The sequence below is a fragment of the Dioscorea cayenensis genome, chromosome 4, assembly GCF_009730915.1.
Source record: "Dioscorea cayenensis subsp. rotundata cultivar TDr96_F1 chromosome 4, TDr96_F1_v2_PseudoChromosome.rev07_lg8_w22 25.fasta, whole genome shotgun sequence".
Classification (NCBI taxonomy): domain Eukaryota; kingdom Viridiplantae; phylum Streptophyta; class Magnoliopsida; order Dioscoreales; family Dioscoreaceae; genus Dioscorea; species Dioscorea cayenensis.
This window is the reverse complement of record NC_052474.1, coordinates 20,752,629-20,805,300: the sequence shown is the minus strand read 5'-3', so window position 1 is coordinate 20,805,300 and position 52,672 is coordinate 20,752,629. Positions and strand designations below refer to the sequence as shown.

The 52,672-nt window shown below is 35.8% G+C and overlaps 7 protein-coding genes, 1 non-coding gene and 2 pseudogenes across 10 annotated transcripts; 7 read left to right on the top strand and 3 right to left on the bottom strand.

Moving 5' to 3' along the window:
- Positions 1 to 990: 990 nt before the first annotated feature.
- On the top strand, positions 991 to 2,651 carry LOC120258767 (putative 12-oxophytodienoate reductase 11). The gene is made up of 5 exons (XM_039266203.1): positions 991 to 1,049; positions 1,174 to 1,314; positions 1,470 to 1,600; positions 1,699 to 1,872; positions 2,062 to 2,651. Exons 1-5 carry the CDS (start codon positions 991 to 993, stop codon positions 2,649 to 2,651), a joined length of 1,095 nt encoding a protein of 364 aa, XP_039122137.1.
- Positions 2,652 to 4,086: 1,435 nt separating this feature from the next.
- On the top strand, positions 4,087 to 5,751 carry LOC120258364 (putative 12-oxophytodienoate reductase 11). Its single transcript, XM_039265736.1, has 5 exons — positions 4,087 to 4,246; positions 4,361 to 4,501; positions 4,566 to 4,696; positions 4,772 to 4,951; positions 5,033 to 5,751. Exons 1-5 carry the CDS (start codon positions 4,179 to 4,181, stop codon positions 5,641 to 5,643), a joined length of 1,131 nt encoding a protein of 376 aa, XP_039121670.1. The 5' UTR covers positions 4,087 to 4,178; the 3' UTR covers positions 5,644 to 5,751.
- Positions 5,752 to 8,719: 2,968 nt separating this feature from the next.
- LOC120258363 (GDSL esterase/lipase At1g71691-like) lies at positions 8,720 to 11,296 on the top strand. The gene is made up of 5 exons (XM_039265735.1): positions 8,720 to 9,058; positions 9,997 to 10,118; positions 10,219 to 10,461; positions 10,549 to 10,798; positions 10,878 to 11,296. Exons 1-5 carry the CDS (start codon positions 8,743 to 8,745, stop codon positions 11,102 to 11,104), a joined length of 1,158 nt encoding a protein of 385 aa, XP_039121669.1. The 5' UTR covers positions 8,720 to 8,742; the 3' UTR covers positions 11,105 to 11,296.
- Positions 11,297 to 11,815: 519 nt separating this feature from the next.
- Positions 11,816 to 14,345, top strand: LOC120258365 (ras-related protein RABA2a-like). Its single transcript, XM_039265737.1, has 2 exons — positions 11,816 to 12,044; positions 13,721 to 14,345. The coding sequence occupies exons 1-2, from the start codon at positions 11,880 to 11,882 to the stop codon at positions 14,210 to 14,212; spliced, it is 657 nt and encodes a 218-aa protein (XP_039121671.1). The 5' UTR covers positions 11,816 to 11,879; the 3' UTR covers positions 14,213 to 14,345.
- Positions 14,346 to 14,540: 195 nt separating this feature from the next.
- On the top strand, positions 14,541 to 14,614 carry TRNAI-UAU. Its single transcript has one exon. It is a non-coding gene; the product is annotated as a tRNA-Ile (tRNA).
- A 6,372-nt stretch (positions 14,615 to 20,986) lies between these two features.
- On the top strand, positions 20,987 to 22,868 carry LOC120258366. Its single transcript, XM_039265738.1, has 3 exons — positions 20,987 to 21,275; positions 22,154 to 22,268; positions 22,663 to 22,868. Exons 1-3 carry the CDS (start codon positions 21,057 to 21,059, stop codon positions 22,734 to 22,736), a joined length of 408 nt encoding a protein of 135 aa, XP_039121672.1. The 5' UTR covers positions 20,987 to 21,056; the 3' UTR covers positions 22,737 to 22,868.
- A 128-nt stretch (positions 22,869 to 22,996) lies between these two features.
- Positions 22,997 to 25,071, bottom strand: LOC120258362 (annotated as a pseudogene).
- Positions 23,771 to 26,238, top strand: LOC120258367. Of its 3 annotated transcripts, none has more exons than XR_005535974.1 (7): positions 23,771 to 23,899; positions 23,986 to 24,145; positions 24,237 to 24,553; positions 24,616 to 24,691; positions 24,782 to 24,968; positions 25,081 to 25,485; positions 25,554 to 26,238. XR_005535974.1 is itself a non-coding variant. In XM_039265739.1 (4 exons), exons 2-4 carry the CDS (start codon positions 25,207 to 25,209, stop codon positions 25,720 to 25,722), a joined length of 384 nt encoding a protein of 127 aa, XP_039121673.1. In that variant the 5' UTR covers positions 24,839 to 24,968; positions 25,081 to 25,206; the 3' UTR covers positions 25,723 to 26,235. The 3 variants fall into 3 exon arrangements, 1 of the variants encoding a protein (XP_039121673.1); XR_005535975.1 differs by lacking the exon at positions 23,771 to 23,899 and having other exon boundaries at positions 24,021 to 24,145; positions 25,081 to 25,310; positions 25,392 to 25,485; XM_039265739.1 differs by lacking the exons at positions 23,771 to 23,899; positions 23,986 to 24,145; positions 24,237 to 24,553; positions 24,616 to 24,691 and having other exon boundaries at positions 24,839 to 24,968; positions 25,081 to 25,310; positions 25,375 to 25,485; positions 25,554 to 26,235.
- Positions 26,239 to 28,667: 2,429 nt separating this feature from the next.
- Positions 28,668 to 29,353, bottom strand: LOC120259471 (ethylene-responsive transcription factor ERF020-like). The gene has a single exon (XM_039267082.1). The coding sequence runs from the start codon at positions 29,326 to 29,328 to the stop codon at positions 28,882 to 28,884; it is 447 nt and encodes a 148-aa protein (XP_039123016.1). The 5' UTR covers positions 29,329 to 29,353; the 3' UTR covers positions 28,668 to 28,881.
- Positions 29,354 to 40,270: 10,917 nt separating this feature from the next.
- LOC120258766 lies at positions 40,271 to 48,590 on the bottom strand (annotated as a pseudogene).
- Between the last annotated feature and the right edge of the window lie 4,082 nt (positions 48,591 to 52,672).

Below are 52,672 nucleotides of genomic sequence, written 5' to 3'. Positions count from 1 at the left end.
AATTCTTGAACTTGTGGAGCTTGAATGCTCTCCAAATTTGTTTTTCTTATCACTCATGACAATGTATGTTCTTGTTGCTTTGGAACAATGTTTTCAGTAATTTATGGGAAAAAAAATTAGTATGTTGTTATTGAAGAGGAATATGTAAATCTCTGTGAAATCTAATTAAAATCATGATCATGTATAATACTTGAAGGCAAAAGAGAGTATATATATCAACCATGATTTTATGATAAGTAAAATAGTTTTCTTTATAATTAACTAATTAATTTTTATATTAGAGTATTACAAAATTAAACATGGGTAAATTAAAAGAGGTATAATTAAACACTTTATGAAGGTAAAAGAAAACTAATTAAGAAATATTTACCAGGATAATCAAAAAGGTTCATGAATTTAAAAATGTGGTAATTTGACTTTGTTATCATGCAAATTAAGACAAATTAATGAACATGTAACCATTTTTGCAACAATAGAAGTGTGCACACTAAACTTGATTTTGACCCAAAATTGTGTTTTACTTTGACTTTTGATTCTTAAACTTGAGAGATAAGTCAATATAGGACACGAGCAATCGTGACATTAATCTATTGTTTAGTTGAAAGATAAGAACTTTGGTTTAAATGATATATCTATTTATTTATTTATTTAGCACACTAATTAACCTTTGGTTTTGACCAGAGAAATTGTGGTCAGATTTTGATTACCAAACTTTGATGCAACTCATGACATATAACTCAATAAGATTACAATTAATATCTTATATATTCGCTTACGAAAGCCATTATGTAATAAATGGCAACAATGACCAATCAAAACTCAAACCAATGAACAAATTACATGATGCATAATTCAATCCACATTAAAAATGGTCAATGTTGATGGCTATGACCTTTCTTTAACCTTTATATATATATATATATATACCACCCTGCTATCTGAATAAATCCACATAACTTAGAGTTTCAACATTCAAGTTCTTTTGAAAACATGGAACCTAAGCATCTTCTCACACCTTACAAGATGGGAAAGTTTGATCTATCTCACAGGTATATGTAATAACAGCATTCATTAATTATACTCGTTCATGTTATATATATATATATATATATATTGATTGTTTTGAAACTTAATTTGTTGATATTATTATTAATCTATATATATATATTATAGGGTGGTATTGGCTCCATTGACAAGGCAAAGGTCATATGGCAATGTCCCACAACCACATGCAATTCTATATTACTCTCAAAGAACCACTCCTGGTGGCCTTCTCATATCAGAAGCCACAGGGATTTCAGACACTGCTCAAGGGTAAATTTATATATATATATATATCTTTTTTTATTTGTTTCTTTTAACTATAGAATTTAATATGGTATATATATATATATATATAGTAGAGCCAATATATAGATCATGAATATTAATACTAATATACTATATTATTCGGAAAAAAAAAAATTAAGGTTTCCAGATACTCCTGGGATTTGGACAAAAGAGCAGGTGGAAGCTTGGAAGCCAATTGTGAAAGCAGTGCATGACAAGGGAGGTGTTTTCTTTTGCCAACTTTGGCATGTTGGAAGGGTTTCCAACAATGGTACGTAATTATCAATAACTCATGCATATATAGATATATATATATATATATATATCATTTGTTAAACTAATCTATATCATTTTTATTTAAATTTCTAGGGTTTCAACCTAATGGTGAACCACCAATCTCATCAACTGATAAACCCATTATATCGAAAACTAGGGAAGAGGTAGACATCACTGAGTTTTCACCTCCAAGGAGGCTAAAAACTAATGAAATTCCTCACATTATCAATGACTTCAGACTTGCAGCAAAAAATGCCATTGAAGCAGGCAAAACCCTAAACCCTAAACTTTAAACCCTAGTTTCATATAAGCTCATGCATGCATCATTTATATGGAAAACCTAAACCCTAAGATTAATTACACTAAGTACGTGAGTGCATGCATGCATCATGCATGCTAAAACCCTAAACCCTAATCTTATAAGTACTAAGTACGTGAGTGCATGCATGCATGCAGGGTTTGATGGAGTGGAAATCCATGGAGGAAACACATACCTAATAGGACAATTCATGAAGGACAGTGTAAATGATCGAGACGACGAGTACGGAGGAAGCCTAGAGAACCGATGTCGATTCGGTCTAGAAGTAGTAGAAGCCATTGTGAAGGAGATTGGAGCAGAAAGAGTAGGAGTAAGACTGTCACCATTCCTTGACCTAATGGATGAACCAGACTCAAACCCTAATGCCTTAGGGCTCTACATGGCAGAGTCCTTAAACAAGTATAATATCCTATACTTGCATGTGATTGAACCAAGGATGGTTTTAATGGAAGGAAAGCTTCAAATCCCTCATGCAGTGTTTCCAATGAGGAAAGTGTTCATCAATGGAGCTCTCATTGTTGCAGGAGGATATGATAAGGATGAAGGTGATAAAGTTATAAGAGAAGGTTATGCTGATTTAGTGGCATTTGGACGTTTGTTTTTGGCTAATCCTGATTTACCAAAGAGATTTGAGGTTAATGCAATGCTTAGTAAGTATGATAGAAAGACTTTTTATATTTCTGATCCTGTTTTAGGGTATACTGATTACCCATTTCTTCTTAATTAGTGATTGATGATCATTGATCTTTTCTCAAGTAGAAAATAAGCTCTATTTATGTTATTTTTTAAATACTTTTTATATGTATTTTATTTTTTTATCATGAAAATCCGAATGAAATAAATTTTTTTTTTTTTCTGAGAGATCCCCACAAGTTCATGGACCAGACAATTGAATGACTTGGAATGAGTAAAAAATTTTAATAAAATAAAAATTAATTTATTATATTCAGATTTAATAAATATGTTGATACAGAGTGAAATTAAAAGTATAGTTTTTATAGTTTTACATGGGTTGGTTTAGATAAAATTTAAGTAATTTTGAAATAATAAATGCAAAGCTCAACCATTTCTTTGCCTTATTTATAAAAATAAATATATCTTTTAACAAAAATATGACTTTTTAATAAATATATAATAAAACCATGTGACTAAATTTCACAATTTTGGAGCTTTTCTACAAAAAAAATTATCCTAGTGAATTTAAACATTTTGAAGAGATTTACAAAAATAGATATATGCCACAAAAATTGGCTGCATTCACATAAGAAATATAAGGTCATTTTTTTTAATAAAAATACAGCTATTGAAATATATTCCTAGTAAAATGAGACACTTAAATTGGTCAACAACATTTTCACTATTAATATATATATATATATATATTGGATAAATATGGACAAACCTCTCAAACTTTAAAATTGAAAAATGAATGAACCACCAACAACGCTGCTGCAAGAGAGGTTACTGTCAATAGAGTTTTTTTCTTTAAAAAAAAAAAAATTATCCACGTTTGTGTACTCTATGAAAAAACAATACACACATATATAATATATAGATAAACTCATTTGTCAAAATCACATAAAAGCCGTGTAACTACTACTTGTCATTCAAACGAACAAGAGAGACGTGCGACGAGTACTTGACACTAAGATAATTAAGCTGAGCCACTCAAAAAGTTAGTCTTTTAACCTTTTTTTTTTCACTTATATATTATTTATTTTGTTGTTGTTATTTGGTGGCTGTGAAGCAAAAGACATTGATATTTGATAGTGCTTGGGTGTGTCAAAGCACATGCATATGATGCCATGCAATCGTTTATAGTTCTCATCAGTCATCTGGGATGTACCAGCGGTGGGGACGTAAAAATTTGAACTGAACCTGAAAATTGAAACCAAAAAACATCAGTTAATTGAACAAGTCAAATAGGGTTCGTGTCAGATTGAAAAAAAATAAAAAATAAAAAAAAAAATAAATAAAAAAATTGTGATCAATAAAAATTTGGGGTGTGAGGCCAACAACCATTTGGGCTGTTGACAACGTGTCCCATGTATAAAACATTCATTTTCTTGAAGAGACGGGTTCGAATATCAACTCATTTACACTGAGGCCGACCACAAGCATTATAGAGCTGAGATTGATCGAGAACCAAATATATAGTTGCACATGGCATCACTGACCATCAAACAATCTTCTTATAAATACTCATAACAAGAGGTTTCATCTCCTCCACTAAATCTAAAGAGAAACAAAGCAGATGGGTGTACATGATGAGGTTTCTCTTCTCACTCCTTGCAATATGGGCAACTTCCATCTCTCACACAGGTGATCAAATCAATCTACTACAAAGTTTGTACTTATAATATGCATGTATGTCTTCAAATAATGCTTAATTGATGCACATTTGCCAAATGAATATAAATTATTGCATGTTTTCAGGATAGTTTTAGGTCCTCTGACAAGATCAAGATCATATGGTAATACACCACAGCCTCATGCAATCCTCTATTACTCTCAAAGAGCCACAAATGGCGGCCTTCTCATCAGTGAAGCCACTGGAGTTTCTAATACTGCACAAGGGTATGTTATTTCTCGTATTATTTTTACTAGCATATGTGAGGAATTATCCACTTTGGCCTCTTAGATATCCAAACACTCCGGGAATTTGGTCAAAAGAGCAAATGGAAGCATGGAAGCCGATTGTAAAAGCGGTGCATGATAAAGGCGGAGTATTCTTTTGCCAAATTTGGCATGTCGGAAGGGTTTCAACCTATGGTATATAACTTAACATGTGCAAGTACTTCTACCTAATCATGTTGCAAATAAACTAATTAATTATTCAATCAAAAGATTACCAACCAAATGGAGAAGCTCCGATATCCAGCACAGACAGAGTGATCCAAGTCCCTCCTCAAACAGAACTAGATGTCACAGTTGAAAGTTATTCACCTCCTCGTCGTCTAACAACAATAGAGATCCCTCAAGTTGTCAATGACTTCAGACTTGCTGCAAGGAATGCCATTGAAGCTGGTGTGTTTTACATTGTTTGTCCACGTTTTTCTAGCAGACATTTCACATAATGTTTATGTATGCATATTTGTGTGATTGAAGGCTTTGACGGAGTAGAGATTCATGGAGGACATGGATACTTACTAGAACAATTCATGAAGGAGAGTGCCAATGACAGGACAGACAAATACGGTGGTGGGCTCGAGAACCGCTGCCGTTTCCCTTTGGAAGTAGTTGAAGCAGTTGTCGATGAGATTGGCGGAGACCGTGTTGGAATGAGACTCACTCCCTTTGAGGACTTCTTGGATTGCTATGAGTCTGATCCAGAAGCTCTAGGCCTTCACATGGTTCAATCTTTGAACAAATTTGGAATACTTTACTGTCATATGATTGAGCCAAGGATGTCAATGGCCGAGGAACGAAGGCAAATTCCGCATCGGCTTCGGAACATGAGAGAGGCCTTCAATGGTACCTTCATTGCTGCAGGAGGATATGATAGAGATGAAGGTAATAAGTGTGTTCGTGAAGGCTATACTGATCTTGTTTCATACGGACGCTTGTTCTTGGCCAACCCTGATCTGCCAAGGAGGTTTCAGTTGAAAGCACAGCTGAATAAGTATGATAGATTGACATTCTATACTTCTGATCCTGTTGTTGGATACACTGATTATCCATTCCTTGAGGATTGTAATGAATCGATGAATCAAGTCTAATTTCAAATGCAGTCTGAATGAGGATGTGAAAACTGCAGACAAAAAGAAAAACAATAGGAATTGTAGTCTCTGATTAAAAAATAATGAGCAAAACATACTGCATAAAAATATGGATCATAATTATGCTGAATTGATAGAAAGATCAAAAAGTTATCACTGGAACACTGAAGAGATGCCTAATCAAATGCAATTGCAACAATCCCATGATCATATAATCACATAGGAGAACAACAACAAATTAAAGAAGGAAAAGACTCCATCACCCAAATACAATTTCTGCAATGTGTAGCCAAGGATGCCTCCTCATAAAACACCCAATCCCACACCTAAAGCAAAACCTGCAAGAAGTAAAAGACTCTATCACTCAAATAAACCTGATAATAGAGAATCTTAGAAGGCAATTTCAACTCAAAAAATAAGTAATGATACTAAAAGAAGATCTACCTTCTGTATTCCTACGCTTTGGCTTTCCTAGTAGATGAGCACATGGTACAACAAACATAAGACTCATTTCTAAATATAAGTATGTTACATTATCTCTGTATATCATATTATACTATTTTCTACATTAGATCTTTGCTTTATACAGTTATTGTATCTGAACATAGGTGAGTATCTGTTCTAATGCGCTACCAGAGCTATTATTAAAGTGCACCACATGTTGAGCTCTCTTCAATGTTGCTTTTTTTTTTTCTTTTTTAAATTGTGTGTGTGTGTGTGTGGTAACAAAAGATAAAGTTCCAACAAAGTTACAAGGACAGTCTAGTCACTGAACAGAGAGGGTTAAATACTACAGACAGAGGACTCTCCACAGCTAGGTAAATTGATGGGGCAATATTAATTACACTGAGCAACAATATATTTCATATGTATGGTGCTGTCATAGCCTTCTCAATGCTTTCTGGAGTACAAACCTTCTGAGGCGCATGTGGGATAAAAGAAGAGAGAAAGATCTGTCCTTTGCAGTATCCGCGTTTATGAAATTGAAACAGTATGTAGACCAGCTACATGCAGTCAACAGTTGTTCAATGTTAATGGCTCTCCATACATAAAAAAAATTATGATCCCCACAATTAAGAACATGTTATCCCCAAAACTACCATCAATAACTTAACATTCTAACAAACCATTTAAAAACATATTTTGTTGTACACTTGGTTGTTGCACTATTTAATCAGTTAGTTTTAGCAGGGAATTGGAATTATAGTGTTGTATGTATTCCTGATGTGTCACTCAGCAAAAACAGAGCCATATATTACACAAATATGAATTTGTATACAAACAATGAGAACATGCATATTTATCAAGGCAGAGAAGCCAAAAAAAGGTATCTTTTTCTTCTTCAAAGCTTACATCTAAGTACTCCAAATGAATTATCATTAATAGAAAACAGCAAGGAATAACCAAATCATCTCAGGTTTCCAACAGAAAATCAAAAGATATTAGTACCAGAACACAATTGAAATCATAATCAACACATAAAATCAACAAGTTTAAACAGAATGCACAAAACCAGAAAAACACCAAAAGAATGTGAATTCTTACAAGCTCTTCTTCTCAATATACAAAAATAGTAACAATAATAATGGCAAGGGCACTCAAGGTTGCCTCATGATTTGAAATAATTGAATGGTATAGCAATCATGCATATAATTGAACAGTATTCAGCCCCAAATTCACCACCAATACAACTCTTTTGCTAGGAATCCAATTTGGTAGCATAATTGGTATAAAAGGCAATGAAACACTAGAACATGCAAATCAAAAACCAAAAAAACCTCAACTTTCAGCTCTAGCACGCATAAAAAAGCCCTAAAAAGACAGCAAGGAGATCAAAACCAGATTGCCAGACCTGTGAACCCTAAAGGGGATCAGAGACGATGAAATCCTTGACATTGGCCTCGTTCCACTTTCGGCAGCGACACCCAATCACATAGCATCTCCTTCTAGCTATCGAAAACGAAGAATACGATAACAACACCGAAGCTATTGAGGCCCGTCTCCATGGATTACCACTCCTCCGCCATTGCTGAGCTCGAGGTCCATTGAGCAGCTAAAATCGGCGTTTCAATTGCCGGTTTCTGTTGCCCGCTTTTGTATTATTTGTTTATTTATTTAATAATAAGTTTATAAAAGAATTTTTATGTAAATAAATGGTATTTTTAAATATTTTTAGATCCAAATCAATAGCTTTATTTTATTTTAGAAAATATAAAATGTATAATTTATATTTTGTCTATGTCAAAAATAAATAAACTTTTTTTATTTTTATAAATTTGATGTTTCATACTTTAAAGAATTGGCAATAATTATTTCTCATTTTTTTTTATTTTAAAAAATGAGCACTTTTAAACTTTAAAATTTAAAAAAAAAATTCAATTGATGTAATTTATAATTTAGGAACAAATAACCATATGTATTAAAAATATTTATTGAAATTATAAAAAAATAAATAAATAAAGTCAATTTTCTACAGTATAGCTGTATTCCATGGCCCGCACTGCACACATATCAATGAGTAAAAATAAAAATAAAAAATCAACATCAGAGTTTTGCATGTGGCCTCAGTTAATGCACCTTTTTTACTATAAAACAGTAAAAATTACCCCTCATCACCTAATTATTTTTTTAATATATAAACTGTTATCAATCTTATTTAAATTTTAAATATCTATTTATATAAAAAAAATGTCTCCACAGAGTCACAGACAACTAAAATCAAATAAGATAATTTTCTAAGAATTAATCATCCTACCATGCGTCCTCATACTAATTTTTTTTAATGCTATTATTTTTAATACATTTTAAATTTAAATAATAAAAATTTCCCTGGTTAACAAAGAACTATTTGACCAAGTCTCTCAATATATATATTATATAGTCCATAAGTGTAGGGGACATTTTGGTAAATATGACATGCAGGATGAAACAGGATAATTTACTTCACTCTGAGAGCACAGTTACAGCATTTAACCTCTCCTCTACTTCTCACCCACCTTCACCTTTCACTTTCACCTTCACTTTCTCCATCTTTCATATATATATATATATATATATATATATATATCAAGACCATTGTTCTTCAACTACTCATCCTTAATGAATAATATATCATCTTCTCTAATGGACATGAGAGTTATCACAGCATGCATATATATATGCTTGATCTTGTTGTGCATGAGAAGTAGTAGTAGTAGTGTTATGTTTGCAAGAGGTCAAGATGTGGGAAGTGATGGAGGTGGCCGGAGACAGCTAGTTCCGGCCATGTTTGTGTTTGGGGACTCATTGATAGACAATGGTAATAACAATAACCTTCCTTCTCTTGCAAAGGCTAATTACTTCCCTTATGGTATTGACTTTGCCGGAGGTCCTACCGGAAGGTTCTCTAATGGATACACCATTGTTGATGGAATTGGTGAGCTTGTTTTTTTGTTTTTTTATATTTTTTTATTTTTTGCTTTTTAATGTTGTTTTCATTGACCTTTTTTTATTTTATGAGTCATGACTATGCATGACTATGCATGCACTATTTCATTCCTTTACTTAACTAAACAAAGGTTATTAAGGTTAAATTTTTGGCAGGGTAAGTGCTTATGAGTTCATTAATCTTCACTTGGTACTGTCAAGAACCCTAACCCTAACCCTAATATATATATATATATATATATATATATATATATATATATATATATATATATATATATATATGTTGGGGTTAAATTAAAGGGTTTATGAAGTTTTACTTCCAATGGTAATTAATGAGTTTTATTAATTAGTTATGAGATTTTTTAACTAGATTTTGAGTTAAGTGGATTTGAAAATCTGTATGATTCTGCATTCATCTAGAGAAATATATAAATCCAGATTTAAGAATTTTATGTGGCATTTCAAAGAGCAGTAAATACTTTACATTTATTACTATGAAATAAAATTAATAATACTAGATATGTGTCAACCGTATTTTTAAATATAAAAATTTACAATTACACTATAATAAATTAAGATCCACTTATTTAAATAAATAATATTTAATATTATTTGTTTGAGTTATCATAAATATATTTTTTTTGTTGAATAGAAAACATTAAATTTTTCCAATGATAGTTAATGAGTTTTATTAATTAGTTATGATAGTTAAATGTTTAGTGGCATTTCAGAACTTATGCTGGTAGATATTTTATATTTATTAAATAATTAATAATATCGACTTCTCTGTATTTTTCATTTATAATTATATTTAACTAAACACTATCAAATATTGATTTTATTCTTATTTATTACATCTAAAATATTTTTTTATTTGAATATTTTTATTTTGTTGGCACAAGATTAACACAGCGATATCACTTGCAGCTAATTTATTAGGGTTACCACTTACTCCGGCATACTCAGAAGCCGTCGGAAGCCAAGTCTTCCATGGTGTAAACTATGCGTCGGCTGCCGCCGGGATTTTAGACGTCACCGGAGGAAACTTTGTGAGCTCCATCACATTATCAAAAACACATACAATTCTATACATGTTTGATTTTGGGTCCTTGAAGGATTTATACCCAATGATTTGCTTAAATGTTGCAGGTTGGCAGGATACCATTCAACCAGCAAATACGAAATTTCGAATCAACATTGAGTCAAATAGGCATGGAATTAGGTGCGACCGAAGCCGTTGCCAATTCGATCAAACAAAGCATCATCTTCATTGGATTTGGAAGCAATGACTACTTGAACAACTACATGATGCCGAACTACAACACGAAAAATCAATACAATGCCGAGCAATTCGCCGACTTGTTGATGCAACAATACACTCGCCAACTCACCGTGAGTAAAATTCTACTAATAGTTTCACGTCAATTAATTTAATAAATATCAATATAAATATAAAGACGCAAACATATATGTTTACAGAGATTGTACAGTCTCGGAGCACGGAAATTTGCTGTTGCCGGTGTAGGAGCAATAGCTTGCGTGCCGAGTATTCTTGCGCAAAGTGCGTATAGTAAGTGTTCGGTAGATGTCGATAATCTGATTGCACCTTTTAATAGAAAAGTCAAAGCTATGATTAGTAATCTCAACGAAAATCTCCCCGGCGCAAAATTCATTTATCTTGATGTCTACCGCATGTTTGTTGACATACTTGCCAACCCTACTCAATACGGTGCGTATTTTCCTTTCCTTTCGTATTACATGGTATCAGAGCAAATTTGATTTATGATATCGATCACGATATGTTGCAGGGTTTAGTGTGATTGATCGGGGATGTTGTGGCATCGGCCGGAACCGAGGGCAGATATCATGTTTGCCGTTGCAGGCACCATGTGCAAGAAGAGATCAGTATGTATTTTGGGATGCATTTCATCCTACGGAAGCTGTGAACATACTGTTGGCAAGGAACTGCTTCAGTGGCAACACTAATGTTGCATTCCCAATGAACATACAACAGCTTGCTAATGTTGAAGTTTGAGCTAAATTAGAGATGAGTTTTGATCTATGTATGGCTACTTTAATTAGGGTTAAGGTTGTTTGGATGATGGGTATAATTTAGTTTATGATAAGTTATGGATGTGTTAATGAATTATGGTGATGACGAGGCACTTTGGTGAGGAATGTTATTAGCACTTAATATTTGCTTTGATGTTGGATAATTTGATTTGAACTTGGACTTATTTGTTTCTTATTTAAACATATACAATATTATCTTAACAATCATATTTATTTAATATATATAATAAATTAAATAATATCAATAATCTACTACACACAAACATACACAATATATGTAAATATTTAGTGATTAAATTATATTTGAAAAACATATTTCTCTGATTACATTGCTTTATTTAATCTCTAATTAAAGTTCATGTGTAACTCATGCTTAATGTTTAGGTGTAATTTTTAAAAAAAAATAATGAAGATTTTGTATTCTTTAAATCTAGAAATATTTTTTTTATTAAAACTAAGATTTTCTTGTAAACGTTGTAAAAAATTAGAAGTTTTTATTATTAAAAAATCAGAGACATGTTTTCTCACTACACTAAAAAAAAAGAAAATAAATGTTTGACAATAATATAAAATAAATAAATAAATAAATAAAGTATTTTACGAGGGCTTACATGAAAAAGAAGTCCAAAAAAATAGACTATATAAGAATTTAGAAGACCAAACAGTCAAAAGAAACGAAAAAAAAAAGATCAAAATAAAAAAATCAAAATAAAAGTAAAAAAAGATAGAAAAAAAAAATGGGACGGAGAGCGGACGAGGAGTACGATTACTTGTTCAAGGTGGTGTTGATCGGCGACTCCGGCGTTGGCAAGTCCAATCTCCTCTCCCGCTTCACTCGCAATGAGTTTTGCCTTGAATCCAAGTCCACCATCGGCGTCGAGTTCGCCACTCGAACCCTCCAAGTATGGCTTCTTGTTTTATCCCTTCTTGTTCTTTGGATCTGGCACTGAATCTGTGTGAGTTTTCTTTGATTCAAATTCGGTGTGTGTCTTCATGTTGGGGTTTTGTTTGATCTATTCAAAGGGAAAGTTTGGATTTTGTGTTTCGATTTGATTTTAGTGTGTGAATTTAGTTTATAGTTTAGTTTTACTTGTCATTCTATGCTTGCCGTCCCATTTTTGTTCATGTATTGTGTAAAAAAAGGTACTTTTTGATCATGCATTTGACTTGGTGGTCGAGATTGTGATTAGGGTTTGAGTGGGAGTTGTAATTCTTTCATTTTGCATGAATTTTGGAGGTGGAATTGATGGTTATACTGGAAAGGGGTTTTGTTTGATCTGTTCAAAGGGAAAGTTTTGATTTTGTGTTTGGATTTGATTTAGTCTGCGAATTTCGTTTAGAGCTTAGCTTTACTTTTCATTCAATGCCTACCAACCCATTTTGTTCATATATTGTGTAAAAAAGTATTTTTTTTATCATGCATTTAACTTGATAATGCGCTCATGTGGTCAACATGTGGTAGTTCTAATTCTTTGATTTTGTACTGAAATTGATGGTGGAATTGATGGTTATAGTGGAAATACAAGATGCTCAAATTCCTATTTGATTTCTATGTGCTTGAGTTCTTATGTTGTCATGTACTTAGTTCTTGTGATGTCAAGTACTTGGCTGTCCATAACAGAAACCCTAGGGATTTTCTGAGGCATATTGAGTTAAGTTTATCTAGGAATCCTTATCGTTGATTTTCCAGATAGAGCTCATAAAGTCGTGAACCAAATATATGCACAATGTTCTGCTAGATTTTTCCTTTGGTTTAAGATTTTAATAGACATTTTTCTGTAAGAAGATAACCTTTGATTGTTCGTGCTTTTTGTCTGAAATAAGACAATAAACTTATTCTGATTATTGTTGAATGCTCAGGGTAAAGAGTAATTGTGTTTATTCATGTGGGTATGTTTGATGATTTCTTCCTCTACTTATGTTGCTTTTGCATGTAGTTGTTGTCAGTGGTCATTTGATTAGATAATTCAATGTTTGTTAAAATATGTTCTTAATCACTCTACATTCTCTGTAATTTAATGACGAGATCTTTTATATGGATCAACTTTTAGCAATCCATTGAATACCAAGACAGGTTGCTTGTGGTATTAGTTTCATTAAATTTAAGTATTATTGGTAGCCTCAAAAGAATGTCCTCAAAATGGCACCATTCTCAGTCCCCAATTCATGATCATAGCAGAACTTGTTGAAGTCATATGTAGTAATTCAACAAGTTCTGCTTCTGTTTTTTTTTCCTTTTTTTCATATAAGATGACATCTAAATATGAACTTGAGTCTATGTCTAAAGCCATTAATTATTCACCAAAAGGATTTCATTAAAGTCAAGGGACAACTAGAACAGTTCAATATTAACTATGTTGCTTTCAATTTGATCTCCATGCTATTTATAAAGCAGAGATGGACCATCATGTCTTTAATTTTTACTTCTCAAGTGTCAGATATCTTCATAGGGAATCTTTTCTCAATTGATTTTTATTGTGGAATTTTGTGTTTGTCCTTAAGTATGCATTGAGACATCCAATGAAACTCTTTGCAAGGAGTATATTTTCTTCTTTTATGTTGATCTCTTGAATTGTAGGTGGAGGGAAGGACAGTGAAAGCACAAATATGGGATACAGCGGGGCAGGAGCGATATCGGGCAATAACCAGTGCATACTACCGTGGAGCCCTTGGAGCCCTCTTGGTCTATGATGTGACCAAGCCGACCAGCTTCGAGAATGTTAGCCGGTGGCTCAAGGAGCTCCGTGACCATGCAGACTCCAACATTGTCATCATGCTAATTGGCAACAAGATCGACCTCAAGCATCTCCGTGCTGTTGCTTCCGAGGATGCACAGAGTTTTGCTGAGAAGGAAGGGCTCTCCTTCATCGAGACATCTGCTCTCGAGGCCATGAATGTGGAGAAAGCATTTCAGATGATACTGGCCGAGATATATCGAATCATCAGCAAGAAATCTCTGTCATCTTCCGATGAGCCCGGAGCTGGAACCACTGGAGGGATCAAAGATGGAACAACCATCAATGTATCTGCAGAAACCAGCATTACAAAGAAGCAATGCTGCTCAACTTAGAGATCAAACTCTTATTCCTTACCCTTCTCTTTAAACTCTTGCTGGCTGTAAATTCCGCACTTTGAAATTTGTCTTTAAGCCTTGTTTGCCATCAGGCTTGTGTTCTTTTGCAGAGAGTGATCTTATTATTTTTAAAAAACTTAATTGAATCTCAATTTATTATTTTCTTTTTTGTGTTTATTACTCATCCCAGCAATAATTTTCAAGTGACTTGTAACAATTCTGCTACTGCTACATATAAGTAATATAAATGTATGGTTTTCTGTCTTTTTTTGTCTTTATTGGTTATTTAGTAATATATTTCTAATTTTAAAATCCTGGTTGTTGAGGTCCCGTAGCTCAGTTGGTTAGAGCGTTGGTCTTATGAGCCGAAGGTCGCGGGTTCGAGCCCCGCCGGGACCATTTATAATTTTTCTTTTTTTTTGCAGTCATTTGAATTTATCGGATTATGTTGAAAACATTATTTTTAAAGTACATTTATTATAGGTAGAATTGCTAAAAAAAACCCCCCAAACTTTGCCAAAAAAACTCCCATAGTTTTGCAATCCCCAAAAACCCCTTCCTTTTACACAAACCCCCAAAGTACGTAACGGCATTAAACAAAGTGTTTTTTAAATTTTATGGACGAAAATGCCCTCGACGGGAAAGTCAGTGTGTAATACTCGAACCTATGATTAACTCGTTGGAAAAATATATTCGAGATATTACTATATAGTTCGATAGATTTTTCTACGTGAGTAATATTGTTGAGAAAGCCCGAGTGGACGATGCAAGCGACTTAAGTGTAAAAAGTTTATAAAAGATTTTTGGGTTAAAGAGTAATAGAAAAAGGATTGATATAAAATATTTCGGAAACCAAGGACTGAAAGGTAAGTTGAAGGGATCATTTGGAAATATTGTGTTATAATCCAAGGACCATTGGATAATTTTTAAAGGACCTTTTTGAGAATATTATTTTATAATCCAGGGACCATTTGTGAGTTTTTCAGGGACTGTTTTGTAAGAAGTTAAGTTTTTGAGGGACTAAAAAGTGAATTTCGGCTGAATAGTTAATTGAGAGAAAAAATCTAGACTTTTGATGATTGTTCATCTCCTTCTCCACCACTCGCTACTACGAACTCCGTGAGAGAGATGAAAAAAATGAAAATGAAAATGAAAAGGAAAAATGGGAGGGACTGAAGGAGTTTGGAGCTTGGAGAATCTTGGGAGAAAGTTCACGGAGTGTTTGCTTGCTTGGTAAGAGTTATTTGGTTGAAATGATGCATTTTTATTTGGTTGAAAACTTGGGCAAAAGATGCTAAAGTTTTTATCTTGTTATTGTGAGATTTGGACTTGGTTTTGATTAATAAAAACTTGCTTGATTGTTATTGATGATGAATCTTGAAGTTATTTTTGGAAAAATCTTAGTATTTGAGTTGAATTTTTTGTTTTAAAATGGAGGATGAGATTTTCGGTTTTCTTTGTAGCATTCATGTAGCATGACGAGATTAAAAATTTGGTTTAGTTAATTAAATTGATGATTATGATGATTAAGGTGTTAATGATGATTGTTGGATTGAAATGGGTTGAGTTAGTCCAATTGATTTGATTAGATTAAACCAAGTTGGAATTGATTTGGTTGAGTTGAGTTGATTTGGTTGAGTTGGGCTTGATCAAATCAAGTTGAGATGGACTTGGGTTTGAATGAGAATTGGTGTGGTTGGGTTTAATTGAATTAATTTGGTCTAGGTTTGATCAAATCAAATTGAGTGTGGTTGGACTTGAATTGTTTGGTTAATTTGAGTTGGTTGAGATCGATTTGGGCTTGGTTTTGGATGTTGGGCTAAGGATTTTTGGCTGAACCAATTCAAGAAAAATTTGGGTTCGGTTGAACCAAGTTGGTCCAGGAAATTTTTGTATAAGAATTGGGTTGGTTCAATCTGGTTCAGTGAAATTGAATTTGGTTCAGTGCAATTAAACTTGGTTCAGTGGAATTGATCTTGGTTCAAATTGGTTCAGCAGTGTTTAGCCTAAATTAAGTTAATTTAAGTGCAATTGGAGACCGATTTAACTATTCAAGGCCGAGTTTTTAACCGATTGGAATAAGTGGGCCCAATTAGAGAGTCAATTCTTGGTTTTTTTGTATTTTTCTTTTGGGTTTTCAAATGTGATATTTATTTTTTTATTATATTATTCATTAGGGTGTTGTTCAGGCTTGGGAGGGAGTTCCAGGTCTGGGAATTAACCCAAGGACACCAGGTGAGTTGGTAGTGGCTATTATTTTAAAAAATTAATTAATTATTATTATTTTGAAATAACTGTTTAATGGCTAGTATTTTGGAAATAATTATTTAAGTATTTCATTTTATCATGTTTAATTTGCGTATAAGGTTAAAATATACGTATATTTACTTGCCGATGATGTTCCTGAAAATCGTATTGATACATCGGTTTCAGTATAATTATACGTATTTGTGAATAGTGAAAATACATGTATATGTGATTTAATTATTCAATTCATGTATTTATTTTTTGATGGTTATATATGCTTTTGATTTGGAATGATTTGTGAAATCATGTGAGCATTTTAAAATGTTTTACCAACAATATTTGTGGAATTGGTTTTCATTCCCGGAATAGGAATGGTATCATGGATCTGGATTTTTACTTGGTTTTATGCATTGTTATACTTTTTGACATTGGGCTTTTGTGGAAATGATGTTTATTTTCGTGATATGAATGCTTGTCCCTGGATAAGGATCCCTATGATGTGATTTATACTGATTGTTTTATTCTTTGTATTTACATGTTGGTTTGGATGGTGACGCGGGCTAAGGCCCGACTCATGCGATGAGTGGGTCCCCAGGGCCGGCCCTTTAGAGGTGGCGTGGTGGACACGAGTGTTGATTTGTCCGGATCGGTGGGAGCGTAGAGCCCACGATTGGATTATACATCGGGATCCCGGAGTCACCACATGGGACCGATGGGCCAACGCTCAGGGATGCAAGACCTGGCGGCTCCTAACCTAGTCGCTGACGGCTAAGTGGGGAGAGTTTTTCGGTCGTGGAATTGAGAATGAATTTTTTTATATTACTTGTTATTTTTGGGTTGTGATGAGGGCGAAGCCCACTGTCCGCTTCTTAGGGAGGCGAGTCTCTCACAACAATTTGGATTTTCTTAGAAAATTGATTTGATATTGATTTATGATGAGTTTATGTTTCAAAAGTTCTTTAAAGACGTATTTTGCTAGAATTATGGTATTTGAGAAATTGATATTTATATACTATATATATATACTGTATTTGAGTATTTGAAATTATTAAGCCACTACCGACCAGCTGAATGTCTTTGAATCTGCGGGGAGCAAGACCCTAGATTGCCTGTTCAAGTTTAGAGCTAGTCAAGGTAAGGTCCAAGACTGCAGTGGGTCCCATACTTTTCTTTATATTTGTTGGTATCGTGATCTTGTAGCGGTTGTACCCGCAAATTTGAGTTATTATATTTGTTGTATTTCTGTATTTGAATCCTGCAGTTGGTGTAAAGTTGTAAATTATAACTTGTAGGTCTAATTTTTGTTTAAAAAGCAGGTGTCGGTTTCGGTTAAAAAGGGAATTTTTAAGCGATGGGTGCCACATTTATCTCGGTAGAAGGGGTGGGTGTGACATCATGGCTGCACCCATTTCGGCGGTGTGAGAGGAAGTGGGTGGGTTTTTCTTAGGACTACAGCTACTTGTCTTCTCTCAACTCGCGTCTCCAACCATTTGTCTTCTCTCAACTCGCGTCTCCAGCTCTTTCCTTTCCACCGGCGTCTCGAAGGAGAAGTCCCGCGCAAGTATTCGGCATTTCATCACTTTGCAATCTAATGTATTGATTATAGTTTTTTTTTGTAACTATTCTGTTACGAAAAGACATTTTTCGGTTTTGTTTTGTGATTTTGTTTTTCTTGGAAGACATTGAAGCCTGCGTGGGGATTTATCGGCTGGGGTTTTGTTAGTCTGCAGGGAGATCTCTCGGCTATGGTTTTTGTTTTGTTTTACATTTTCATCTGTGTACACGATCGAAATGATTTTTTGATTGTTGTGATTTGTGTAATGTTTATAATCTACGTTTACCCTTTCAGTTAATATGGTTCCAGTTGTAAAAATGAGGTCTCCGTTTAAATAATGAGCTTTTACCGTTTAAGTTTTGTTGTCTCCGTTTAACTATTTGTATCTCTGTTTAATAATATAGGTCTCTGTTTAACAAATGATATCAATATTTAAGAATTAAGAGTTTACCGTTTAACAACTTATATTTCCCTCTGAAGAATTCTCGTTGAAGCATTCGGCATTTCATCAGCTCCCAGTCTAAGGTATTGAAACTCTCTATTTAAAATAACAAAGTTTCTGTTTAAAATACCGTTTAAGTATCAGTTTCTCCCTTTAACTTGATTTTTCTCTGTTTAACATTTTCTTATTGTATTATATCAACTTAATTACAATGTAATGTATCTAAAATACAAATCTCTGATAAAAATAGAATGTTCACTTAAGACAATACAATACAATATTCATTTTCTTATTCAATATCAACTTACTTAAAATACAAATCTCTGATAACATTTATTCCCTTTAACTTTATTTTGCTCTGTTTAAATTTCATTTTCTCAGTTTAACATTTTCTTATAAAGTATCAACGTAATTACAATGAAATGTACTTAAAATACAAATTTCTGATAAAAATACATTTAATACAATACAATACAACATTCATTTTATTATTAAATATCAGCATAATTACAATGACCTTTACTTAAAAATACAAATCTCGATAAAAAAATAGAATGTAAGACAATACAAAAAAATTCTCGTTTAAGCTTCAAACTCTCCGTTTAACGGATGAGCGTAACCATCACGGACCTCGGAATCGTCCCAAGTATACCTTTGAATAGGGTGTCCACAACACTCGCTCCAGTCGAGACCACATTTTTTATAGATCAAGTTCTTTTTTTAAAGGATATGTGATGAACCTTATTCGGTAATCATCCATGATCAACTTGTAAGTGAAACCTTCTTTTCTTGACCCAGGCGAAACGCACTTCGTCGTTTGCTTACAGTAGAGCAAGAATGCGAGCATTTCGCCTTAGGCAAGAAAAAAAGAAAGTTTTCACCCTACGAGTTGTTCTACGGATGACAAGAGGAAAACAATCATGACACATCCTGTAAAAAGTTTATGATCTAAAAAATGTGGTTTGAATGTCGTGAACACCAAATGTTCGACTCGACAGGATGACCATCACACAAGAAGAAGAGGAAGAGGAGTGGTTGCGCCAGTAGAGTATGTTCAACGAAATGGTTCTTCCTTCCCATTTATACTGCGAAATCCAACGACTCGCTGCCCTGGCTTCGATTTTTTTATGTGCGACGGGAGTGGAAACACTTGGGTAACGAGCGTGCATTAATTCACGCTGGGGAACCGCTGGCACCATCGCGTTGTATATTTTTAAGCGGATAAAAAAATATAGTTTAAACGATAAAAACAAATTTAAATAGAGAAGTCAATATTTAAAGCGAGTAATGGATGTATTTAAATATAAAGTTCAATATTTAAACAATACTAAGAAGTATATAGACAATGGCTACTCTGCAGCAGATTCATTGCGACGATCTGCGATTGTGGCCGAAGCGTGCAGATGGCTACAACGCAACTCACCGTCCTCGGGACGCCTACGACTCGATCCTCTTTTCGCCTAGAACGCCCAGCTTGCCTTCTCGTCACAGGCATCGGTCTCGTTGTCGACAACACCGAAGGTGACGTGGAAAAACCGTTATTTCCAGTAGGATACGATGCCACATCATCGGGTCTCCTTGTCAGCGACTAATCTGTATTTGACGTGAGAAGTTAAACAATAAGTTAATAAGTTAAAGCGGAGATAATATTGTTTAAATGGAAACTTGATAAATTTAAACATAGACATGGATAATTAAACAATAATTAGCTTCTACAACTATATAAACATAAACGAGAAGAAACTTACAACGAGGAGAACTCGTTTTTAGTAGGATACGATGCCACATCATCCGTCCCCAACAACAAGATCAACAACGAGTACATTTGAAGATGGAGTGCACGTGGCGCATGAGACAAACCGTTTTATGTCCATCAGGGTGTGATAAACTTCACCTCGACACGGGAAATATCGAGACCCCATCGCGCATATATTTCGACTAACACTCATTCCCAAGAAGTCGGTGCAGTGAACGAGTAGCACTAGACCCCTCCCCGTTGTATCTAACAATAGCACAAAAACTCTCCATAATTTAATCGGAAGAAAGTTAAAATTGAGTACACCAGAATGAGGAAGAAGAAAAAAAGAAGAACAAGAACGAAGAAGAACAAGATATGAGCCTTCTAAAACTTTGTTTGAGAAAAAAACAAGCAGGGAGGCAAACAAAATTGAAAACTATCGATAAAGTTCGGACATGATATGATTGAGCATCATTTTTTCCCTCCTTTTGCAATAGCAAAAAGGAATTTCATATCATGGACCCACTTCAACTTACCGGCGGGGGGTTATAGAGAATGTAAAATATAACGAAGGGATGTCCGGGGTGTGCAAAAGTTGGAGGGGTTTTTGGAAAGTTTTAAAAATGACGAGGAGTGAACAACCCTTTATTATATTTGCTGTTGTTAGTATAATTTTTTTTTAAAATTATATATAAAAAAACTAAATAATTTATTTATTCGTTAAATTCTATCAAACTCTTTATTTTTTATATTTATTTTGTTATAAAAATTCAGAATTTGAGAGTTTGAGATCCTTATCTCTTTCCTCTTTTGGTTTTGTGGAAGAACGCGAGAGAGAGAGAGAGAGAGAGAGAGAGAGATGAAGATGAAGAAGAAGGACCTTGCATCATCGGCGCCATGGAGGGGCGAGGAGGAGCCTGGCAAGTTCGACGATGCCAAGCTGAAGGTCACTAGCCAACCCGGCGAGACTTCCACCATGCACGTCCCTCGCAAGCGCTCCGTCTCTTCCAAGTTCGACCTCAGCGACGAGCCCGAGATCGACCCCGAGCTCCGCTACAGCTTCCATCGAAACGCCCAGGTCTTATTATCATCACCATTCTTTTGTGGATTTTAGGGTTTTGAGGAGACTCTTCATTCTTTCGTTTGTTTCTTTAATCTCGTTTTCTCAGCCAGGACTTGCATTGATTTCTTCAAGACTTTCTTTTTGGTAGTTTTTCTTGGATTTCATATCAATCCTATCCAGAATCTAATATGTTCTCCTGAAAAATTAGATAGTATAAATGTTGTGTTTTTGGTGGAAATCTAGCTGATTGAAATTGGAGTTATATGTGTTTGAGAAATTGGGGCAAGATGTTGTATGTTATCATATCAAGGGGTTATAGTTGTTGTGGAAGTCTGGCAGCCAATGGTTACACAATAATGCATCATGGTGTTCATGTTGGGTTGTAAGGTCTTCATTTCAGAGGACATATATTCTTAGAATTGATTGATTGGTTATTTTAGGAAGAATATGTAGTTGTTAATGACCTTGTTTATGACCTGAGATTGGAGGAAACAATGTAATTGTGGTCAATATTATGATAATGCATATTTCTATGAATTTGGGCTGGCATGGTGCTAGGTCCTAGAAGTTTAATAAGTGGATGGATTGCTCGAACGAATGAGTAAGCTCCTTCTCGTCCTGTAATTTTAGTGGCTATTGGTGTTAGAATTACTTGGAAACACAGACATGCAAGAGGAATTTGCACTGTTGGTAATGGGAGAATATGAGTCAAATTGTTGTAGGTTCATGATGGCAAAGTCCAATCCTTTGTTCTACTCCCTTCGGCAATATATGTTGTTTGACATGAATGCGAGACTGTCCCTGTTCCAACAAGTTTTGATAATGCAAATCTATTCATGTTCTCTGATTTTGGCTGTTTGAAACATTTTCTGATGGGATATTCACTCTTGTAGTTTCTCCGCCGAGTCTTCAGCATAGACACCCTTGTCAAGCCTCTGCCTCCAACAATGCAATACAATGTCTCACGGAATCTGAGTTTTTTCACTCGAATTTTCACACAATTTTTTGGTATGTTCCTTTGGCTTACTGGCGTACAACATTCAAATGCTTGACATTTTACATGTTTCCATTGTAATATCAATTTATGTTAATTGGAAAACTTATTGAGGTGACTTTTTGTTTTAATTTGAGTTAGTTGCATGAAACCCAAGAAAATGCCTATTCACTGATGCAATGTTTCGAAAATTCTCTTCCGCAATTCCTGTCATCATGCCATTAGGTTTTCAAAAAAATCAAAGTTATTATTTTTGTCTTCCGGTATCATGTACCACCTACACTTTTCCATACAAACGAACCTTGCACCTCTCTTATACAAATGTAATGTCTCTTTTTCTTCTTGAATCAGATTTCTCCTTGGATTAGCTAATAGAAGACTAACAAATGGTTGCTTTGTTGTTCACAGATCCGGAGGGAATTTCTAATGCACAGAAATCACTTGGGTTGGGACAAGAAGAGAAAGCCCGTCGTGTTGGTTGAACCCCACCCTTTCTTTAGGTTCTGTCAGTGGATCATTTCGTTTCACATCAACCTTATCAAATATTCTGTTTTTGTCATGTATTTCCAGTTGACTATCAGTTTACAATAACATTCTGGTTGTTGTTTTCCATATATCCTCTAACTTCTTATTTCTCTTACATGGAGCAACATTAAGATAGTTGTATGTTAGGTGGTGCTCCTTTAACTAAAATTTTAATCTTAGCTCCTTCTGGAGATGTTCACTTGGAGCGCTACAACTGATCTGATTGGAATCATAAATTGCTTTTAGACAGAAAGCATGTTGGCTGGCCAAAAAACGAAAGAAATTACAAACTAAAGAAAAAAGTACAAATTATCCTGTTATGTTGGCTGTCTATCTATAACTCAAGGTCACAACTTGTAGATCACTTTCATCAGTGAGTTCCTGTCCTCTATTACTTACAATTTGAAAGGCAAATAGGAACATTTATACATTTAAGCAGCATGTGCTTCCATAGAGAATGAGCAAGTTTAAGCTCTTCTAAATGAAGTCCTTTCTGCTCTTGTCTTTGTCGATGCGTGCCTTTCGCACTGCCTCTTGGATCTGCCTCTCATGCTCTTTTAGCATCTCTTCCATGCTTCTTCCAGAAGACATTAATGGACCAGAGTAATGAATTATCTTCTTCTTAGTCCCATAGCCCTGTATTAGCACATTCGAATATATGTTATCATTTAGAAAATGATTTTCTGATTGTGATCATTCCTATACAAATATTCTTCTTGGATCATAAAATGAAAAGCGATTGAAGAACTCACTGTTGTTGTTTCCTTGATTCCGATGTCCTTTTGATGAGAAGAACAAGGCCTGTCAAGTGCATGATTAGAACCATCAGCAACATCAAGCTGGTTGTATTTGTTGTTCGATCGGTGTTCTGTTCTGTTTGATTTCTTTGTTGGATCCCTATGATTATCTGGCCTTGCATTGTTTTTCACTGTGCCAAACCCTGCAAAGTTGTCAAAGTCAGCACCTTCTTCCTGAGGCTTGAATGATCTCTGTGTCTTCAACTGCCGACCGGTTGATCGCCCCAAAGTGGTTGTTGACCGGTTGGGAACTGTTCGGTGATTCACTGATACACCATGGCGTGTGGAATTACCATGACTGCTAACCACTGGAGGGCTCAATGGTAGTCTTGATCTATCATCCTCTTTTGCATTGTGCTTACTCCCGCTTTTGAGGTTGTTTTGTGATTGTGCCTTTTATTCAAACCAGGTCGGCAGGAAAAAAAGGTTAAATGTCTGATTTGATGAGCTTCGAAATCAATGTTGGACTGAAATAAATACCTGTGATTCTGTGCTTGCTTTTTTGTTTTCTCGTGCTGCTTTCGCAGATTCCCCATGCCCTTTCGAAGCTGCTCGTTGTCTGATGGAAGGTATAAAACTTCATGTATGCAGAACAAAAGAGTTTTGTTGATTTCTGATGGTTGCTAAACTGATCTGTCTTTTCTGTTTTTATATTATTAGTGAAGTTGCAGTGTGCTTGCGAAGGAAATTACCTCTTGTTTTCCTCGTCCCGAAGCTTCACACTGAGTTCTTTACTTGATGGATACTTTGGCAAACTTGAAGGGTCACAAGCAAGAGGCTTTGTTCTGAAGAACTGATGAGGAAACTCAACATTCAGTAACCATCACTAACATCAAGTTTAAACTAAATGAACTTACATCACTCTGAAGGGCAGACTCTGCAGTTCCTCGCTCTGCCGGCTCAATTGCTAATAATGTATCCAAAAGAGCCAAAGCAGAAGCCGGGAAATCCTTGAATGTCTCTCTAACGCAACGCCGGTAAGTTCTTTGAGGGTTAAAACTAGTATGTGACAGGTTTGATGTACTCCAGAACTTCTCAGATGGAGAGCCACACAGCTTGAAAATTTTGTGCATTTGCTCCACCTGAAAGAACTTCAATCATCAAGAGCAAGCTCGGTATGTGCATATGTATTTACATTGCAGAATGTTTAAGTTGTAGTACCTCAGTTCTTCCTGGCATGATTGGTTTCCCTGCACACAATTCAGCAAGAATACAACCAGTGCTCCACAGATCAACACCGACACCATAATCTGTAGCACCTAGAAGAAGCTCCGGTGGCCGATACCACAGCGTTACAACACGGCTTGTCATTTGCTGTTTCTGATCAGGATGGAAAAATGTTGCCAGGCCGAAGTCTCCTATTTTGAGTATGCCATTGCCATCAATCAGCAGGTTTGAACCTTTGATATCTCTATGCAAAACACCCTGACTATGGCAATGATCAAGTCCACTGAACAGCTGTTTCATGAAGCATTTTACCTGAAATTCAATTTAAATTGTTCAGTTTTGACAGAAAACAGAAATCAACCTGGCTCAGGAAATCAACTCCAAAGGTAAAAATAAAAAATATTTCAGCAACCTGTGATTCAGAGAACTTGATCCCAGGTGTTGCAGCAAGTCCAGCAAGATCATGCTCCATGTATTCAAACACCAAATACAAGCTGCCAGACATCCGAGAAGTTACAATTCCTTGAAGCTTCAATACATTTGGATGATCAAGCTTTCGCAGAATATGTATCTCCCTCGCCATAAATCTTACACTTTCAGGATCCATATTAATGAATCTCACTTTCTTCAGCGCGACAAATTTACCAGTTTCAAGATCCAGAGCTTTGTACACAGAACTATATGTCCCCTGCCCAATCTGCAGCAAGAAGAACAAGAAGTACAAGCAATGTAATGCACACAGGTATATTGTCAAAATCTCAATTTTTTTCCACATGAGGCATACCTTATCTAACTTCTCAAACGATTCAGCTTTGCGCGGGAGCCAACCATTGACGGCCTCAGAAGCGACGGAGGTAAGCCAAGCAGGCCAACCGGCGGCGACATGCTCAGCAAGAAACCCATGAAGAACAACATTGGGCTGAGGTTTGGAAGCAGGGATAGCATCAGCATCGGCAACAGCAGCATTGTCTCTCCTTGATGAATTAACGAAGAGTTTCAACGAGGATTTGGTTTGGGCTTTATCTTTGTTGTTGTATGAAGGGTCCTTGACTTTGATAGCTTTGGAACAAATGCAGCCCATTTAATGGAGGATATGCTTGAAGCTCCTTCAATGGAGGAAGGAGAAGCAGGATGAGAAAATCAAGTTTGGAGATTTAATGTTTGGATTCAAAATGGAATGAAAAAGAAAAAAGGTTTGAGCTTTTGGTTGTTTTCTTTTGGAGTAGATGGAGATGGTAATTCGGTTGCATGGAGAGCGAGAAACGCGGGGAACCCAGGATTTGGTACTAGTTTGTTCTTTGGCTGTTGTTGAGATGTGCTGTGTTATTTTGGATGTGGATTTTGTACATGCAACAAGCACCAACGTTTATGTAGGGAGAGATATGTTTAATCACGTTGGATCAAGTTGGATGATGATCCAACGTCAGTTTGTTTATAGGGTAACAAACGTCTTTTATCCGTTTGATGGGTAAAATTTCGATGGGTAAAATTTCAAAGGACGACACATTTGATAATTTTTTTTTGTTATATGTTTGATTTAGAAGTTAAGTGGGAGTATAACAAAACTTATCAAATTGGTACAACTAGTAGAAAAAAATTATCAGAGTATATAATTAAAGATAAAATTGTCCTTATTTAAAATTAAAAGTACATTACTGTATTATATAGGTAATATAATAATTATTTATTTTATTTTATTTATTTATTTATTTATTTATATATTGATTTAATTATCTATCTGTTTGTTTTTTTTTAGGATTAAAATTTTAATGAAAGTTAGGTGGGTATGGATTGAAAGTTTTCAAATTATATGTTGCTTTGGATTTAAATTTAGTTGATTTTTCAATTGGTTGTTATGTTGTTTGGCCTTTATTTTCTTGTGAAATTTGATTAGATTTTTATAAAATATTTTTTTGATTTTTTTATATTGTAAAACAAATATAGTAATAGTATTATTGTAATTTGTGTTGCACTTTTATGCAAATCAAATATTGAACAACCCAAAAAGATATTTAATTGTAAAAAGATATTATTTTGTGCTCTGTACATTATGCAAATGAAAACATTGAACAACAAAAAAAAATTGTATTGTCTAATAAAAATCAAACAATACAAGTACTTTGTGTTGTACTTTATATTGTACTATTTGTGTTGTATTTATTATCGAATTAAATGGACTCTACTATTTATGTAACCGTCGGATTACCATTCGAAGGTTATTGTAGACGTACTTAGATTACTGGTCCTCATATATGTATATATTACAAGATAGTATTATGTTTTAAAAAAAAAATTATTTATTTATTTATGTCATTTGATAATTAATTTATAAATTTTATAAAAATATAATTTTTTTTCTTTTATAAAAGGAATGGAGCAGGGTGAAAAATAAGTTATTGTTTTTATAAGTTTTTTAAACTTTATTTTATTTTATTTTATTTTTGTGATTGTTTACGGCCAAGTGAAATGAAATATTAACTATTATAAATTATTTTATTGCAGGTGTGATTAATTTGATTTTTAGTTTCACCATTAAATTTTATAAATAAATAAATAAATAATTTATAAAAGCACATAAACATATAATATTTTTTGAAGGATGCGCAAATAAAAAATCTATAATGAGTTAACCATTGGATTGTCCAAAGATTGACATCTTTCACCCTGAAGATAATGATTGATTTTTTCACTGATACTTGTTTCATATATTATATCTTGGATCTAGATCTGCTTTTTATATCTGTTCACGGGCAGGATATTAGTCTATGATTGTCTAGCTTTTATTATATATTAAACTAAATCAATAAAAAAAATCTATTTTTGTACAAACACGTATAAAAACAAGAATTAAAAAAATTGGCAAATAACATAAATTTCAATTCAAGTCTTTTTCCCAGTCAATTCTATTTAATCCTTATTTTGAACTCTAATAACAAAAGAATACATCCCCCATAACTCAAGTCAATGCTACTAAATTCAACCCATCAAAACTTCTTTAATATTTTTTTTATTTTTTTTATTTTTATGTATTTTTTTAAAAAAATTCACAAATCTATGCAGTATAAAATATATAGATATGGAGTTAATAATTCATACATTTATACCTTCATTTTATGTAAATTGAAATTCAAACTCATTTTTTCAGAAAGAACATAAATACTATGCATAAAAAAAGTGATTTCAATAAATGAAAATTTGATTTGCCACTTTACATGACAAAATTATTTTTTTAACATAATAATAATAATAATCTACTAATAGTAGGTCAATATTGATGGTCATTACTGATCCTCATGCTGCCATGCATATTAATTAACTTTCCATATATATATATATGCATGCTAATATTGCTTCTCTATCTATATATGTTTCTTTTATATGAGTCACCTTATAATACCATGATAATTAGGTTCAGAAATATTAAAAAAAAAACATATAAAGTAACATAGAAAAAAACTATTAGTTTGGGAGAAAACACACTGAAATTATATAATTTTGTTATTTTCTATGATAATAAAAAATTATCTTATAAAACTCTAATGAATTCTAGTACTTTTCAACAAGATTGTCTAACTTTTATAATATATATATATATATATATTAAACTAAATCAATCTCTTTTTCCCCCAAAAAAAATAAAAAATTAATAAATAACATAAATTTCAAATTTAAACTTTTCCTTTTCATCACTAATCAATTCTAATCAATTGATATTTTGAACTTGGATAACAAAAGAATATGCCCTCTCATGACTCAAGTCAATGCTACTAATATGTCCATTTGAATCTTCCCTAATTAAATAATAATAATAATAATAATAATAATAATAATAATAATAATAAGAAGAATAAGAAGAAGAAGAAGAAGAAGAAGAAGAAGAAGTCAATATTGATGGGCAGACCAAATTAATATCCACAAGTTTTAACAAAATTCCACTAATTTCCACAAAGCATCAAACTTCACATCACCCAAAAGCTTAAATTAAGACTTTTCCATCCTCACCATCATCTCTCTCTTTGCAAAAAAAAAACCAAAAGAGAAATAAATACAAACTTCTAAACCTTTAATCTCATCATATAAATTATTATCCATTTATTTAATTATCTACCAAAATCACTAACCTTAATTATTATCTTAATTAATTACAAATATAATCATCAACTGATATATCACCACCTCCAAACTCACTCTCATGCAACATAACCAAATTCTCTGCATGCCTATCCTCCTCCTTCTCCGGCAACTTCACCGTTAACCGGGCATCCATCGCCATTCCCCGGTTCGATGCAAGCCTTTGCACCGTGTCCGGTGAGACATTTCCGGGCTCTAAAGCAAAACTAGGAGCTTCATTTGGAAAATTTAGAGTGTTAAAAGACGATGAACTTGGTCGAAGGAGTACGACGGCGGTGTCGTGAGCCATCGCCGCGGCTTCCGGTGTCGAATATGAGCCTAACCATAGTCTTTGTGTCGAACCCGGTACTCTTATCTCTGATACCCATTTCCCCCACTTCCGGCGACGCACTCCCTTGTACTTCTTCTCCTCTCCGGCGATGTTCTCCGGCTCGCCGGAGCTTCTCATTGCCATGATATGTATATTAACTTTGTAAGTAGTGTATATTGCCTTTTTTGTGTTTGTGCGTGTGTGTGTGTGTATATATATATATATGTGTTAAGAGAGGTCAACCATTGAATTGGATGGAACTAATTAAATTAAAAAAGTGGGAATTGGATGGATCTTAAATTAAAAAAGGAGGTTGACCATAAAAAGGGTTTGAAAAAAAGTAAAGTCAAAATTTTCAAGGTCAAACAGATATATTCCACGGTCAAAATGGGATTTAGTAAAAGTATGAATTTTGTTTATTGTTAGTTTCACTCACTCTTTATGTTGTACATGAGCCGACATGAATATATATTACAAAAAGTCAATCAACGAGGAACACGATTTTTAAGATTTTCTAGAGAAAATAAACTCTGAAATGGGAATGGGATATGGTTTTGATATCATCATTGTAGTCAAGTCAAAAGCACATTAAAATGTCAATTTGCAAGTTGAGATTTTACTTTTTTTTTTTCAAATGTAGCATGTGCAAGACATTTTATTAATTTATTGTTTGTTGCATGAAATGTTAAGTGAAAATTAAATGGAACTAATTATATTATTTTAGTAGCTTGGAAGATGTGGTTTAGGAATTTTTGGAATAGGTTAATAAAAATAAAAATTAGAGCTAAATGCATTGACCAAGACCGCTACTAATTTATGTATCATACTATATATATATATATATATATATGGACAAAATGGGCAAATCACGTCATGGTCATGGACAAAAGGAGTTACTCTCTTAATTTAGTTGTACTTTTACTATGGGTAAAAAGATATTTATTGAAAATATAGTACCAATAGATCAAAAAGTCATTGTCCGGATTATATAAGTGTATTATAAAAAAATTGATATTATATTTTTTTCTTTTGTAAATGAAGGTTTAATATGTAGTTTATCCATATTTTAAAAAACTCATTATATAGTATTGAAAAGGGCTTTTTGCAGGTGTACCCCTAAAAAATTTTGAAATTGCATATTTGCCCTAAATAAAAGTTAATTACATACATACCCTTGAATAATATACATAATTGCGTATATACCCTTGGGATTCAAATTAGTTAATAAACCATCCATTAACAAACAACAAATATATAAAATTAACATTAGGGGCTTTTGCAGGTGTACCCCTAAAAAAATTTTGAAATTGCATATTTGCCCCTGAATAAAAGTTAATTACATACATACCCTTGAATAATATACATAATTGCGTATATACCCTTGGGGTTCAAATTAGTTGAAAAACCATCCATTAACAAATAACAAATATATAAAATTACTATTATACCATTGCATATATACCCTTGAAAAGTTTTTTTAAAGTTGTACAAGGGTTATTTTGGACCTTTTGTATATTTTAATCCAAGTTATAACCATAGTTAATCAAGTTTGATTATCGGAATCTAATAGTAGGGGCATATCCGCAATTACCTATATTTTTCAGGGGTATATATACAATTATGTTTTTTCTGAGGGTAAATATGCAATTATAGAACTTTTGAGGGGTTTATAACCAATTCTCCCTTTTTATCATTGCATATATACCTTTGAAAAGTTTTTTTTAAGTTGTACAAGGGTTATTTTGAACCTTTTGTATATCTTAATCCCCATAGTTAATCAAGTTTGATTCACGAATTTAATGATGTGACGATATCCCATGATTCACCTATATTTTTTTCGGGGAGTATATATACAATTATGTTTTATCTAAAGGTAAATATGCAATTATAGAACTTTTGAGGGTTTATAACCAGTTCTCCCTATTGAAAAATATTAGTTTTTAATGATGATAATATTTGAAAGTAATTTAGAATAATAATAGAGGTTTTGACTGTCTCTTGAAAGGAAAAGAAATTGTAAGAATTGACGCTGTGTTGATGATATTTTGAAACATAAAAGGAAATCCTAAAGAACAAAATAAATTTGGCAAAAGTAATATTTATATAAATAAAGTTTATAATATGTTGTGTGTGTGAATAATTATTTTAAGAATTATTTTTTTAAAAAAATATTTGTACCAAAATTCTTGCAATTTTTTAAATAATAATATTAAGAATAATTAGCTCGATGACAAATAGGTTTTTTTAAAAATCTATTTTTTTTAAATTAATAGAGTTTTTTTAAAAATAAATAAACCATAATTTTATTAAACAAAAACTAAATCGGTATTGACAAAATCATAGGAAATAATATAAGCAGATGATATAAAAAATAAATACTAAAAAAATGCACTTATTAGTGATAGATAGAAAAAAACTGAACATACCAAAATAAAATAAGAAAAAAAACACCCAAATAAATAATTACATGATGGAGAAACTGGAGGTCAAGAGTGAGTCGGTGGTCCTTTGAAGGCATTAATGATCACTCTAAATTTTTTTTTAAATTATATATATATATATATATATATATATATATATATATATATATATATATATATATATATATTGTGACCCTAATCAATCCTTTGTGTACGCTAAGCATTAAACATGATAGCGCTAGGGTGACCAACATTAGTATAACATAATGTTAATGTACATTCATTCTCGTGGGAGAGATGTACACTCAAATCTCATCTCTGTTTTTTTTTTCTTACCACATTTACTTAATTTACAGAATTAAAAAAAAATTATTAAAATTAGTTGATCATTTATATTTTATAAAAAAATTTATTATTTTACAAAACTACCCCTATTTAAAAGTCCACTAGCGGAGTATATAATTTAATACTTTAGTTGATTGTGATTTATTGAAAATTATATAAGCACATTAAATTAAAGAGTAAATTTGGAAAAAATTATTTAGTAATGCATAAAATTTCTAATATATAAGTACTCTCTCCGTTCTTTTTTATCAGTCACAAATCTATGTTCCATTTTCTAAAATCAAGAAGTATTTATTATTTTTTTAAAAAATTGCCCTTAACATTATATTTAATTATCTTTTTAGAATTAAATATAAGAGAGAAAGAGTGAAAATATAAATTAGAGATAATTTTAAAAAGATAACAAATTTTTTAATAAAATTTTATAAAATAACTAAATTTTTTAGTATGTGAGATTCGGTTAGTCACGATAGATAAAAAAGAATAAAAAAAAATAAAAAAAAGCAGAGAGAAGAGCTTATGACAGATAAAAATGAGTAATAATGACTGACAAAGACAATAAATCACCTGTTTATCAAGATAAGGCATATGGTGCATTCAATACACACGTGCGCAAGACTTTGATTCACAATGGCTTGTTCACTTGGTTTTAAAAAACAAAACCTCTCCTATAAAGCATTTGGTGAATAAAATGACTAAGGATCATTATGATAAATATAAGGAATTTAAAAAACCACATTAAACACTATAATTATTGATTAAAAACGACTCTCAGGACCGAGAATAGCTTTCAAAAAAAGAAAATGGATGACGTGGAAAACCGTGTTTGTTGGACATATACATTAATTAATATTGTTTCACGTGCCATATTGATGGTGGTCGGCAGGAGGGTCCATAATAAATAAATAAATAAATAATCACTACTATTAATATAATCCTCCTTCATTTCGTAACCTAAAATTTATATAAATTATAATAAATTTCCAATACTGATTTTAATTAAAATATATTTTTAAAAATATATATTAAAACAATATAATTTATTAAAAATTATAAAAATATATTAAATATAATTAAAAAATAGTATTTATATTACACAAAATTTTTAAATAAACAAAAAAAAAATTTAAAATATGGCAAATAAAAAATATAAATAATACTTCCTCCGTTCCTTTTTATGCTCGTAGAAAGCCCTAGGAATGGGGGTGGGCGAGAATCCCGTTCCATGAGGCCCCGCCCGACAGGGCGGGATTCCGAAACATCCCCTGGGCGGGGGCGAGGAAAAATTCCTCCCGCCTGGCCAGGCGGGCAGAGTGAATGGTCTCGCCCTACAGGGGATCCCTCCCCGCTCCGCGAGGGATTAAAAAAAATATATTATATATTTTTTTAATATATTTATTAAAGATTATTTCAACGTTAACATAATATTATATATATATATAATCAATAAATATTTATTTGTTAATATTTTTTTAGTTATTATTATGGAACTCACGATTATTTCATACAACTTTATTAACTATTTAAATTTATATATTTCATTAAAACATATTTATTTAATAAAATCTTAAATTATTTTAATAAAATTATTATATAATATATCTACAAAATTAAAATTCAAACTTCTAATTTTCAAATTTCTAATTTTCATAAAAATTAGGGAAAATTACTGTTCACCCCTCGTAATTTTCAAAAGCTTCCCAAAAACCCCCCTACTCTTTTACACATCACGACGACTGCTTCGATTTAGTGTTTAACTTCCTTTTACCCCCTACCGTTCACTGAATGGGTCCGTGTTGTGAAATCCCGATTTTAGTTTACGAAAATGGTGAGAAAGGAAAGCGCCAAATCACGTCATATTCAACCTTTTGAAGAACTTTCTGCTGATTTCGATGAAACGATGCGAGGGAGTTGCATTACATCTTGTTGTTCTCGCCGTTTTATCATACCGAAAATATATAAATCGGTTTCTCGAGCGAGAAAATGAAATTGATTTCCGTCGGATTGGTCAAGTGCAGCTTCGTCTCAAATGAGATGTAGTCGATTTTATTGTCGAGGCGGAGCATGTGCCATTGTCGTCTTCTCGTTTATGGTTGTAAAAGTTGTATTACGGCGAGGAAGAGCGATAATTACTGACGAGTTCGTTTCGTTGTAAAAGTTCTTCTCGTTTATGGTTATCTATTTGTATATTTTTAAATAATGTTTAACTATTTGCTATTATCCGTTTAAAATATTTTTACTAATATGTTTAATAATTGTCATATCCGTTTAATACTTCCCATCTCCTTTTAACATTATCTTTACATGTATAACTATTCAGTAAGCGATGTAAATTCTCAAAGTCTGCGTAAAAGCGGTGATCTTTTTTTCGTTTGATCGAATTGTTGGCATGTGGCGGTGGCGGTGGCGAGGTTATGGTATCCCGTGCGTAAGAATTAATGGCGGCATTAATTCTTATGCCTGTTTATAACAAAATTTCCGAACACCCGTTCGTTCTCATCGATCGATGTCGGCCCTCGTCGTTTAACTTTTCTCGGATCTGAAAGTCGACTGCTATGGACTTCACACCATAAATAACCGGGAAGAACCCTCCCCATGGACAACCACTCCCTCGTCGTCCTCATCATCCTCCTCCTCCTCCTCCTCTTCCTCCTCTTCCCATGGACAACCGCTCTGATCTCGAAAGGATGTTTTCAGTGAGCCTTCTTCCTTATCTTGAGAATCGATTGGCCGTAATCACCCGAACTAGTTAAACTATCTTTTTCACCTGAGCCGAAGTCCTCTCATAATGGTGCACGATGCGGAGGATTCTCCAGTGGTGGATGGCGGGAAAGCGATTAAGAGGCATTTCGACTTGGGTAAGAAAAGAGAGTTTTTCACGTATTGCGTGATTGCGGAGGATTCTCTAGAGGGAGGGAGATCGTGAAACATCCTTTAAAGACGAGGTTGACATTTACCACTTGAGACTTTTACATTAGCGTTTAAGAAAATGGCGTCGATGTACTAAGCTGATTACGTTACGTGTTTAACTATCGGGATCGTCGTTTAAGTCCTACCATGACACATTGATTAATAGTCGTTTTTCATGAATGTGTGTTGTTTAACCTTTTTAATGTTGTACGTTTTGCGAGGTTCAAGTTGATGCGCTTGTTATGCAACACTGTGAGCATTCGAATATCTGAACACTTGTTTCGTTATCACGAGGTCGAGTCGTGAGTGTCAAAGTCCGAAGCGGACGTTGTAAATGTTAGTAAATGTTGTAAATCTTTGTAAATGTTGTAAATGTTGTAAATCTTTTTATAAATAAAAGCGAAACAATCGTATTTGATCGTGAACTACGAAATTTAAAGCAGGAGACCTAGTAAAAAGCAATGTGGGAAACAAAAAGCGTCATTGTAAACGATAGAAAAAAAGTTAAACAATACTCAAGTTACTCTTTAAACAATGACGACGGTGTTTAAGAAAATACGTAAATATGTTTTAAAGCGATGACCCGAGGAGGTACCCATCTAGCAACGCGATGTCGATTGAAAAGCGTTCAATTTAAACAATAACATATTATTTACATGATATAGACTTTTAGTTAAAGCGAGTTAACCGTTATTTTTAAACACTATATGTATACATTTTAAACATAAAAAGCAGCGTTTACTGCGGAGACTCATGTTGAGTTGAGAACTTTCATTCGAGCGATGACATGATATGTCTTCCTCGTGACGATGACATATATTTCCCTTTTTGCCCTTAGGATGGAGGGAAAAATACCAGCCCAATCACATCACGTCTAGTCTAACCTCTATGCATACAATGCAGCTTTTTGTTTGCCTTTCTCTCTTTGTTTGTTCTTTACATCTCTACTTCTTCTTACGTCGTCTTCGTTTTGTTCTTCGTTTCATTTGGTTTTATCTGATTTGGTTTCGAATCGATATATTATGGAGAGTTTTTGTGGTATTGCTAGATTCAGCGGGGAGGGAAGAGTGCTAATGTTCACGGCTCGAGACTTCTTGGGAATTGGTGTTAGCTAAGATATGTGAGCGATGGGGTCTCGAAGTTTCTCTTATCGAGTTAAGTTCATCACACCGGATGGATATAAAAGCGGTTTGCCCTGATAAGCGATGTTGACTTCCAGTAGGATGTGTCAGCGTCCACTCCATCTTCAAATGTCTTGTAGTTGATCTTGTCGTCGAGACGTATAATGCCGTTCGCGAATCCTAATGAAAAAGCGAGGTTTACTCGTTGTAAGTTCCTTTTTCTTTTAATTATTCCGGTTGTGCAGGGAGTCATTATTGTTTAAATATGTCCGTCAACGTTTGGTTAACATATTGTACTAGTCCTTTACGTTATTAGTTAATTGTTTAAGTATTTAATTTAGCGTTTAACTATTGTCAGTTATCAGCTAAACATTATATTCTCCAAAGCAACATATTGATCTTTTCATATGATGTGAGTGTTGGCGGGAATTCGGATTGCGAGTGCCCCATTCATCCCATGGTGACCATGGCGGTGTGGGATGTCTTCCTTCCTCGTCGAGATCATTCTACGAAGTGTTGTCGTTGGATATTGAGTCAACGTTTGGCGGTGTCGAACATTTTCGAGGATGTACTTGAAATCATGCGATCAAAAGGAATTTTGACTTCAAATTCATAAAGACGAAAAACATCGGGTGGTCATGGAATGCTGACTCTGATGGTTGTCGTTAGCGCCTTCATGCATCAAAAGTATAACAAAAAAATACTTTGAATCAAGAGCAATCAACCCGTCATACATTGCGGTGGTGGCATAGGTTCAGCGTCACATCCGAAAGCGTCGAAAAAATGGGTTAGCGCATGCAGTGATTCGCGAAGCTCGAGGACGCGTCCCTTGACGAGGCCATCGACATTCGAGGAAGGACGTGTGTGTGGGAACATGGTGTCCACATACCATACTAGCGAGCTTGGTTGGGAAAAGAGCATGCCGGGTGGTCCTCGGCAGGCGTTGACATCTCCAGTATGATCTGTGTTGCTTTGGTATGTGGATAAGGTGGTGAGACAAATCCGGCGGCGTTGCGATCGTGGAGAGAGCGGTGATCGTTTTAAAGCGTGCATTCTTTCTTCGGTGTGTATTGTGGGATTCGAGAGGGCTTGCGGGCCGGCTAGCTTTTTCTCGATGGTACCGCCTCCCTGGAAAATATCGGGGTACACTCACTGGGCGCAGGGAAAGATGGTAACAATGGTTTTTCCACGTCGCCGGTATAGATCGACAATGACGACCGATCGCCAATTGGACTTGGTTCATATCTAAGTTGGGCGATGCCTTATCGAGGGTGGAGATTATCATGAGATAATTAGCCTTCGTCTCGAGACGAGTCGAGGGGCCTTGTGAGCGCGATTGCGAGAGTCTTCCTTCTTCGCCACACGCGTCATCTGTCTTCGACATTTGGAGGCGATTGAAAGCCAATGTCGGACTTGGGAAGGCATTGAGGGAGGAGTCTTTGGTCTATAATAGCTTCCGCATTGCGTGGGCATCCACGGCTAAAGATTTCGATGATACCGTGAGATGAACTGCAGGCCGTATCACTCGAGCTCATCACGGTTGATTAATAAATCCGGATATGGCACATGGTGAATTATACTGTTCGGGAGGTGATCGTTGGGGTGAGATGTATTCGAGCGTCGCTGAGTCGTTCAATGCTTGGATCAAGGAAGCTCGTCAGTTTTACCGGTGGCGAAAATGGTCGACTCCATAAGATGTCGCGAATGTTGATATACACTCAACATTTAGTATTACCCTTTAAACATTCTCAAATCTTTGTTTAATTACACTTTTTCGACTTTAAATATTAATCATTTCTGTTTATTTAATTCTGATAATGTTTAAACATGTTGACGAATTATTTAACCATCAGCATGCCTTTGTTTAACCTTATTTGCAGGTTCGAGTTGATGCGCATGTTATGTAGCCAGTGTGAGCAAGCGACCAAATGGGAGACCTACTTATGCCCGGACATACATTCGAAGTTAGAGATCATTGTTGAGGGCGGACCCGAAATCTTACGTGTTGGTCGTTGTGTCGATGATCGATTCACGAAGTGATCGACCAATGCAGCAACTCCGTGGATCTCGCCATCGGAACTTGTTACGTATCGAGGTGGCAAGTTTATGGTATCCCTTCGAAACATGCTTGCGCGGCTAGACAATGCAGAGCGGACACCAGCGTACATCGATTTATTAAGCGGGTACTTCAGCGTCGACAATTACAAACTGGCAGTACAAGGAAGCTATATTCCCATACCCGGCGATAGCGAGGGCCTTGAGCCGGAAATCGTGAGCTTCGTTCTGCGACCGCTGTGACTGAAGAAAAGCTGGGCGGCCTAGGGCGAAAGAGGATTGAGTCATGAGCGTTTGATGTCCGTGAGTTACATTACGGCTACGCGCAAGGATCCGGTCACGATCGAGCGATCTTGCGATGAAACTGTCGCCCGACTAGGCGTTAATAAACCGAGCGATGACGAAACATTGTGTATTTAGCAACGAATTGAATGTATTTTACGCGGAGACATTGTTATTTTAAGCGGATACTACTGTAATTTGAAATATTTCAAGCGATGTTTTAAGCGATATATGGTATATTTAAACAATGAAAGCGAAATGTACACAACTTCTAGCGTAAATTAAACAGATGAAATGAAAGCCGAGATGAAATTTAACCCTGCCTTACGATTGAAAACAAACAAAATTTACATTGAGATATACAAAGTCATGTTCTTCGAAAACAAAAACAATGAATTGAATTGTGTATTGATGGGCAACTTTCCATATTTAGTTAAACAATGAGTGCATTTATTTAAAGCGGAGAAAGTGTTATTTTTAAGCGGGATACGCGTAATTTGAAATATTTAAAACTCGATGTTTTAAAGCGATATATACTTATATTTAAACGATGAAAGTGAAATGTACACAATTACAAGCGTAAATTAAACAATGAAATAAAAACCCGAATGGAATTTAACCCGCTTTACAATTCAAAACAAACAAAATTTACATTAAGATATACAAGTGCATGTTCTTCGAACACGAAAACAATGAATTAATTTGTCGGATTACATTTGAAAACAAAATTGTGATCGAGATATACTAAGACATGTTATTCAAAAGCAATTTAACCAGCATGGCGACCCCGCACTTTGTCATGGGCAGCGTGTACTCCCTCCTTAAGTATCGCGGGTAACATCTATGTCCCGAGGTAAGGAAACGTGCATGCGGTGGCCGTAACTTCTCACCCATGATGGTGCTCGATAAACCGCGATGGCGTGAGGCAGGGCGCAATCGGCCTTCCTTATTTTAGGCGTGGGGTTTTACGTAGCAGATCTTGCAGTGGGTACTGCGTCGGCAGACTCGCCTAACTCCGTATGTCGGCCAAAGGTCGGAATAGATTCCATTGTCGAGAGATATGCAAGTCGAGATTAGAATCTGGGATTTAAATACCAAGCAGATATGTCGGACATAATTAAAGAACTTACCAGTCAGTCAGCGTCCTTATCAGTACCCGGACGTGAAGAATAATACATATTCTTGTTTATACATTGTCGAGGGCGACGACATGGAAAGTGGCCATTCGTGATTATCGGGAGGATGACAATTTGAACTTCATGCGAGTTGCTTGCGGCATCCCGATCATAGCCATAGTGTGTGTCATGTGCGTCGTCCTGCTTTGAGCGTAAGCAGCCTAATGATCCGATGATGAGGCAGCGCTTCTTGTAAGAGATATGGCTCTTTGCTTTCAGTGACTTTTTGTATTATGCATCTGAGCGTACATCAGCATCATCGAGTGACCGTCTCCTTCCCTCGGCGAGCGTGTATAACGCTGCTCGGCGTGTGGTCGCGGCAGTACGTCGTTCTTCAGCACTAGCAGTCGTTTGAGGTTAAGCGATATGCGATATTAGAAGACCATATTGTAAATATTTAAATGATATTATCAATTGTTACATGATAGTATATATAATTAAGCGGTAAAGGCGAAAACTTAAATGATAACATAATGGTATTAAACACTATTAATTAATAGTTAAACACTATAAGAAACCCTTTTAAACAATATCATCAAAAAGCGTTACATTTACCGTCATGCATGAGGCGGTTGAGGAAGATCCTCGTCAACTCGCTGTCAGTGTTGTTAAGACGACTCGAACGACCCGATTTCTTCTTCTTGAATAAAAAGCTTTCCGAGCAGTCGGTCGATTTTTGATTGGCCTTCATCATCTCTCGTTGCTCGGGTCGGGGTCTTCATCAGATCTTTGCTCGATCGCGGGGGCGATGGCGGCGACATCAGTACCGCACACGTCCTTACATTGTTGTTCTTGTTGTGGGATTGTGTACAGCCCGATCTTGAGGACGGCGGCGGCAAAGCATCAACCGCATGGACACTTCCTTCACATGGTTCTTGTTGTGGTGGGATTGTGTCCTCGCTTGGGCTGCGAGTCTTGTCGGCGCGGCCGCGGCAGCAGATTCGGCGATCTTCTCGGCCGTGGCCATGACAGCGTCATGGGAGACACGCTTAAGCTTGTTCTTGACCTTGAGGGTTGTGTCCATCTTTGATCTGCCAGATCTCAGCGGTAGGTTCCAGCGGGTCGGCGATTTCATCGAGAAAGGAGTCGGCGACCTCTCAGCCGCAACGGCAGCCACATCATCTACGATGTCCTCCAGTCGTAGCCATGTCATCAATGCGGCCGGAACTTCGATAACAGCGTCAGTAGCCCGATAATGTATCTTATTATTCTCGTCAGTGAAAGCCGCGGTGGAGACAGGCGATGATATTCTCCTCTTTTTACGCAAAGTCTCTTGAATGTGAGCGCCTGGAATGACCTTCCCGATGATGTCAGCGTACATTCAAATTTCACGCCTCGTTCGTCCGGGTGCTCGAGTTCTTTCGAGGATAGAGCGCGGCCGTTTGCAAAGCGTCCTTCCGAGCGCCTCCCCGCAGGCGAGCAAGCCCCAGAAACTCGATCGTCAATATCACGCTACTGCTGCGCCAAGAGTTCGCGGTGACATCTTCGCCCAATGTCGCGGTGGGGCTGCAATCCGTGAGGGGCTGCCGTGATGCAGGGGCCCTGTCGTTGTCGTGGTAGGGGGGTTGTTGCGATGCGCGCAAATATTTCTTCTTGACGTTCAGCGGAACCGATCAGAAACTAACATATGTATAAGCCAAAACAATTTCGATGAGATCATTCATTTTAAACTATAAAAACTATATATTTAAGCGTTATAGAATATAATTAAAGCGGAGAACAAAATATTTAAACCGGTATGAATAATGAGTTAAAGCGGTAAATACTAAAGTTAAGCGCTAAATAAAATGTTTTAAACATTAAAGACTTATGTTAAACATTGTCCATGATTTATTACCTCTTTTCCATCGAGCGATGACAAGCTCGTTTCTACCGTCGCTTGCTTCCGGTAAGTACTTTCACCATAGCACAACATCCTTGGGATCTTCTAGAAACGGACTTTTCTTCCCGTTCGGTCGACTCAGTAAAACAGACGTTAGCGACGAGCAACCCTTAATGCTGCCATGTGTTGGTGCTACTTCCCGTGGCGTCTATCTTGCACTCCGAGCGATACGCTGTGGAATATCCTCCACGCCGGCATATGTGCGTCTGCGCCCGTGCGTGTCGCCCCGATGGTGGTAGATCGTCAGCGTAATCAGCGATCCGATTCGGAGCAAGCGTGATGTATTTGGGAAGAGGGGCGTCCCGCATGAGTGCGCCGTCGAGAGTTTGACAAAATTATCTTCTTCCTCCTCCGTCGAACAAGTTGCGAGGTGCTCTTGATGGAGTCTACTGGTGTCTCTCATGGGTCTTTGATAGATCTGCAGTCCTTGACGGCGACTGGTTTTCTTCTTACGAGAAGACCCATCTGCGTCGCCATCGTAGCCATGAGACCGAAAAACGAGGGCGGCATCTTGAGGGTGCAAAACTCGGCGAGAAGCTTTCCCGATCCTCGAATTTATTGAGTGCGACCATCGTACCTTTCTGCGAAAGAGAATCAAGAAGAGGCCCTCTCTTGGTATATGGCTTCCATCTCAGTGAGCGGCGCAAGCGGTGTCCTTGAATAATCTCCCGAGTGTCGAGGGTCAGTATTAACTTCGATTGACTAAGGTCTCCTTGGCCGAGTGTCGAAATAGCAGCGCCCGTTAACTAGGTTGACCGCGCGCTAATCACAAGCCTGCGACGATAGCAACACATTCGACGATGCGATGATGACAGTTTAGCGGAAATATAAGGTTTTTAAGCGGTAAACTCTCGATTATTAAGCGAGAGATATAAAAATGTTAAATAGAGACCCATTTTTGTTAAGCGAGGCGAGAATACTTGAGCAGAGACAACAAATGTTAAGCGTAACATCTCATTTCTTAACGCGTCGACGCTCGTTTGTAAAGCGCAACCATATCAAGCGAAGCGGAAAGTGTACATTATAAATATTACACGAAATCATAACAATCGAAAAAGCTATTTTCCCGATAGTGTATACATATGAAATCTGAAAACAAAAACAAAACCCTAACCGAGAAATCTCCTCTGAGACTAACAAAAAGCCCAGTAGAAATCCCCACTGAGACTTCGATATCTTCCAACAAAAAGCGGGGAGCACAGCAAAACCGAAAAAAATCTTTCTTTTGATAGCAGAGCAGTTAACGTAAAAACCATACTCAATACCTTAGATTGCAAAGCTGATGAAATGCCAACTAGTTGCGGGAGGGACTTCTCCTTGAGATCACGTGGAAAGGGAAAAGGCGATGAAATGCCAATTCTGGAGGCTTGGCCGGTAGAGACAACCCTGAGAGCGACTGGAAATGGAAAAAGGCGAAGGCGTGAGTTGAGAAAAAGCGATTAAGCGGGACTCCAAAGTAAATTCGTCTCGGGGTTACCCTCACGGAAAACCCCCACTTCCTCTCAAATCGCCCTGAGATAGGTCTTGCGCACGACTCACATCAAGGGCATTTTTAAGTCCAAAAATTTGAAACTCGCTCGGATTCGCATCCGATTCTACGGTTTGGGGTTTGAAAAACATGAAGCTTTTAAAAGGAGGGTTTTTGGGGATTTACGAAAAAGCTAAGGGGTGTTTTTGGCGATTTTACAAAACTTAAAGGGTTTTTGGCAATTTCCACTAAAAATTAATTATTTATTTAATTTAAATGAATTGGATAATTAGGTAATTGTAATTTTATACAGATTTTTTATTCAAATATCCAGTGTATGTTCTACGTATAAGCGTTATATATATTCAAATATCGATTTGACTAGATTTTTTACATCATCGATTATATTTTTATTTTTCAATTGTATATAGCATCTTTAGCGTGTGTAACTTGTAAATCGTTAGAAATATTATAGTTATTTATAGAAAATTTTTATATTAATGTTTTGGTAGGCGAAGGGATCACATGAGGGTGAGGGGAGGATTTTTCCCATGAGGGAGTCTATCAGGGAATCCCGCCCGTGGAGAGCGGGGATGGGGACGGGGATCTCATTCCCGCCCCACCCCACCCGCATTATAATAGGCCCAGTGTTCTTTTTATACATCGTTTTTAAGCGTCGAGCGTTTATTATTTTAACTTTCCAAAAATTACACTAAGACTTTACTGCTTACTCTGAAATTTAATATGAGAGAAAAATATGAAGATATAAATTAGAAGTAATTTTAAAAAAATAACTAATTTTTTATTAAATTATGTGAAATAATAACTTTTTGGTATATAAAAATTTGATTACTTCACGATAGATAAAAAGGAGCAGACGGAACAATGACAATAACAACAATAATAGTAACAATTCTTCTTCTGTCCTCTTTTTGTATTTTATTCTCATATATTTTAATCTATTGATGATTCTTTCTAAATATTTTTTTCTCATTTTTAATAAACAAATGCGTGAATATTCCTGCATTTTCCAGTAATTGCATACTTTAACCTTTCTTAAAAAATTAATTAAATTATACAAAACATACAAAAGAATGATACAACTCATGCATCTCTTCTCAAAATTCTCTCTGCGGAACAAGACTTACACCAATATATATATATATATATATATATTTCACTCACTATATCGTCTTCTTACTGCATCTGAAATCCCTGAAAGAGCACGATGAAGAATTCTGAACAGTCCGTCCGGGTTGTCGGCTTGAACCTGAAATCGGCCAGTTTAAACATAGCTATTAAACATAAACCTTATCGGTTTGCCACGATCACACAATGTGGCAGATCAAAAGAAATCAATCGAATGTCTCAGTAAGAAGCCCGGTCATCGACCAGTGATTTGAGTATGTTTATCTCAAAGGAACAATACGATAATGAGCAAATATGAGTAATCCGAGTAACATGCAGTGTCCTGCATCTTGATCGTGCATTTCTACCCCGGCTCCCTCATCAGCAGCCAACTCCCTCTGCAGAATGAATACGCTGGATATCTTGAGGCCCATCTGTGTAAGCTTCTCTCTGCTTTCAAGAAATTCACATGAACACCGCGAGGCACGTCATCCACAATTTTCCTGCGTATTTTGAAAGGTGCAACTGAATCTATGTATATGATATAAATCTAAACAAAAGTAATGCTAATGATGATTACCATAGATTTGTTTCTTCAGTGAAAGACTTGAACATCCTCAGAGATACCTTCAGGATCAAATATCCAAGAAAATTCTGTTGTCGGTGAAGCTTGAGAGCTAACTGGACGCAAAATTTGTCACCACCACTTCAAGAAAGTTATAAAATGTGTCAGATTGTAATATAGGAATCAAAAGTAAATGCTTATGGTGTTCAGCTAATTTCTGAAAATTACAATTAATGAGGATAGAAAACCTTGATTTAGTAAAGATTAATCTTCAATTTGGTATGCATATCCAAAAAGCAAATGACATTAAATCACACATTTGTATTGTTAAAAAGGCTATCAATGTACCTTTGCTACATCAGTAGAGAATCCAGCTTGCTCAAGAGCTTGCACAACTTCCTTCTTTGAAGAAACCTGTCACAGAAAATGAATATCAGATAATAACTGTAACAAGATTTTGAATTTGATAAGCCTGAATGATGGTTGAGCATATGCCCTTCCATTATTGCTCTTATATAAAGGAAGTATCTCACATTCCAGACATCATTCACACAGTTCAGTTTTAAATAAGAATTGACACTCTGGAAAATAAATCAACAAGGAAACATGCCTGCTTTGGCATTCGACTCAAGAAATCAATCAATTCAGCAGGGTGATCTTCACCATCTCCACCAGCATGGACTTTTCCTGGGGTGGAATCAAGAACCCATACCTTCAGGAAGAAACAACAACAGTAAAGATTATAAATTCCTTTTATTTATCATGGGCATAAAAACGACAATAATAACTTCCTTCAAGAAGGAGATTTGAAACAGACACCCTTTACTATTGTGACAGAATCTAGGCACATTGCAGAATTGGTAAAATACACAATGAGGTTGCCAGCTAAGGAAGAGTTTCTGTTTGTTTAACTGATGCTCATATAATAACAATTTTATTCTTACCCTAACAGGTCGTGCAAGAGGCTTTGCTGCTTGGTCCACCATGCTCAAGGCCACTTAAAAATGCACAAGATAACAGTTAGAAAACAAGAGCATTACGTCACAGAAGATCAAAAATATTGGATAATCAGGCTAGTGATTCATCTAGAACTACCTTTGCCACCAAAACTGTGGCCAACTAAAACTCGAGGTGTTACTCTAAGTTGAGCAACCTGTGCCACCAAAAAGAATTCAATGTTCAAACACCAATAATTCAAGATATAAAAGGGAGCACATTATAAATCAGCTAGAGAGAGAAGATGTTTTTCTATGATCTCAAGTAGAAATATATGTGTATTATCAAAAATGAGAAAGGGTGCCACAAAGTGGGTAGAAAAACATACAAGCTTTAGCACATCACGAGCTGCTGAAGCAACGGTATGTGGACCACGCTTCTTTATTTTTGCAGAATCACCATGACAACATAAAATCAACTAACAGAAACTGCATGATCAGAACATGAGTTTGTGAGCATGATAAACCAAAGTGATAGACAAGGACATTAAAAATATTGGCTAAATATCTGTGACTTTGTTTCCATATAGAGTACCATCCAGCTTAGCACAGACACAAGCACAAAGAGAATAATGAGATTATGAGTACTAAAGAAGTAGAACCACCACATTGGAAATTCTTGGGCCAACCGCTTTGCAAAAGATCCTGAAAAGACATTAAATTACTAACAATCAGAATTAGAATGTAGTAGCAAGAAAAGTAAAAGTAAAAGAAATCACATTTCTGTGCACAATGATGTTCATAGTTGATGTTTCATATCCCCTGGAAAAAACATTGGAAATAACTTCTTCAAACATTATTTGAGAGATCAAAATGGGCTAATAGTACAGAGGCAAGCCAGCTCGAAACACATCATATATAGCACAAACAACCTTCTTTATCAAACCGCAATATAGAAGTTCATCAAAATCATTCACACTAGCAATGATAAGAGCATTATTGAGAGTCCAACATTTAAAATCGAGATGCTAAGCGGAAGAGATACAGAGCCAAGAAAGACAAAACACACAGAGAAACAGAATTACCAACATGATGGCTACAATAAGATGAAAATAAGAACCATATAATATTTTCTAATCACACTTATTATCATTCTATTCTTTGATTGTACTTAGCTCCATAGAGAGCTAAACCTTTAGTGGGTACTTGGGTATTTGTGAACCTTAGGATGTATTCATTTCATTGAATCTCTTTATTATGCTTTCAATTAATTGATGTCTATTATTAGTTCCAACCTTGAATGCTTGATTGTATGAACATTTCCCCTAGAGTGACACTAGGGTTGAGAGTTCTTGTTGGTAACCTTGTGAGTGAGTGACACACCACGAGCGTTAGACAAAGCTAGGTTGGAGAGGGTTGAGAGGGTGAGTCGAGAGGTACAGGAGCGCCCCCTTTCCCCTCCGACGTGATAGATTCTACCTCCGTTCCTCGAGTTCTTTGCGGCCATAATAGAGTGAATGGTCTAAGGGATGATCCTCCGCTGGGGCTTAGTTGCGAGTGCAACGGAGTGAAGCGTTGAGGTGATCTTAGTATCTAGGGCTTAATCGTAGTTAGGGACCTTCCACCTGGACCAAAGGGTTAGGTCTATAATTAGGAAGAGATTTATCACTTGGAATCCCTAGAGCTCATTGCAACTCTATGCGAGTGCGAGATGTTGAGATTGTTTGATTTCTCCTCTAGGACATGTATAGAGTTAGGCATAGTTGACCTTAGATTTGGGACTATGTAATGAAGGATTTCCACGACTCACTATTGCATTGATTAGGAAGCATAATAGAGGATTCTTGCACTTGAAGTGATCGTCCTAGGCGGAGCATTATCCGAGTACCCCATCTTTATCGATTGCCTTACCTTCTCCTTTACTCGTGCTCTCTTACTTGTTGATTTTACTTTTGAGAATTGAATCATTGTCACACTTATCACTATTGATTTTTCACATATCTAAGAAGCGGATTAAGTGTTTTTATTCCCTACTCCCTGTGGATTCGATACCTGCTCATCCGGGATTATTACTTCGACAAACCCGTGCACTTGCGGGATATACGCAAGGGAACCTTATGAGGGACCTTTCTTCTAGATCAAGGGTTAGGTCTACAATTAGGAAGAGATTTATCACTTGAAATTCCTAGAGCTTAATTCAGTCCTTATTACGAGTGTGAGGTTGAGAGGTTGTTCAACCTCTCCTCTAAGACATGTAGAGGATTAGGCTTGGTTAACCCTAGATTCGGGGCCATGCATTAAAAGATGTCCCTGACTCACCATTGCATTAGTTAGGAAGCATAATAGAGAGTTCTTGCACTTGAAACAATTTTCCTAGGCGGATCAATACCCGGGTACCCATCTTTATCGATTGCTTTACCTTCTACTTTACTTTTGCTCTCTTTCGGGTTGTTTTACTTTTGAGAATTGAATCTTATCACACATATCACTATTCATCTTTCATATAGTTAAGAAGCAAATTAAGTATTTTTATTTCCTTTTCCCTATGGATACGATACCCCACTCACCTGGGATTTATTACTCCGACAACTCCGTGCACTTGCGGGAAGCCTTGTCAATGGGCGAGGTGACAACATAGGTGTTTTGAGCCGACAGGAGTTACTCTATCTATATTCCATGGTCTGGAACTTACCAATTCACCTGGGTACATAGTGGCAGACTTCATGAGGCACTAGGGTTGGTCTAGAACTTAGCAATTCACCTGGGGTATATAGTGGCAGACTTCATGAGGTACTAGGGTTAACATGGGAGAATGGGAGTATTATTTGATGGACCCTATGTCACTAGACTCATCCTGGGGATGGGTCTTCTGGATGCTATCCGAGGTGCCAAAAAGACAGTCGTCCCCTTCCCTCTTGGAGTCGATACGATTAGGTTGATGGGTTTAGTCCGCAGATATGGGCTTGGAGCATACATTCTGGTTACGCCTACCCCAGGGACAGCTGAGGGCTAAGAGGATGTAGTGGAGGATACACGGCAAGTTCCTAAGCCTGAGTTTGCACCAATGGAGACCGGGGCACCCCTTACAGCAAAAGAGACACCTTGGCGCCTGATACCCATTTTCACTATTTCTCGAACCCATGATCGTTTTAAGAGAATCGAGAGTGTTGTGAGTCTACTTTGGACCGAGATCACTGAGGTCTAGTCTATACAGGTTGCACAGTACGCTGGGATGATCGCGCATCTTGACACCATACTGCGGTTATTAGAGCGAGACGCGTCCTCGCCTTTCATCAGGACACCTCGTACCCCTCCTGCCCCACCAGCCTCAAAATCACCAGATCCACCGGCACCATTTAATTATGTACCACCGGCAGCAACAGTAGAGCCGACACCGGACGATACCAACGATTGATGCGTCTTTCTTTCTTTCTTTCTCTCTTGTTATTTCATTTTGTATTGTTGTTAGACTTGCACAACTCAGAAAGGATTTTCCTTTTAAGTATGTCTTTTATTTTCATTTTGTTGTCTCGAGTTATATTCATTACCTTATCTGTTATATACTCAAGCTATTTTTGTTTTTATTAAACTTCACTGAACCCCCTTATGTATGCGTGCATATGGTCTTGTCAGTATGGGACTTGAGAACTAGTCATGGCCACGGCCAATGTGGGCTGTGTGTGCTTCACAACCTATTGGAACTTTACTCCCAAGGATTTAGCTTCATCAAACGCAACATTAGGAGGTAGAGGAGTATTGTTTCAATTGCCCACTCCCACATATTTACTTGATTGCTATACTTTCTATTATGCTTGCATGTGTACATTGAGGGCAATGTACATCTTAAGTGTGGGGAGTTCTCTTTGCACATGTCTTTTACACAAGTTTTGATTGACATACATGTTCACGTAGCCAATTGTGGTTCACCTTAGTTGCAATGTTTGTATTCTTAAGTTTAGGAGAAATTTGAACATTGAATGATCTCATGCTCCAGTTTTCACTTGAATTGCTTGGAATTTTCGCTCGATTAATATTTGTGCACCACTCACTTATGAAACTCTTTTGGAAATTGAAATTTGATGTTTAAGGGACTAATTAGTTTTGTTTCTTGTTCCATTTTGCTAAAAAAATATATTGCTTAGTTGTGCATTGAGGATGGAAAGGGCTATCACATAAAAAGTATGAAGCTACTCACATAAGTCGGATACTAGTTATGTCCTAATAAGAGAAAGAGCTGTCTCATGGGATGAGTGAAAGCTACCACCCTGGTAGAAAAAGCTACCACCTCGAAAGTGTGAAAGCTACCTTAGCAGCCGCTTTGGAAATGGCTACCTTAGAGGATGTGTGAAGCAAATACCATCCTTTTGTTTTGTTATGCTTGTAGATAAATAAGTCGCTTGTACTTAGAACTTTTAGGAGTATACTTTGGGTTTACTTGAAGAAGTTTACACACACTTACATGATCTCGGCTTCATTGTCCTTTTTGATTCAAGTTTTTAGCTAGAGCATTGATTTTTTGTATTTAGTGTTGAAAGTTCCCTTTACTCATAGAATGCTTTCTTTGCATGCTTTGGTGAACCCTAAAGGCCGAGCATTTGAATATCTCTTTCTTCTATACTTCAATGTTTTTATTTCTTTTGTCGAGGACAAGCCAAAGCTTAAGTGTGGGGAGAGTTTGATAAGTGCTTGTGTGTTACTGAATGAGAAGTGTTCTTTCCTTATTATGAGCATTACTTTTATCAGGGTTTAGCGCTAATACATATGTATTTGTGTTTTTTTGTGCATTTAGTGTTGTGAAGCTGAGTATATTAAGAAAAGAAGCCAAAAGTAGATCGTGAACGCACTATTTGGTAGAATCTTTGAAGGAACAAACGCGAAGACACAATTGGGGCTCTAAGATATGTGAATGTGTGCTAACCTCCATGTAGTCAAGGCATTACAATGAGTTGGACGGGCACGAAGATAGTCGCATTTGCGTAACCCGACTTGTACATTAATAGCAAGATCATCACCAATGAGGACTTTGATTGAAGAAGAGTTGCGATCTACGGCATAAACGTGTGCCCGTTTATATTGCCTCGATGAAAAGTGTGGAATTGGGAGTGCTTTGGCAGAGACTATAGCAGGTACTGTAGCAAATCAATGTAGCAGTTACTTGTCACAACAGGCCATGTGCCTTTCTCGACCTGTATACTCCTACTAGCATGCCGTTCAGAGCAGGTCTGTGAACTGTCGTGGTGATAGCACAAGGGTACTGAGCAGACAGGATGTATTATACATGTACACCATGTTGTAGAGTCAGCCAATCCATCTGGGGCACATTATTGCTGAGTATCTTAGGCACCAGGGGTAGTACGCCAGGATTGGAATTATTTTCTTAGGCCCATACATCACCAGACTCATCATCGGGATGGGTCTACTGGACACCATTCGAAGGGTCGAGAAGGCAATCATACCTACTACCTTGTGCATAGAGACAATGAGACAGATGGGGATGGTACGCAAATAATAGCCAGGAGTTCATGTTCTGATTACATGTGCACTAGAGATAGCTGAGGCAGAGGGCGACGTAGCTGTGGGGTCTCAGCCGGTTCCCAAGCAGATGGAGATCGATGCACCACCAGTAGTACAAGAGCCGCCCCCAGTGCGCATGTTTTCTTCATTTTGAGCCAATGATCGCTGAAGAGACTCGAGAGTGCTGTAGGAGTGCTATTGACTGAGATTACTAAGGTTCACTTGACACATGCTGGGAATCACACAGAGGTGATGGCGCATCTCGATATGTTACAGCAGTTACTCGAGCAAGATGGCGCCTCACCATTTATTATGAGACCCGTACACCTCAGGCTTCACCAGTACCAGTCAATCCACCAGTTCTAGCATCGTCACCATCAGTAGCACCATCAGAGATGAACGAGCATGACACCAATGCTTGATGTGTCTTTACTTTATTCCTTTTTGTTTCCGTACTTTATTTTGGATTGTTGTTAGACTTGCACTACTCAAAAATGACTTTACTTCCGAGTTTATCATTTATTTTTGTTCTAAAAAGTATTTCATTGCTTTATCTTTATATAATCGAGTTTTTTTTTGTTTTTGTTGAGCTTTACTGAGTCCTCTTGTGTATATGTGCAGATGGTCTTGTGAGTATGGAATTTGAGAACTAGTCATGGACACGATCTTATGGTTGTGTGTGCTCTACAACCAACTGGGACCCAACTCTCAATGAATATAGCTCCATCAAATGTACCATTCTGAGTTTAGGGGATTATTGTTTCAATTACCCACTTCCACATATGCTTTTGATTGATTTTTATCCTATTGTGCTTGCTTGCGTACATTGAGGGCAATGTACATCTTAAGTGTAGGGGCGGAGTTCACATTACATATGTTCATTACACAAGTTTTGACTAAAATACATGTGCACATAGCAAATGGTAGTTCACCTTAGTTGTAATGATTGTATTTTTAAGTTTAGGGAAATTTTTAACTTTAATGTTCTCATGCTCTAGTTTTTACTTGAATTTCTAGGAATTTTTGCTTGATTGACAATTGTTGCACTACTCACTCATTAAACACTTTTGGGAACTCAAGTTTGATATTTAAGGGAGTAGTTAGTTTTTTCTTCTTGTGTTAATTTTGGTAAAAAAAGAGAAAATTACTTGTTTTAGTTGTGCATTTGGGATAGAAAGAGCTATCAACGATGAAGTATGCAGCACTCTCATAACTTCGGATACTAGTTATGCCTTAATGAGAGAGATGGAGCTATCTTATAGGGATGAGTGAAAGCTACCACCCTGGTAGAAAGAGCTACCACCTTGAAAGTGTGAAAACCACCTTGGCGGCCGCTTTGGAAAGGGTTACCTTAGAGGATGTGTTAAGCTACTACCATATCATTGTTTTGTGTTGCTTTGTAGATAAATAAGCCCCTTATAATTATAACTTTGAGGAGTATATGTTGGGTTGACTTGAGTAAGGTTACACACACTTACACGATTTCAGGTTTGTTGTCCTTTTTCATTCGAGTTTTTAGCTAGAGCATTGATTTTTCATATTTAGTGTTGAAAGTTCCCTTACTTGTGGAATGCTCTACTTGCATGCTTTGGTGAACCTAAGGCCAAGAACTTTCAATATTTCCTTCTTCTATGCTTCAGTGTTTTATATTTGCTTGAGTACAAGCAAAAGCTTAAGTGTGGAAAGAT

Excerpts from the sequence above, each read along its gene's own strand:
- LOC120258364 (XM_039265736.1), top strand. The coding sequence starts at position 4,179 with ATGGGTGTACATGATGAGGTTTCTCTTCTCACTCCTTGCAATATGGGC. Across the intron at positions 4,502-4,565 it reads GTTTCTAATACTGCACAAGG|ATATCCAAACACTCCGGGAA; the intron begins GTATGTTATTTC and ends TTGGCCTCTTAG. Across the intron at positions 4,952-5,032 it reads AAGGAATGCCATTGAAGCTG|GCTTTGACGGAGTAGAGATT; the intron begins GTGTGTTTTACA and ends GTGTGATTGAAG.
- LOC120258366 (XM_039265738.1), top strand. The coding sequence starts at position 21,057 with ATGAAGATGAAGAAGAAGGACCTTGCATCATCGGCGCCATGGAGGGGC. Across the intron at positions 21,276-22,153 it reads GCTTCCATCGAAACGCCCAG|TTTCTCCGCCGAGTCTTCAG; the intron begins GTCTTATTATCA and ends TCACTCTTGTAG. Across the intron at positions 22,269-22,662 it reads AATTTTCACACAATTTTTTG|ATCCGGAGGGAATTTCTAAT; the intron begins GTATGTTCCTTT and ends TGTTGTTCACAG.
- LOC120258367 (XM_039265739.1), top strand. The coding sequence starts at position 25,207 with ATGCTCCATGTATTCAAACACCAAATACAAGCTGCCAGACATCCGAGA. Across the intron at positions 25,311-25,374 it reads ATCAAGCTTTCGCAGAATAT|CGCGACAAATTTACCAGTTT; the intron begins GTATCTCCCTCG and ends CACTTTCTTCAG. Across the intron at positions 25,486-25,553 it reads AAGCAATGTAATGCACACAG|CTTTGCGCGGGAGCCAACCA; the intron begins GTATATTGTCAA and ends CAAACGATTCAG.
- LOC120258365 (XM_039265737.1), top strand. The coding sequence starts at position 11,880 with ATGGGACGGAGAGCGGACGAGGAGTACGATTACTTGTTCAAGGTGGTG. Across the intron at positions 12,045-13,720 it reads TCGCCACTCGAACCCTCCAA|GTGGAGGGAAGGACAGTGAA; the intron begins GTATGGCTTCTT and ends CTTGAATTGTAG.
- LOC120258363 (XM_039265735.1), top strand. The coding sequence starts at position 8,743 with ATGAATAATATATCATCTTCTCTAATGGACATGAGAGTTATCACAGCA. Across the intron at positions 9,059-9,996 it reads CACCATTGTTGATGGAATTG|CTAATTTATTAGGGTTACCA; the intron begins GTGAGCTTGTTT and ends TATCACTTGCAG. Across the intron at positions 10,799-10,877 it reads TGCCAACCCTACTCAATACG|GGTTTAGTGTGATTGATCGG; the intron begins GTGCGTATTTTC and ends GATATGTTGCAG.
- LOC120258767 (XM_039266203.1), top strand. The coding sequence starts at position 991 with ATGGAACCTAAGCATCTTCTCACACCTTACAAGATGGGAAAGTTTGAT. Across the intron at positions 1,315-1,469 it reads ATTTCAGACACTGCTCAAGG|GTTTCCAGATACTCCTGGGA; the intron begins GTAAATTTATAT and ends AAAAAAATTAAG. Across the intron at positions 1,873-2,061 it reads AAAAAATGCCATTGAAGCAG|GGTTTGATGGAGTGGAAATC; the intron begins GCAAAACCCTAA and ends GCATGCATGCAG.
- LOC120259471 (XM_039267082.1), bottom strand. The coding sequence starts at position 29,328 with ATGGCAATGAGAAGCTCCGGCGAGCCGGAGAACATCGCCGGAGAGGAG.